Source organism: Bubalus bubalis, chromosome 4 (genome assembly GCF_019923935.1).
Source record: "Bubalus bubalis isolate 160015118507 breed Murrah chromosome 4, NDDB_SH_1, whole genome shotgun sequence".
NCBI lineage: Eukaryota > Metazoa > Chordata > Mammalia > Artiodactyla > Bovidae > Bubalus > Bubalus bubalis.
The window spans coordinates 92,776,961-92,846,729 of record NC_059160.1 but is presented as its reverse complement, the minus strand read 5'-3'; the positions used below and the strand labels follow the sequence as shown (position 1 = coordinate 92,846,729).

Below are 69,769 nucleotides of genomic sequence, written 5' to 3'. Positions count from 1 at the left end.
TCCAGTAGCGTATTGGGCACCTACTGACATGGGGAGTTCCTCTTTCAGTATCCTATCATTTTGCCTTTTCATACTGTTCATGGGGTTCTCAAGGCAAGAATACTGAAGTGGTTTACCATTCCCTTCTCCAGTGGACCACATTCTGTCAGATCTCTCCACCATGACCTGCCCGTCTTGGGTTGCCCCACGGGCATGGCTTAGTTTCATTGAGTTAGACAAGGCTGTGGTCCTAGTGTGATTAGATTGACTAGTTTTCTGTGAGTATGGTTTCAGTGTGTCTGCCGTCTGATGCCCTCTTGCAACACCTACCGTCTTACTTGGGTTTCTCTTACCTTGGGCGTGGGGTATCTCTTCACGGCTGCTCCAGCAAAGCGCAGCCACTGCTCCTTACCTTGGACGAGGAGTATCTCCTCACTGCCGCCCTTCCTGACCTTCAACGTGGGATAGCTCCTCTAGGCCCTCCTGCGCCCACGCAGCCACCACTCCTTGGATGTGGGGTTGGTCCTAGTTTTTCACAGAACTAGAATAAAAAATTTCACAATTCATTTGGAAATACAAAAGACCCCAAATAGCCAAAGCAGTCTTGAGAAAGAATACTGGAGCTGGAGAAATAAACCTTCCTGACTTCAGATTATGCTACAAAGCTACAGTCATCAAGACAGTATGCTACTGGCACAAAACAAAAACAAAAACAAAAACAAAAAAAAACACAGAAATATAGGCCAATGGAACAGATAGAAAGCCCAGAAATAAACCCTTGCACCTCTGGGTACCTTATTTTTGACAAAGGAGGCAAGAATATACAATGGGGCAAAGATAGCCTCTTCAATAAATGGTGCTGGGAAAACTGGACAACTACGTGTAAAAGAATGAAATTAGAACACTTCCTAACACCATACACAGATAAACTCAAAATGTATTAAAGATCTAAATGTAAGACCAGAAAGTATAAAACTCTTAGAGGATAACATAGGCAGAACACTCAATGACATAAATCAAAACAAGATCCTCTATGACCCACCTCTTAGAGTAAGGGAAATAAAAACAAAAGTATACAAGTGGGACCTGATTAAACTTAAAAGCTTTTGCACAGCAAAGGAAACTATAAGCAAGGTGAAAAGACAACCCTCAGAATGGGAGAAAATAATAGCAAATGAAACAACTGACAAAGGATTAATTTCCAAAATATACAAGCATCTCATACAACTCAATACCAGAAAAGCAAACAACCCAGTCAAAAAGTGGGGAAAAGATGTAAACAGGCATTTCTCCAAAGAAGACATACAGATGGCTAACAAACACCTGAAAAGATGCTCAACATCACTCAGTATTAGAGAAATGCAAATCAAAACCACAATGAGATATCACCTCACACCGGTCAGAATGGCCATCACCAAAAAGTCTACAAACAATACATGCTAGAGAGGGTGTGGAGAAAAGGGTATGCTCTTGCACTGTTTGTGGGAATGTAAATTGATACAGCCACTATGGAAGACGGTATGCAGATTCCTTAAAAAACTAGTAATAAAACCACCATATGGCATAGCAATCCCACTCCTAGGCATATACCACAAGGAAACCAAAATTGAAAAAGTCACATGTCCCATCATTCATTGCATTTACAATAGCTAGAACATGGAAGCAACCTAGATGTCCATCAACAGATGAATGGATAAAGAAGTTGTGGTACACATACACAATGGAATATTACTCAGCCATAAAAAGGAAGGCATTTGAGTCAATTCTGATGAAGTGGATGAATCTAGAATCTGTTATGCAGAGTGAAGTGAGTCAGAAAGAGAAAGATAAATATCATTCTAATGCACATATACATAAATTAGAAAAATGGCACTGAAGAGTTTATTTACAGGGAAGCAGTAGAGAAACAGACATAGAGAATAGGTGTATGGACATGGGGAGAAGGGAGGAGAGGGTGAGATGTATGGAAAGAGTAACATGGAAACTTACATTGCCATGTGTAAATTAGATAGCCAATGGGAATTTGGTGTATGGCTCAGGAAACTCAAACAGGGGCTCTGTATCAACCTAGAGGAATGGGATGGGGAGGGAGATGGGAGGGAGGTTCAAAAGGGAGGGGATATATGTATACCTATGGCTAATTCATGTTGAGGTTTGACGAAGAACAACAAAATTCTGTAAAGCAATTATCCTTCAATAAAAAAATTAATTAAAAAAAAAAGAATCTGCCTGCAATGCAGGAGACCCAGGTTCATACGGAATGATATCAGAGAAGGCAATAACAAAAGCCAAAGAGTGGAAAACTCTATAGGATAGGATGTTGTTGTTGCTTGGTCACTAAGTTATATCTGATTCTTTGCAACCCCATGGATTAAAGCATTCAAGGCTATCCTGTCCTTCACTCTCTCCTAGAGTTTTCTCAATCATGTCTATTGACTGGGTGATGCTATCTGACCACTTCATCATCTGTTGTGCTCTTCTCCTTCTGCCTTCAATCTTTCCCAGCATCAGGGTCTTTTCTAATGAGTCAGCTCGTCACATCAGGTGGCCAAAGTATTGGAGTTTCAGCTTCAGCATCAGTCCTTCCAATGAATATTCAGGGTTGATTTCCTTTAGGATTGACTGGTTTGATCGCCTTGTTGTCCAAGGGACTCTCAAGAGTCTTCTCCAGCACCACAATTCGAAGGCATCAGTTCTTTGGTGCTCAGCTTTCTTTATGGTCCAACTCTCACATCCATATGTGACTATTGGAAAAACCATAGATTTGACTATGGACCTTTGTAAACAGGCAACCTAGTTTATTTAACAAATAAATGGCCAAAAAATTAAGATCTAAATGATACAAAGGATGTATTATTTAAAAGATATATCACCCAAATAAACATGCATGGACATTATTTAGACCCTGAATTGAACAAATTATAAAAATAAATAAGAATAAAGGGAAATTTGAATGTTCACTAAACTACTTGATGTTAAAGAATTATTGTTAAATTTTTAAGGTATAAAAACAGCATTTTGGTCATTTTCTAAAGATATCATTTAGACATAAACACTGAATTGAATATGAAACTCTGTGACCTTCCTTCTGGAATTTCCTTTCAAATAATTTAAGATGGATGAAGAAAGTGGGTGGAGTTATGGATGAAATAATGTTGACCTTAAGATAATAATCACAAAATCTGGGTAATGGGCACCCACCCATAATAGATCAATAAGGACCTATTATGTTTTTCTTATACTTTTCTATCTGTTAATTTTTACATAATGGGAAGAGTAAGTCAAATTTAACGTTTTTATAAACACTGGGAAAATGGTAATCTTTCTGTGAGAGCATAAACAATAGACTGCTCTTAGATTTCCAAATTCTCAGCTATTACAAAAGATCAAATTGGAATTACGGATGAAGCAAAGCTAGCCTTGACATAATAATTGCAAAATCAAGGTAATGGGCATGTACATTCTGATACACAAGCATATTGAATGCATAAATTCATAAAATTCATAAAACCCATAGTTCAATGCATATTGAACCTTTGTTTGAGACAAAGTCTGACTCTTAGCCTCAGTTAACTGAGAATAGTCTCGTACTGATATCAAAGATCAAAGGCAGGAGAATTTTTTCCTTTGTTAAAGGAAGCCAAAAAGCAGCCTTATTTCTTTTTTCGTTTGTTTGTTTTATTTTTTATTTTTTTAATTTAAATTTATTGATTTTAATTAGAGGCTAATTACTTTACAATATTGTATTGGTTTTGCCATACATCAACATGAATTCGCCATGGGTGTACACGTGTTCCCAATCCTGAACCCCCCTCCCACCTCCCTCCCCATACCGTCCCTCTGGGTTATCCCAGTGCACCAGCCCCAAGCTTCCTGTATCCTGCAATGAATCACCAGTTCAGCCTTCTTATTTCTTATCCTTTCTAATAACCAAAGTATCATCTCATTGTTTATAAAGCCCAGCCCTTCCCAATCTCAGGTTCATCTTCCAGGGCTGAGCCCAGCCCATCCTTCCTTTTACACTAGCTACTGGAAGCCCATCTCATACTTTTCCTCTCATGCCCTTCTTAACCTCTTCTTCTTCAGGAACCATGTCTTACAAATCCACCGTGAAGACCCAAAGCATCAGCTGCAGGGGCTTCAGTGCCAGCTCAGCCAGAGTCCCTGGGGTGTGCCGCTCTGGCTTCAGCAGCTTGTCCCTGTCCCGCTCCAGGGGGAGTGGTGGTCTCACTGGAGTGTGTGGAGGAGCTGGCTTTGGCAGCCGCAGCCTCTATGGCCTGGGGGGCTCCAAGAGGATCTCCATCGCAGGGGGCAGCTGTGTCATCGGTGGTGGCTATGGCGGCAGAATTGGAGCTGGCTATGGTTTCGGGGGTGGAGCCGGGAGTGGATTTGGTTTCGGTGCTGGGGCTGGTAGTGGCTTTGGGCTCCATGGGGACGCTGACTTTGGAGGTGGCTATGGAGTTGGCTTAAAGCTCAACATTCAGAAAACGAAGATCATGGCATCTAGTCCCATCACTTCATGGGAAATAGATGGGGAAACAGTGTCAGACTTTATTTTTCTGGGCTCCAAAATCACTACAGATGGTGACTGCAGCCATGAAATTAAAAGACGCTTACTCCTTGGGAGGAAAGTTATGACCAACCTAGATAGCATATTCAAAAGCAGAGAAATTACTTTGCCAACAAAGGTTCGTCTAGTCAAGGCTATGGTTTTTCCTGTGGTCATGTATGGGTGTGAGAGTTGGGCTGTGAAGAAGGCTGAGTGCCGAAGAATTGATGCTTTTGAACTGTGGTGTTGGAGAAGACTCTTGAGAGTCCCTTGGACTGCAAGGAGATCCAACCAGTCCATTCTGAAGGAGATCAGCCCTGGGATTTCTTTGGAAGGAATGATGCTAAAGCTGAAACTCCAGTACTTTGGCCACCTCATGCAAAGTTGACTCATTGGAAAAGACTCTGATGCTGGGATGGATTGGGGGCAGGAGGAGAAGGGGACGACAGAGGATGAGATGGCTGGATGGCATCACTGACTTGATAGACGTGAGTCTGAGTGAACTCTGGGAGTTGGTGATGGACAGGGAGGCCTGGTGTGCTGCAATTCATGGGGCCGCAAAGAGTCGGACACAACTGAGCGACTGATCTGATCTGATCTGATCTGATGGAGGCTCTGGCTTCCCTGTGTTTCCCCCTGGAGGCATCCAAGAGGTCACCGTCAACCAGAGTCTTCTGACTCCCCTCAACCTGCAAATCGACCCCACCATCCAGCGGGTGAGGACTGAGGAGCGGGAGCAGATCAAGACCCTCAACAACAAGTTTGCCTCCTTCATTGACAAGGTGAGCTGGGAGCATCTGCCCCAGTGGGGATTGCAGAGTGCCCAAGAGAGACCCAACCAATGTCCTATTGGGGGAGACTTGGGGGAAAGAGAGGAGGGGACTCAGAGGAGCTCTCTACTGGCATGCAGGACAGGTTCCATGTGTATCACAGGCAGGAGATGATGGAAATCATTTAGATCCTGCAAATTTCTCTCATTCCTGCTTAGCAAACATTGTCAACTCTTGATAACCCTGAAACAGAGAAAAAAAAAGGAAAGAATGAAATATATTAACACTTACCACTAATAGGTCTACAATGGGATGCAAAGAAAAGGCCAGTCACTACCTACTCTGAGGTTCTGGCCCATTTTTCTAGTAGGAAGGGAAAAAAAGAAGAAAAGTAAAAGAAAAGGGAACCCTCTTACACTGTTGGTGGGAATGCAAACTAGTACAGCCACTACGGAGAACAGTGTGGAGATTCCTTAAAAAACTGGAAATAGAACTGCCATACGACCCGGCAATCCCACTGCTGGGCATACACACCAAGGAAACCAGAATTGAAAGAGACACGTGTACCCCAATGTTCATTGCAGCACTGCTTATAATAGCCAGGACATTGAAGCAACCTAGATGTCCATCAGCAGATGAATGGATAAGAAAGCTGTGGTACATACATATACACAATGGAGTATTACTCAGCCACTAAAAAGAATACATTTGAATCAGTTCTAATGAGGTGGATGAAACTGAAGCCTATAATACAGAGTGAAGTAAGCCAGAAAGAAAAACACCAATACAGTATACTAACGCATATATATGGAATTTAGAAAGATGGTAACGACAACCCTGTATGCGAGACAGCAAAAGAGACACAGATGTATAGAACAGTCTTTTGGACTCTGTGAGAGAGGGATGGGGGATGATTTGGGAGAATGACATTAAAACATGCATAATATCATATAAGAAACGAATCACAGTCCAGGTTCGATGCAGGATACAGGATGCTTGGGGCTGGTGCACTGGGATGACCCGGAGGGATGGTATGGGGAGGGAGGTGGAAGCGGGGTTCAGGATGGGAACACGTGTACACCCGTGGTGGGTGCATGTTGATGTATGGCAAAACCAATACAATATTGTAAAGTAAAAAAAAAAAATTCCATACAGATGAGAAAAAGAAATGTTTGAGATGTGTAAAGATTTATAATTTGCTTTTAAAAAGAAGTTATTCTAGAAACAGAGCATGGCCACCTATAACAATGCTTTAGAAGAGATACAAGCACTAAATGTGAGTTTAGATTAGTATTTAATCATTCAGTTCAGTTCAGTTCAATTGCTCAGTTGTGTCCGACTCTTTGCGACCCCATGAATCGCAGCACGCCAGGCCTCTCTGTCCATCACCAACTCCCAGAGTTCGCTCAGACTCACATGCATCAAGTCAGTGATGCCATCCAGCCATCTCATCCTCTGTCGTCCCCTTCTCCTCCTGCCCCCAATCCCTCCCAGCATTACTGAAATCCACTAGAAAATAAAATCTTTGTATATTATATTGGTTAAGAACCATTTTAAACTGAAATTTTGATTCTGCTTGCCAAAATAAAGAGAGGAAGTGATGAAAATTCACTGATATAGGCACACTTACTTATAGGGCAGGAACAGCTCAAAAATCCTTGGGGGAATTTCATCAATGAGATCTGTCAGTTTAGAAGGAAGAAGATTAGGGGAGCATACCTCCCACTCTGAGTCTCTATGTATTCTCTTAGTAGCCCAGCACCATGGACACCGCTCCAGCCTTCTTGGAAACCTAGTAATAAGGACGCTTGTTGCTCTCTATCTCCAAGAAATGACTCTCTTGCCTTCCTCCAGATGTAGTTCCTGGAGAAACAAGCGCCTGGACACCAAGAGGACCCTGCCTCAGGAGCAGGGACCCAAGCCCATGAGGCTGACCCTAGTGACTATGTTTGAGTAGTACATCAACAACCTCAGGGAGTGGAAGGATTATCTTCTCTTTTTTTAGTGACTGCCCAGATTCAGAGCTCATGCAGGATCTGGTGGAGAACTTCAAGAACAAGTAGATTACAGGAGAGAAATAGTTAAGCTTCCTGAAACCCACACTTGAGTCTACTGAGTGACTAGGTTCAGTTGTGGACATGATTGCTTAAGAAAAATATCCAGTGGAGATGAAAATTGTAAATTGTTGTCTAAACAGGAACAGACTAACAGACTTAGAGAAGGAAATTATGGTTCCCAGGGTTGGGGGGGAAGATGGGGGAAGGGACAGCAAGAAAGTTTGGGAAGGTCATATTGTAATACTGCTATATTTAAAATGGATAACTGACAAGGACCTACTGCATAGCACATGTAACTCTGCTCAATGTTATGTGGCAACCTGGATGGGAGGGGAGTTTGGGGGGAAAATGGATATATGTATGTGTATGGCTAAGTCCCTTCACTGCTCACCTGAAATTATCACAGCATTGCCAATCAGCTATACTCCAATACAAAATAAAAAGTTTTTAAAAAAACAGATAACTAATGAGAGCCTACAGTGCAGCACAGGGAACTCTACTCAGTGCTCTGTGGTGACCTAAATGGGAAAGAAATCCAGAAAAGAGGGGATATATGTATACATATAACTGATTCACTTGGCAGTAGTAGAAACTAACACAACATTGTAAAGCAACTTTATTCCAATAAAAATTAATTAAAAATAAATACATTGCCTAAGAAAAATACGAATGAACAAAATGGGCAATAGACTTCATTATCAAGTACATATCCCCAATACTAGGGAAAAAGATGAGAGAATAGTCACTTCTTAGGCTCCTTGGACTGATAGTTCCATTCAATAATTATCCATTTAATGAAAAATGTTGGGTCAGGACAGGTTCTTTCAAAATCCTTTATGAATTGGCTCAAGCATGTCTCCTCATCCTCTCTTTCTGGAAATGAAGAAATAAATAAGCACTGAATCCATTTGTAACACTGAAGAAAGTGAGCTTAGCAAGGTTAGGTGTCCCCATCCTTTTGTTGAAGGCTAGAAGAGCCCACATCTGGGAAGAGAAGATGTTGGGTGGGCTGGGAGTGGGGGTCAGCTGCGTCTGAGTTGTTCCTCCTCTCCCAGGAGGTACATGCTGCATGAATGAGGCTGAAGTGCACACTAAGATAAGTACGTTTAGCGATCAAGTTGTTCTCTTACATTCCTACTTTGAGATGGTGAGCTCCTCACCCTGTTTGTTTTTCTGCATAAGGGTCTGAGTGCATGGAATGCGGGGGGGAGGGGGGGGTGGATCTCACAGATGTATCACTGGAAGCAGAGGTACTGACAATCCATATCTCGTAGGAGTGCCCTCAGATGCAATCTCAGAGCTTAGACATTTTCATACTCCTCTTCATGGACAACCACCATAATCTGGACCCGGATAGCATCATCTCTGAGGGCGAAGGCCTATAGGGAAGATTGCTCAAATGAGGCCAAGTCCTTGTACCAAAAAGAGTGAGCAGTTTCCAGCAATGGGAGAGGAATTCTGTGCCCCTCCCCCCATCCCTGCTCACAGTTGGTTACACTCAGCTGCACCAGCTTAACTGCAGTTTTTTGTGTGGAGTCTGAAATACAAAGACACTGGGTGATCTCATAGGATGTCTGTCATTGCTCCATTCATGTAGACAATTAAAGAATTTGCAATCAGGCCTATTGAACAAAAAGAAAAAAGTTTAATGACATTGCCCTACTGAGTTTTGCCTTCAACCTCTTTCTGATTATGAAATCCCTTAGGTATCACAAAGAACATCACAGGTAACTGAAAAACTAGATGCTCGGTGATCAAACAGAACTATTCAATTGTGAAGCAGCAAATAATCTTGTGCCACCTATTTTTTTCTAGAGAAGAAGTCACATCATTTGGTATGAGTTTATTAGAGGGCTGGGAATCCAAAGCTACTGTTGGCACATGAAAGGCCAGAAACGCTGCATCTCCCCCCATGCACACGGCTCCTCTGTCCTTCTGGACTACAGTATAAGTAGCTGCAGGTCAAGATAGACACACAAAGGGATGAACTGCACAAAATCAAGCGGGAGACTGCTGAGCTCAACACACATGATCTGGAGACCGATCTGAGACAGACAATGGCCACGGGCTCTTCACCGTCTCCAGTGGCGATGGCCGTGTCAGTGGTGTCCGCAGCGGCTGAGGCCTGCGCAGTGGCAGTGGCGAACCTCACAGCAGCACTCACAGCCTTGGAGGTGGCTTCAGTTCTGGCAGTGGCAGAGCCATAGGGGGCTGGTTTCAGCTCCTCTGGGGGCAGCAGTTCCACCATCAAATATACCACCACCTCCGTCTCCTCCAGCAGGAAGATCTAAAAGCACCGAAGTCATCCTATTGGTATTTGGTCCCACATTGTCTCAGGTCCCCTGTGCAGCTGCATTGCCCATTCCTTAGGATGCTGCCTCTCTCCTGCCTCCGACTTCTCTTGGCCTATGAGTTAGAGCTGAAATTGCAAAGTTCTCATTTCCTCTGTCTATACCAACTTCAACTGAGCTTCCCTTATTCACCATCAGATGGTCAACACTCAGTGTTGTGGAGATATGTAGACATCCTATTGATGTTCCCATCTTATCATCATTTTCATCAGTCTACCATGATTCTGGGAAGAAAATGACTTATGCCCGCCTTGAAAACTGAAACTCAATCCACATCATGCTATCAGAGCAGTGATTCTTCCCTTAAATTTTAATCATCCTATCCATTCTAACAAGACTCAAGAGTTCCTCACAGAACAAATAAGTTATTTTCTTCTGCAGTGTCCCTACATGGTATTGATGCCACCCTCTCAGATATCCCTGCGATGCTTTGCTCTCTTTGCTTTCTTTTGTTGTGTTGAAGAAAGCAGATTTCTAATAAAAAGATTCTGTGTTAGATTGTATTATTGATCATGTACTGGTCCTGAAATTTTCTTATCCCACACAGAGATCCTCATCTTTGTAGAACCACCTCAGCCCCACTGATGACTTAACCTGTCTCATACCCAGCTCTGTTGGTTAACATCATGTGATACTCAGTCCTGTGGGTGGATGACTATCAACTGCCATTTGGCTCTCTGCCACTCGGCTTTTTCTCAAAACAGAGTCTTTGAAGCAGTCTCTTCAGCAAATGGTGTTGGGAAAGTTGGACACCTATGTGTAAATCAATGAATTTAGAACATACCCTCTCACCGTACACAAAAATAAACTCAAAATAGCTTGAAGACTGAAACCTAAGACATGACACCATAAAGCCCCTAAAAGAGAACACAGACAAAACATCCTCTGACATAAATAGTACTAATATTTTCTTGGGTCAGTCTCCCAAGGCAATAGAAAGAAAAACAAAAGGAACCTAATCAGACTTACAAGCTTTTGTACAGCAAAGGAAACCATAAACAAAATATAAAGAAAATCAACCAAATGGGAGAAAATATTTGCAAATGCTGTGTCTGACAAGGGCTTAGTTTTCAAAATATACAAACAGCTCATACAAAAAAACAACAAAAACAGTCCAATCGGAAAATGAGAGAAGACCCAAAGAAACATTTCTCCAAAGAAGAAATAGAGATGGCCAATAGGCAAATGAAAAGATCAGCATCACTAATAGTTCAGTCAGTTCAGTTCAGTTCAGTCGCTCAGTCGTGTCTGACTCTTTGCGACCCCATGAATCGCAGCACGCCAGGCCTCCCTGTCCAACACCAACTCCCGGAGTTCACTCAGACTCAAGTCCATCAAGTCAGTGATGCCATCCAGCCATCTCATCCTCTGGCGTCCCCTTCTCCTCCTGCCCCCAATCCCTCCCAGCATCAGAGTCTTTTCCAATGAGTCAACTCTTCACATGAGGTGGCCAAAGTACTGGAGTTTCAGCTTTAGCATCATTCCCTCCAAAGAAATCCCAGGGCTGATCTCCTTCAGAATGGACTGGTTGGATCTCCTTGCAGTCCAAGGGACTCTCAAGAGTCTTCTCCAACACCACAGTTCAAAAGCATCAATTCTTCGGCGCTCAGCCTTCTTCACAGTCCAACTCTCACATCCATACATGACCACAGGAAAAACCATAGCCTTGACTAGACGGGCCTTTGTTGGCAAAGTACTGTCTCTGCTTTTGAATATGCTATCTAGGTTGGTCATAACTTTCCTTCCAAGGAGTAAGTGTCTTTTAATTTCATGGCTGCAGTCACCATCTGCAGTGATTTTGGAGCCCCAAAAAATAAAGTCTGACACTGTGTCCACTGTTTCCCCATCTATTTCCCATGAAGTGATGGGACCGGATGCCATTATCTTCGTCTTCTGAATGTTGAGCTTTAAGCCAACTTTTTCACTCTCCACTTTCACTTTCATCAAGAGGCTTTTTAGTTCCTCTTCACTTTCTGCCATAAGGGTCGTGTCATCTGCATATCTGAGGTTATTGATATTTCTCCCTGCAATCTCCATTCCAGCTTGTGCTTCTTCTAGTCCAGCGTTTCTCATGATGTACTCTGCATATAAGTTAAATAAGCAGGGTGACAATATACAGCCTTGACGTACTCCTTTTCCTATTTGGAACCAGTCTGTTGTTTCATGTTCAGTTCTAACTGTTGCTTCCTGACCTGCATTCAGATTTCTCAAGAGGCAGGTCAGGTGGTCTGGTATTCCCATCTCTTTCAGAATTTTCCACAGTTTATTGTGATCCACACAGTCAAAGGCTTTGGCATAGTCAATAAAGCAGAAATAGATGTTTTTCTGGAACTCTCTTGCTTTTTTGATGATCCAGCAGATGTTGGCAATTTGATCTCTGGTTCCTCTGCCTTTTCTAAAATGAGCTTGAACATCAGGAAGTTCACGGTTCACGTATTGCTGAAGCCTGGCTTGGAGAATTTTGAGCATTACTTTACTAGCGTGTGAGATGAGTGTAATTATATGGTAGTTTGAGCATTCTTTGGGATTGCCTTTCTTTGGGATTGGAATGAAAACTGACCTTTTCCAGTCCTATCTATATGCAAAAGAATAAAAAGTAAAGGAAAATTCCCTAAGAACAACAAGAGCCAATTCTGTTATAATAATTTGCTATTTTGAAGCCATGGCAGAAACCCTCTGCCCTGGGTCATGGATCAGGTGGCAATCTAGCCTTGTTCTGTGGTTGTCTACAGTTGGCAAGGGTCTTTCAGCTGAGCAGGTCACTAGGCAGAAACTTTGGAGTTAGGGGAGACTTCTTGTCAACTGCAAATTGGCACTTGCCATGGGCACTTGACATCTACCTCTACAAGGATTAAGTCGTGTGCTGCTGACCTTCAACACTCCCTGAAAGGAGTTTAGGGTGGAGAGCAGAAACAAAGCACCCTGTGCTTGGGGAGAAATTGGCAGGGCAGGTCTTCAGAGCGTTAGATATTTTCAGGAGCTGATTTTATGCGCCCAATTATTGTATCTCCTCATATCTAGAAAAGCACTAAAATCCTTCACAGTGATGACTGTTTCTCATGATGAGCAGAAAGCTTCATGAGACTAGCAGAAACCTTCTGGAAAAATATGTGTTTGATTGCACGTATTATTCCCCCTTGACCAAAATCACATATATACTGACCTTCCACCCTGCTTCTTTGGAACAGTTTCTCAGCTGAGGTGCTGTCTCCTGGGCTGTAGTCCTCATTTTGCCCCCAAATAAAACTTAACTCACAGCTCACATTGTGCAATTTAATTTTTTATTTATTTTTGTGTGTGTGTGGAATTTTTTTAAATTGACACTTCTGAGGATTAGTGACCTCTTTACCCTGCCATAATGCAGCTGTAGGGTTTGAGTCAAGGGATGGAAGTAGAGGTTAGGAACTGCCAAGCAGCATAAAATCCCAAAAGCTGGTGGGGAAACTTACTAATGAGCCAGGCACAGACTCTGCTTCCCCTCCCCACGTGAAGCTCTCTGTGACAGCAGTTAACTTACAGGCCTTCCTCATCACCCTGGAATGAGGGTCAGGTATGTCCCCAGTTCTGGGGAAGCCAACTACATACCAGCAGCTTGCCACTGGGGGTAGGCATCACTATCCCCATCAGCTGTGAATAGGGCCACCAGACAAAACAGAGGCTGCCTGGTGAAACCTGAATTTCATACAAACAACAAAAACATTTTAGCAAAAGTTTGTCCCCAGTGGGGCTTCCCAGATGGCTCTAGTGGTAAAGAACCTGCCTGCCAATGCAGGAGATGTAAGAGACAGGTTCAATCCCTAAGTCAGGGAGATCCCCTGGAGGAGAGTATGACAATCCACTCCAGTATTCTTGCCTGGAGAATCCCATAGACAGAGGCGACTGGCGGGCTATGGTCCATGGGGTCGCAGAGTCATACATGACTGAAGCAGCTTAGCACACATGCACACATGTCCCCAATATTGTACAGAACTTACCTATACTAAAAAAATGATTTGCTGTTTCTCTGAACTTAAAATTGAACTGCATATCTTATATTTTTATTTATTAAATAGGGCAATCCTACCTGTGAACTACAGACATATTGAGCCACAGATAAGGGCACAGGTGGTTGAGCTGCTGCTCCAAATTCCCACTGGGAAGAGACAGACAATAGGTAAAGACCAAACTCCCACACAGATCAGTTCAAACAGCCTTGGGCTTTCCTGGGTTTCTCACAGTTATGTGTCACCATTGGCGATCCCTAGTATCAGGACTTCCATTTGTTTCTGTAATTGCTCAGACTTGGTCCTGGAGGAGGGAAACAGCAGTACAGCTGTTTGGCCATTTTAGCCAGAACTGTAGCCATAGATTTTTCTAAAGGATGTTGTGCTTATTTACTATGTATGTGATTTAGTAAATGATGTTAATGAGGATAAAGGGTGAAAGCAAACGTAAGTCAAAATATTAATAGTGATAGATTCCAATGAGTGGAAATTTGAGTAAATGTTCTTTTCCTTTTTGTACTTCCTTGCTATATTATCATATATATATGTGTATATATATATTCTCTTTTACCACATTGAAATACTACTTTTATTACATGTTGAATTCATACTTTTTCTGTAGTGTCCCATTTACCTCTTTGTGCAATCACACCATTGTCGTTACTAAGGCTTTCTATTCCACGATGGCTTTTGATACACTGATTTCTACTCATTGCTTGCTTTCACTGTTCTTTTTGTAATTATTGTGTGTTTTGTTTCGTGGTTGCTGTTGCTAATAAGTTTCCCTAGGGATTTTACAGTTTCTAACAACACACTTATGTGCGTGCATGCTTGAGTCCAAGCACATATTGGATTCAACTGAATTATGTGCCTTCTCTTGGAAAAAAAAACCTTTTCGCCTGGCAGACCCAGAACTACACCCATAAACACACACACACACACACTCACACAACATAGGAATTAAAAGGAAAAGGTTGTGCATACAAAGTATGAATGTACATGAACAATGGCAGGTCCAGCTTCAGAGAGGCTGCGCGAGCGCCAGTTCCTTTCACAGTTGTGAATTAGAACCTCTTCTTTTCCATCGTGTTTTCTAATCACTGGAAGGTAGTGAATGAGAGTTACTAATTCCTGTACCTAACCACCTTGCTAAACTTTTCCCCAGTTCTAATGATGACGTGCAAGAAAAAAACGGAGCCAGGATCCAAGAACTGACCTGCCCCTTGGCATAATCTGTGCTCTTCCCCAGTGCTAGGGTGGTGCAGTCTTGCCCACGGACTCTGGCTCCATCAGTGCCCCCTCTGGCTGTGGGGAGAGGTGCAGGTGTGGACCAGGAGGGACCAACCGGTCCTTCCCACGGCTCCAGCCCCTCCTGACTTTGCTTGCTGTCTGGTAGAGATGCCATTGCTTAGTTGGGGTGCTAAGAGCAGACCTGGGAGTGGGCTCCTCACCTCAGTGGGATGTCTGCTGGCTCATGACATCAGCTGGTGACATACCCCACCCTGACAGCAAAAACCAAGCTGGATTGCCCTTGAGCCTGAGACTGCCAGCCCACACTGGCAAGATGAGGAATGACTGCTTTTGCCCAAGCTGGCACAATGCCCTGCTCGCTCCTCCCCTGGATCTGAACTCCATCCAAGCTTTATTTCGTCTTTCCTCCTCCTGAGAGCCTTAGTAGTTTCTGCAGCCTATTTTCTCCACTTTGACTTCTCACTTATTCCCCAGTGATGAGGCAGTGATGACTGCAGTGTGACTATCTTTAGCCTGTATTACCCTTATCTCAAAACATGTTTTTGAAACCTCATTATTTGCTCATAAATGCTCTGTGTCACTCAGCAACCCAGCAAAGTCACTCAGCAGTACAGTGTAAGGTTACCTGTGGTTGAGCTAGCTTCTGGACGCTATAGATAATTTAAAGGCAGGGAAGCGCATTGTTAGACTTCCCTAGTAGCTCAGTGGTAAAGAATTCACCTGCAATGCAAGAGCCCCAGGAGACGTGGGCGTGATCCCTGGGTTGGGAAGATCCCCTAAAGGAGGGCATGGCAAGCCCCTCCTGTATTCTTGCCTGGAGAATCCCATGGACAGAGAAGCCTGGTGAGCTACAGTTCATGGGGTCGTGAAGAGTTGGACACAACTGAAGTGACTTAGCACACACATGCAAGTTCATTATTAAGCATATGTTGGATTCAACTGAATTATGTGCCTACTCTTGAAAAAAACCCTCTCATCTGGCAGAGCCAGAACTATACCCGTAAACACACACATACACTATACAACATGAGAACTAAAAGGCAAAAGTGGTGAATGCAAAATATGAATGTACATGAACAATGGCGGGTCCAGCTTCTGAGAGGCTGCATGAGTGTCAATTCCTTCGAGTGAAGGGCAAGTTTTTAAAAATACAGATAGGCTACATTTCAGAATCCATAAAATGCCACAATATCTAAACAACCTTATCAAGGTGAAGCATATAGGTACTAATGTCAAAGAGACTAATGTCCAGAAAAACAAAACAAGCAAACAAAAAGAACTCCATTTATTATAGAAGCACACCCTCTCAATCATTCCTGAAACAATCTCTGGAAATCTCACGATTTCTCTGGAGAGAGGATGTCTGTGTTTACCATTAGATCATAGAAGCCCTCTGATTCTGAGTTGAATTCATCCTGTTGAGTTGAAGTGTATTCCCTGGTGGCTCTAACAGAGTCCCAGAAGCAGACGGCCTCCTCACATCCTGCCTTTTCCCTCTCCTCACAACTCCTATTTCCCAACACTTTCGTCATGTGCGTTGGTCTCTAGGCTCACTCCAGGTTAGCCAACTCTTGCTTAACAAACCAGTGCTTGGGGCAAATGGAAAGCACTTTGAAGCCTTCCTTTAAAAGGAATGAGTGTCTCTCATTGGCCTGATGGGAGCATATTCAGAATATCCCCTGGGGAGAATCACAGAGGGTGCTGGGGCATCTGCCAGTGGGGTCACAGACCATTTTAGCCCTTTTCCAGGGAGGGAGGTGAGAGCAATGTTCTGGCCACTCAGTGAAACTTGTATCACGAATATGGTGCTGGTATGTTCTGTGGAAACTATTTCATCCCATCATATTCCAGAAAAACATGGGGTTTTGCAGTGGGCTTTTTCCTAGAAGCCCTCCTGTGTGGTTGCGTATCAACCAATCACACTTTGGGTGTACACGGGGACAGCCGACCAGCCGGAAGTGTCTTCTGCTGAGTCCTTCGAAAAGAAAACTTGTTTTGCAGTAACAAATCACAGGTCCTATATTTCATCCCTTTGTGTCTGGGTTTTCGGAAATTTACTTTAGGCAGAGCACGGAGAGCTACCTGTTCCCCTGTTACCTGGAAGCAGTCGCTCCTAGCTTAATGGCTCTTGGTTTCCCAATGCCATCTTCATCATCAGGGTGTACTCACTCAGTGCCAGCAAGTCAGTTGGGTATCAGAGAGTTCAGAATGAGGCAGAGACTCCAAGGCTCAGTCTGGATGTCCACGTACCCAGCCCTCCAGGGGATGGTGGAATACACAGCCCCACATCCAGAAGCTCCTGCCCGTGGCAATATCCAGGTAAATAATGTGACACCGAGATGTCTCAGACAGGAACACAGCTTTACAGACCAGGTGGGTATGCGTTCAGCAGGTCGTTGCAATCCCATCTCGAGGATCCATGGATGGATTCACTCTACAATTTCTTAGTGAGAAATGTTAAGTCAAGGCAGCTCCCCCAGCCTCCCCTTGCATGCTCAGGAGGCTCCTCTGCATCCCTCAGCATCCATCCTGCCTTCAGCCATGCTGCTCAGAATTGCATCTTTTTAAATTCTATGTGCCACTTTGTATGACTTTTATTGTTTCATATACATACACCAATTTTATCTTCCTTACAGCCCAGTAATCACCTGGGGGTAGGAATCACGCGGAACTTCTTATCCAGCTTGGATTAGGGTGGCAGGGGCACAAACCCTATGCTAAGGGACAGGGGACAAGAGTGCCAGCTCCAGATTTACTCTCAGTTTCCAATGGGATGTTGGCCCCACTCTCCTCATCCATAAAATAGGGACCTCTGTAACCATACCTTGTGAAGTTTTCTGGGTCCCAGGCAAACATCAGGGGCCTGGGGTCTATATCCCAGGGACCTGACTTGGCCTCCTAGACAGCTGGCAGATCTGTCAGAGCTCCCCAGACATGTCCTGTGCCTTCTCCTGCCCATATGGTGACACTATCATAGTGGTCTGTCCCCTGGATGCAGTGTGAGTGATGGGACCCTCTTCACTCTCATATCCCAGTGCTGAGTACATTGTAAGTTCCACAAATATTTGTGAATGAATAAATAAATGAACAACTACACCTTGTCTGATGGCTCACTTCAGAATAACTGGGGCTGAGAGGATGAGGCTAGAAAGCAGGAAGGAGGAGAGAGTTTCTATGATGTTCAAGTTCACAAGACACTGAGGTGGTAGCAAACTCAGTGCGGGGGTAAGGCTGACACTTTTGGCTATCACTTCCCAGCTGGTGACACACACACCCACCCTCAACAGCAAGCCCCAAGCCCCGTAATGAGGCAAAGGGATGGTGTAAAGAGTCTCCCTTGGTGCTCAAGTATCACCCAGCCCACCCAGCTTGTGCCCACAGGCCATGGCAACGAGCCATGATTCCCTCGCCAAAGTGCGTTCCTACGTAGTATGTTCCTCTCTTCACAGACAGCCCAGGAAAAGCCACAGGGGCTCTCCTCCCCGACTTTCCTCTCATAACAGGGTCCTTGTTTGGCAGCTCCTCCTCAGCACCAACCAGAGAGACTTGGTGAAGGCCCCCTCCTGGGGACAAGGGCGGCCATTAGTGTGGTTGGGGCAGATGGCCAAGACACATGGGAATGCTTCCAGAGGCTTCCTATAGGCTTGCACTGCAAGAGCCCTTGAGACACTGGTGTCATACCACCCCCTTCCTCCAGGAAGAACCCCCGCTCTGTGGCCCAGGAAACAGGGAGCTTTTCTCACAGGCACTGTGATATGAAGGAGGCTCAGGCCAAATGTGGCACCAGAAGGGAGCAGGAGCTCTGGCTGGTCTACCAGATGGCTGCGTGGCCTTTGATGGTTCCTGCCCTTGGTTTCCTCCTTTCTAAGTCTTCTGCAGCTCTAAACATTGCCTCTGTTCCTTTGCTTCACCTCTTGATCCTGACATACTCAATATACACTACATCACATGTAGATCATTGTTTTGTGGATGTTCTTAGGACGTGAGTATCTTTGTGTCCATCTGTGCCTTGTACAGGCACATCTGTTGGGTGTGTCTGAAGCGCTTGATCATAGAGGGAAGGGACTGCTCCATCTTGCCTCTGTTAAGCACAAGTTTGCATGGGAAAACACCTTAATTTGCTGCTAAAATTGGTGAAGGGACCTTGAGGGCCACCTGCTTACTTACACTAGACTCTACCTGCCCATCAAATCTGGGCCCAAGTGAAAGCCTGGTTATGTGGGCAGTGGAGGGGAACAGATCAGGTGAGGTCTGGCTGTGCACAAGTACATGTTTCAAGCCCTGAATCTTGGCAGTTTCTTGAAGTCAACTGGCAAGTTTAATCCTTGCGTTGTTTCCACAGAATGTGAGAGCAAAGGTGCCATGCACTGGAGGGTTTGACACCTGTAAAGGGAAGCTGGGTGGTGCCTGTTGGAGATGGCAAAGGCGGAGGAAGTCAGCTGCACAGGCAAGAACAGTCAAGGTTGAAGAGTGTTTCCGTTGGGATATCTCAGGTATCATCCAACAGAATTATCTTCCCTACTCTCAGTCCCAGGAGACACTGTGCCCAAGGACCCTGGGCTCTAAGCACCAGGCAGCCTGCTCTAGAGAATGGCCCAGTCCCCTCTGCCCCCTCCAGCCTGCCCTCCTCTGGCTCTGGCCTGGCTGGAAGCCCAAGCTCCTTGCTGTGTTCTCTACTCCCATAGCATTGGGAGGCATGCCTCCATGCCTTCCTCCCCTGCTCCACCAGCCTCAAGCCCTGTTGCCACTACAGGTCAGTCTCCTTGAAATCTACCACAGCCAAGAGTGACGGCATCCCTCTGAGGATAGGAGAGACCACCCTGAGCAGAGGTGCAGGAACCAGGGAGTAGAGGAGTTTGTCGCTCCCAGCCTCAGGCACCAGAGCCCATACCATATCTTTTGAATCCACCCCTCCCCAAACCTCAAGAGAACTCCTCCCAGACAAACCCAACAACACAGGGTTGGAGAGATTCAGGAGTTTCAGGGAACAGAAAGGAATGTGTTCCTTAAAGCTCTTTTTTAAAACTAGATAACCTACATCCAGTGAACTGCAGTCACAATTCCCTGTAGGGGGCTAGGAGACAGGGCAGGGGAAGGGGACACACCCCACCCCTCCAGAGACCACCAGGAAGCCAAAGCAAGCGAAAAACATGCCAACGTGCAAGCCAAGCACAAGCACAGGCCTGCTCTGGGAACAGGTGTGAAGGGGCAGTCCTTGGGCGCAGTTTACTAGGAAGTCTTCTCGGGGGAAGGTTCAAAGCAGAATTATAAAGGAGGTTAAAAACCAAAACAAAAAAAACTCGTTGGCAGGAAGGAAAGCAGAGGTGTTAGTAGTCTCTAAGTTCTGAAGTTTGCACAGGCTCTTGTGGGGCCGGGGTGTCCTAGGCATTCATATAGACATTGTCCATCAGAGTAAAGGTCACAGTGAAGGTCAATGGTTACAGGAGAGGGAATGAGGAGGAAGAGGGGTAAGACTCATCTATTTCCATTTACTTCACCAAAGTCAGCACTTAAGACAAACTAGCTTTGGAAACAATGGTCCAGGTGGGAGAATTAGAGAGAGAAAGGAGGGAAGGAAGGAAGTGGGCAACCTCAGACAAGAGGTGATGGCCGAGGGAAACAAGATCGGAAATGGGATGAATAGCAACACCTGGAATAGGCTCCCAGGAGAGGGTTTGGCCAGTAAAGGCATGACCCAGGAGGCAGGCAGCCTGGAGCAGCTTCCAGATGGAAAGCTCAATGGGCAAGGGCTGTGGTGACCGCATTCTCATGGATGGGCCAGTGAAAGCCCTTCCAGCCTTGACCCTTTACCAGCTTTTACTCCATGGAAAGCTCTGAAGGACTTACTCAGCATGGCTCAGAAAACAAGTATCCTTTCTTTTGGGAGAAAGATTATCATGCCATGAGTACAGAAAACAAAGACATTTTTTTCTTTCTTCCACAGACACATGCACCACCCCAGCTGGGACCTGGACACTTTGGCAACCAAGCGAGAAAACTCCTGCACTCCTCCTGGCCTGTATCAACAAAAGCTATGATTCACAGGTTCCCCGTGGAAACTGAGACTCTCAAACACTCTCTCGATAGAGGAGAGGCCCACTCCCTGGCCTCAGCCCCAATAAGGAAATAGTACATAGAACAGAGAACCACTGCTCCGAGTGCCAAGTTGCCGTTTCAGGCTGGGGAGAATCTGCCAAGCCACAGGCTGCACCTCTGAAAGGACCCCTGCGTGGAGAAACCACAGAATGTGGCTCTGCTTCTCTCTAGCTAGACAATGCTGATCTCTTTCATTTACCACATGGGGACTTGGCTTCTCATGCACAAAACACAAACAGAATACATTTCAGCTCCTCTCTCCCTCTCCCATCCTTTAAAGCCACTGCAAGAGGCAAGAAGTCAGCCAGACAAAAGAAGATCTAACAATTTCTGTCTGACTTCACCTCCACCCTCCATGGGGAGATGAGATGCAGAAGAAAGGGAACCAGGAGCTTTCTTATCAATTGAAATTTATGGAGGTTGGAGACACAGTCAACAAGACCAGCGGGGATGCTATAAACTGCCCCCTTATAACTGCTTTTGCAGTTACAAAACTGAATCACTTTGCTATACATCTGAAACACTGTAAATCAACTCTACTGCAATTTTTAAAGCATGTAAAAAAACTACTTTTACTGCATCCCAAAGGGTTTGAATCAGCTTATTTTCATTTTCATTCAACTCTAGGAATTTTTTGATTTCCTCTTTAATTTTTCCCATGATCCATTGATTGCTTTTTGTTTAGTAACATATTGTTTAGCCTCCACATGTTTATGCTCATAGCACTATTTCCAAATGCCAAGATATGAAAGCAATCTAAGTGTACATCAACAGATTAATGAATAAAGAAGATGTGGAAGATAAAGAATATATATACAATGGAATACTACTCAGCCATAAATAAGAACAAAATTCTGCCATTTGCAGCAGTATTTATGGACTTGGAGGACACTATGCTAAAGTGAAATAAGTCAGACAGAGAAAGACAAATACCATACAATACCACTTATATGTGGAATATAAAAAACTCAACAAACTAGTGGCTATAAAAAAAAAGAAAGAAAGACTCACATATACAGAAAACAAACCAGTGATCACCAGTGGGAAGGGGCAATATAGCTGTTGGGAAGTGGGAGGTACAAACTATTGAGTGTAAGATAGGCTGCAAGGATGTGTTGTACAATGTGAGGAATATAGCCAATATTTTGTCATAAGTGCAAATGCAAAGCAACCTTTTAAAACTGTATAAAAGTTTTCAATTTAAAAAAATGTTAAGACTAATGGGGGAAAATAAACAAGCCCTCTATTCAGTGTAGCCATGGGACTTTCTGATGAAGGATTAAAGGATCAGGATCCTTGGCTATCAACAGGAGGAGTGGCTGGTCAAGGAGACTTCTGGGATGCTGCTGCTGCTGCTGCTAAGTCACTTCAGCTGTGTCCGACTCTGTGCGACCCCATAGACGGCAGCCCACCAGGCTCCCCTGTCCCTGGGATTCTCCAGGCAAGAATACTGGAGTGGGTGGCCATTTCCTTCTCCAACGCATGAAAGTGAAAAGTGAAAGTGAAGTCGCTCAGTCGTGTCCAACTCTTCGCTACCCCCTGGACTGCAGCCTCCCAGGCTCCTCCGTCCATGGGATTTTCCAGGCAAAAGTACTGGAGTGGGGTGCCATTGCCTTCTCCACTTCAGGGATGAGGCGGCTTCAAACAGAGACAAGAGTCAGTGTTTTATGGAGCATCACCGTTTCATAAGTTCCTCAATGTGTCTCAATTTAGTCTTCCCAACAGGACCATAAGCCTGTTAATAAAGAAAAAAGAATGTGTATTGTGCTGCTTTCAAATACTGAGTACTTGTCTCAGGATGGGCACCTTGCTGGCATTTCCTTCGCAAACATGTGATTATATCAGGAGAGAAGACTGTTGAGTTGGCTTAGCATCTGCATGTCCTTGGCATTGCAAAATCCATTTTCCCATGATTAGTCATCACAAACCCCACTTTACAGACACTCAAATTGAGGCCCGGAGATGTTTCATGACTGGGCCCATGTCTCACCTTTAGGAAGTGGCAGGGCTGGGATTCAAACCCATCTTACTATTCTTGCAGCTTCTCTCCACATAGGCAGAGGACCTGACCTTAAGGGTCACGTTACACTGGAGTGGACAGGACATACGTGCTCACACGAACACACACTCACGCCCCAGAATGTCAGTGTGACCCGCACAATACAGATGGCAGCTCCAGAGTAAAGCAAAGGGGCCCTCAAAATGGGGTGGATTCCTGAGAAAGATGGGTGGAGAGCAGGATTTTCAAGATCTGGAGGGACAGCTTGGGCCAGGGTTGGGGTTGGGAGTCAGGGTTCTGAGAGTTAATAGCCGAGAAAGAGTTCAGGAGTAAGACGCACACCTAAGGGGTAAGAAGGAACAGGGAACAGTGAACCACCGTCACTGGGGCTGACACAAGATGTTTGCACAGGAGGGAGTTGGTCCCAGGCCCAAGAGAGCGGTTTGGAAATGAGGCAGTGTTTTCTGAGTCCATTTTAAAACGCATGATTAGGACATGACTGAAGGCAATTAATGTGCTTCTCATTCGTCTGCTGATCAAGTTGCAACTGGAAAGGAGTTTCCATGTGGGGGAGGGATGCCAGGGAACAAGCGCGTGGCTTTTACGCCTTTTTCGGAGGGGAGCCGAGTGTGGGCTCAGGGTTGGTGGATGCCGAGAAAATGCCATCAGAGGCCTGCAGGAGCGTGCCCCGCCCCCCTCCCAGAGCCCATAAAAGCCCAGGGGGCCGGGGCACCCCAGACGCCCTGTCTTCTCCATCCCCCTCCACACGTACCCACAGCAGGAGCGCTCCTCATCAGCCTCTCCCAGACACCATGTCCAGACAGTCCACTATCACCTTCCAGACCAGCAGCCGCAGGGGTTTCAGCACAGCCTCAGCCACCACCCCAGCCACCGGCCGCTCTCGCTTCAGCTCCGTGTCCGTGACCCACTCCCCCGTGGGCAGTGGAGGACTGGGAAGGATCAGCGGCTTCGGCAGCCGTAGCCTCTACAACCTGGGGGGAACCAAGCGGGTCTCCATCAGTGGGTGTGGCAGCAACTTCCGAAGTGGCTTTGGTGGCAGGGCGAGCAGCGGGTTTGGGGTAAGCAGTGGATTCGGCTATGGGGGTGGAATTGGAGGGGGCCACGGGGGCTGCGGCTTCTCCAACTGTCCCCCTGGAGGCATCCAAGAGGTCACCGTCAACCAGAGTCTCCTGACTCCCCTCAACCTGCAAATCGACCCCAACATCCAACGGGTGCGGAAAGAGGAGCGAGAGCAGATCAAGACCCTCAACAACAAGTTCGCCTCCTTCATTGACAAGGTGAGTTGGTAGCTGCATCTCGTCCATGGGGTTGGGTGCCAGGAGCTCTTGGGGAGGCCCCAGTCCAGAGAGCAGCCATGGCCCAACAGCTTCCCTGTGGGAAAGCACATTCACTCAGCAAGCATCCCTCAGGGGCAGAAGTATTTGCAGGTGGGGCCAGCTTGCCCCACAGGACTTGTGGGTATTTCCCTTCATTCTCCTTGGGAGCCATGCTGGCTGGTTCAGTCAACACAGAGGGAAATGTGAAGTTCTTAAGTTCCCTGAGAAAACCAACCTAACCCAGAGCAGGGCTGGTAGAGACACTCTAAGAATGGCGGCTCCCCATCAAGGAGCCACTACACTAGTTCTCTGGAGCCCCAGAGAATGTCAGGGTAACTTGATAGGCTTTTCCATTTCGACAGGGGTTGTCAGTTACATCATTGGCAGATGGGTATCAGGTGGAAAGTACTTTTCCTCTCTTCTATATTCATTGGGGTGGTGTCTGGCTCTGCCTCCCCAGTTTCTCCAGAATTTCTTCTCTTCTTCTCCCATCCAGGTGCGGTTCTTGGAGCAGCAGAACAAGGTCCTGGAGACCAAATGGAGCCTCCTGCAGGAGCAGGGTACCAGGACTGTGAGGCAGAGCCTGGAGCCCTTCTTCGAAGCCTACATCACCGACCTCCGGCGGCAGTTGGACAGCATCACCACCGAGCGAGGCAGGCTGGATGCTGAACTGAGAACCATGCAGGATGTCGTGGAGGATTTCAAAGTCAGGTGAGAGTGAGAGACCCTTCTGATCACATGCAGTCATCCCAAAACTCCTCTTGATGGGGGCCAGAGGAGAGCAAAGGAGCAGATGCCCATGTCAGAGAGGTTTGGACCTGTGGTCATCATCTCATGAGAAGAAGAGAGCAAGGTATGGAGTAACAAAGGGACTCTCATCTCATGCATCACTACCAACAAGAAGTCGACTCTTATATGTGTCCATGGCTGCAAAGGGACATCTGTGTCATCTAACAAAACATTATGGCTCTGAAAGCAATATACTATTTTACAGTCAGTTTATTATTTAACTACACTGGACATGGGCTCTATTATTGAGATGCCTGCATTGCCAAGGTGTACCCTAGAGTATGAACCAGGCAATCTGATCCTCCTGAGGGAGTCAATTTTGACTTGCCATCACCCGGGCTGCAATAGGTGAGGTATCCAACAGAAAAGATGGTCCTCGCCAACCCCTTAGGTGGCTCACCCTTGGCTTCTATTTTAAAGCAACACCTACTTACTAAAAAAAACACACTATTTAAATGGCTGCCCTGAGGTTCAGTGGAAATACATCGAAATCGACCGAAGCAGTGTCCTGAACAAAGTTTATCCCAGAGTTCCAGCAGGCACTTAAGACAGCAAAAAGTTTTTCAAGATTGAAATTGTGCATCTCTACGAGGATGGAGTTGCATAAATATGTTTTACTATCCCTGTCAGCTCCATGCCCACTTTCCAGTCTTACAAAAGCAAAAAAAGGAAAAAGAAACTGGCAGAAGAAATTATTCTCCTTTTATAGGGGGAGAAATAGAGGTTAAGTGAATCACCTGAAGTCACACAGAGGTCTCTTGCTACACAAGTAGTCCACCCCAGCCTGAGAAGAGTTCAATCAAACCCTCACTCACCACTCGCCCCCTCTCCTCTGTACTTACAGGTATGAGGATGAAATTAACAAGCGCACAGCTGCTGAGAATGAGTTTGTGGCCCTAAAGAAGGTGAGTGGAAATGTCTCTCAAAGGAGAAGATTCAAAACCGAATCTGGGAGTGTAGGGTGACAGACCCTTGGGCCACCCAAGAAAAGTGACTTCAGCCCTTGGAATATCTAGAGAGCTCAAACCTGCCAAAATTCTCCCTCCATGTTTATGGCTCCAATGACCTTGCTGGTTTTCTGTTAGCCCAGGAGACTCAAGCCACAGTTCCCAGCAATTATCCATCCCCAGCCCCAAACCCCAGATACAGAGTTTGCTAAAATCCAAACTAGAAGGGTCAGGGAGTCTACCCAGCTTCTTCTGGGCTTGTTGCCTGTGGCCAGGGCCTCAGAGGAGCATCTTGTACTGTCTTTTCAGGATGTGGATGCTGCCTACTTGAATAAGGTGGACCTGGAGGCCAAGGCCAACTCTCTGACCGATGAGATCAACTTCCTCCAGATGCTCTTTGAGGCAGTAAGATCATGCATGTGTGTTTGTCCCCCCCCCCCCCCCCATGTCTAAAGCCTGACAGAGAAGGATGTTGCAGAGTGTTATCCATATAGTGTCTCTCCCTGGGATGGAGGGTTGGAGAGGTCATGGAGATTGGGAAGAATTGCTTGAAACCCTGCCACACTTAACCCCACCCCAGCTCTGAGTCTTCTCCCGGCAATCCCATGGCTGAGCAAGGAGCAAGTGTTGATTCCTAAACTCGCATGTCACTGGGTAACATTCCCAAGGAATCAAGACCCATCTCTCTCTTCCCCGTCTCAGAGAAGTTCAGAAAGCAAGCTGCCCCTCAGCCCATTGGTCAGGGTGCTTCCTGGCCCCTGAAGATGCCTCTTTCTGGGCATCTCCACTCTGATGGCAGACACCTGGGCCTGTGGAAGGGGACAGAGAGGTAGAGAGCAATGAAGTCACACTGTGTGGCAGGGAGGGGTCCTAAAAATCACCCCATCCTGAAGAAACCTTTAATGCTGGCATATGAATCACATATGTCATATTCAACGTGATCTAATTTGGATTCAGAGAACACTTGTTCATCCTTCATATTCAGAGAAAAAGCACAGAGGGGAGCTTTGAGAATGGATACTGGGGATGCACTCCCATTCCACTGATCTATGACCCAGAAACTCCTCAGGGGTCGGCTGGCATAGCAAGAGCTGGGCACTCCCTGCTGGGGATGCCAAAGAAGGATTCCCGACTTAGATGGGTGGTCAATTGCATAATTTCGAGACTCCTTCTTTTTTTGCGGCGGTGACGCTGAGTTAACTGGCTCTGCAGGAATTGTGTCAGATGCAGACGCAGGTCAGTGACACGTCCGTGGTCCTGTCCATGGACAACAACCGCAGCCTGGACCTGGATAGCATCATTGCTGAGGTCAAAGCTCAGTACGAGGAGATCGCCAACCGCAGCCGGGCAGAGGCTGAGTCCTGGTACCAGACCAAGGTGAGCATGGGCACCTCCGTGATAGGCTGCGGGTCTAGCGTTCTCTGAAGCCTTAGATCATTGTTTAACTACTAGCCACAAGCCTCAGGAGTCATGTGAGCATTCCCATTTCTTTCAACTTGGCAGAAGTGTCTTGGAGGCTATGAAAACTTAGCTTGAAATGGATGTGGAAATCCCAATACACACATATGCTGATAAGCGGTCAGGCAATGCTGGATGCTCAGAAGGACAGCCACAGTACCCCCACCACTTACCAACTGACAGGGAGCTGGATGAGACTCAAACAACCAAGAAATGCTCATAAAACTGTTTCCAAAGGGCTTGTTTATTTACAGAACTCCTACTGTATGCCAAGCAGGATTACAAAGTTGTAAATGAACAAAATACAAAAGGAATCCAAGGTCTGGGGAGGGCATGAGATGAGTGAACAGTCATAGAAGGGGAAAAGCATTAATAAAAGACTTCCAAGAAGAGGTGGGCTTTAGTCTGTTTTGGAAGTGGTGGGGAACAAAAGATTGCCAAGGAGCAGGGAGGGCCTGAAAGGCTGAGCAAGCAGTCCTGGGGGGCTGGGGGGCAGAAATGAGCACTTTGCCGAACAAGAGAGCTTGCCCTGGGAAGAGGGAAGTTGGCATGACTGCAGAGAACTATTGTCCAAAGGTGCAGATGGACAGAAGGTTTGGGTTTGGAGGGGTGTAGCAGCCTGAATGGTCCAACCCATGAGATCAGTTATCGGCCAAATGCAGATGCTTTTCCAGGGCAGCTGCTCACCTACAAGCTGGCTCTCATCCCTTGCCTTGGTCTTTGCGCTGCCTTAGTCGCTGCCACTGCAAGTGGTAGAAAAGAAGCAGGTGTCAGGCGCCAGGGGTACAAGAGTGGAGGTAGCTCCTTGGTAGTGAGTGGAGGTGGGATGCACTTAACTCCAAGTCGGGTGGTTGCAATGTGTAGAGTTGGCGAAGACTGTTGTTGCCTTTAACCATGTGTGTCTAGAAATGAAGAAGCCGAACTATTCAGCACTTTCTAAATTGGACAGATCTTCACTCAGGCAGGGGCTCTTCTTCCATTGGGCAAGGTGTGAGTTTCCTCCAGTCTGCTGGAGGACACAGGGTACGTTTATTTCTCCTAAATGATGGTGTCCTAGACCCGCACCATTAGACAGAGAGCCACCTGAGATGGAGGATTCTGTTACAAAGTCTTCAGAACGGGGTCCTCTATAGCCTGAGCTCCTTCCAATGGTGTTTCTCTGCAGTGCCTTCATTTCCCCAGCACTGGCATCAGGAGGGCCACCAAACTTCATGGTCACAGTTGGTCTTTGACGTATGCCCCATAACCAAGAACTCCCCAAGGACAGTGCCAAATCATCTCTTACTCCTTATGCTCTGCATGCTCTGGGGACTTCATGTACAGGTTGTTTCCCTTGTCTGGAATATTCTCCCCTGAGCCGGTCAATCCTTCCCAGCCTTCAGTGCCCGGTGTCAATAACTCCATCTCTAGAGGGACATCCCTGTCCATTCCCTACCCCATCCCTCACTTCCATATCTAAGTCAGATTCCTTTATCACAGCCCCATAGGACTCAGTTTACTTCCTAAGGGACTCATCTCAATGTGAAGCTATAAATTCAATAATATGCAGGCTGGTAAGGAAAGGAGTAAACCATGAGCCTTACTGATAACTGCTGGTATCAAATGCCAGCCTGGTTCAATTATTTTCCATTTCAAAACAAAAAACAAAAAAACTGTAGACAGGAGTCTGATTGTTCTCTTCATGATATTCCCAGAGCCCAGGACATGCCTGGTGAGTAGATGTGGTCAAGTAACAAGCAAGGGGATGGGTGAATGATGAGTGCACGGATGGGCTTGCTCAGAGCACCGAGGGCCAGGCTGGGCATGCAGGTAGTGCCCAGGCCAGGGTTTGATGGGGTGACTGACTCTGCTCTGGTTCTGTCAGTATGAGGAGCTGCAGGTCACAGCCGGCCGGCACGGTGATGATCTCCGCAACACCAAACAAGAGATCTCCGAGACGAATCGTATGATCCAGAGGCTGAGAGCCGAGATAGACAATGTCAAGAAGCAGGTACATTCTGGCAGGACCCAGAGCTCCCCACACACTATGTCTTCCGGGTCATTCTGCCTCACTTACAGGACTCCTACCCAAGAAGCACCAGATTTCCAGGGGTTATCAGTAAGGTTCATGGCTTCCTCCTTTCCTTACAGTGTGCCAGCCTGCAAACAGCCATCGCCGATGCAGAACAGCACGGGGAGTTGGCCCTCAAGGATGCACGGGCCAAGCTGGTGGACCTGGAGGAGGCCCTGCAAAAGTCCAAGCAGGACATGGCTTGGCTGCTGCGCAAGTACCAAGAGCTCATGAACATCAAACTGGCCCTGGATGTGGAGATTGCCACCTACAGGAAGCTGCTAGAGGGCGAGGAGTGCAGGTGAGGGCAGATCACCCATCCCAGCAGCCTGGGCATTCCTAGGGGCTCAGGTTGGACATGACTGAAGGGACTTAGCATGCATGCATGCACGCAGGTTGATACAGGCCCTTCCTTGCCTGGAAAAGGGAGCAAAATGTTGGTAGAACTGGACTCTGACAAAGAATACAGGTGCAGTTTCTTTCCAGGGAAATCATAATCAGCAATCCCAAATTTGAGGTGCAACTGCTTTTAGCACCCTATAGAAATCTAGAAGCTGATTGGATCTAGGTAAAATCAAATCAAAGGAGAAATTTGGTCACACAATGGATCTGGATATGTAGTATGAATGACTCTGAATTGAGAATAAATTGTCCTAGGATTTGGGCCAACAGGTCTACCACTAACTAGCTACATGCTGCTGCTGCTGCTAAGTTGCTTCAGTCGTGTCCAACTCTGTGTGACCCCATAGACAGCAGCCCACCAGGCTCTGCAGTCCCTGGGATTCTCCAGGCAAGAGTACTGGAGTGGCTTGCCATTGCCTTCTCCGAACTAGCTACATAAGCTTAGGTAATTCAGCATCTTCCTCCCACCAATGCTCCCCACCCCTGCTTTCTATGTCTTTAGTGATGGAATAAAGAGGCCAGGTCACATGATCCCCAAAGCCCAGTGGGGGCTTTGTACTCCAGTACCACTTGTGTGACCAGCTGTGTGATTTCTCCAGTCCTCATCTGTAAAATGGGACAACCAGAGTTTCTATCTTCTATGTTATTAAGAGGGCTAAAGTGAGAGACTACCAGTGAAGTTCTCAGAACAATGGATGGGACACGGCAAATGATTAGCTCCCCCTGATTTTAATGGCCAAAGATGTGGGCTTTGGAGTCAAATTAATTTGACCTCAAATCCAGCTTTGTGATCATGAGCAAGTTAGTTAACCTCTCTGATCTTCAATTTCCCCATCTGTAAAACCAAGATTGTAATACCTACTTAGGGGTTGTTGAGAGAATTAAGTGGCATAATGTGGGTAATAGGTAGGTAGCCCTTTTCAAGGGCTAGGTCTGCATTTATAATGAATGCCACTTCTGTCCTCAAAATGCTAAAGCAAAACTACTCTAGTTGTTACAACAAGGCTAGGCCGATGATTGCTATTGTTACATTTATGACTCAGACTCCTCTCCACACCTGTAATAACCTCGGTACCTGACAATAGGCCATTGTTGAAAGAGCGATCTTCTTGTTCTATGACAGCCCTGCCTTTCCAGCTGACTCTAACATATGATTCGCTTTAATTTTAACTTTCTTAAGGTGTTTATCTCATTTACACCAAAAATTCTGAGATTACAGATTTGACTACTATGAACCCCAACTCTGCATTATTTCATTCATTAGATTATTATTATTATTTTTAATACTACTGGTATTTAAATAATTTCAACCTCCATTACTTCTGCAATAAAAATAATTGAAGGCTTTCTCAGTGAATTTAAAACAATTGCACAAATGTCATTTCAAATGACCACAAGCCGCTGGACACCACAGTAACCTTCCTTCTCCCCCTTCCTCCCCTCAGGCTGAGTGGAGAGGGCGTTTCTCCAGTTAATATCTGTGAGTATGACATCCTTTCGTGTCATCTGGAATGTATGTAGCTGGGGACTGGGGAGATGGTGGGCATGCCAGAGGGTGCCAGGGATGTATGGGGCATTGGAGGGGATCCCACCTATGGGAGGCTCATTTTGAGAAGGTTTGAGATTCTGAGTTTCTATTAGGAGAGACCTTACAGTCACCGACTTTACCTCTTTGCAAGTGAGAGGGCACCACGAGGGGAGTAACGGGAAGTTTGCGCTCATCCTTCTACATGGGTTGCAGGATCCTCAGGCCACACCTTCCCCTGCCCAGACTGGATCACACTAGAGAGATACTGTCTGCTCTCAAGCATTAGAGAGAGCCTTCGTGCTGGGCACTAGGGCATTGCCAGTTAGGCAGCCTCTTCCAGAACAGTCTGGGAGAAGCCCCACTGCTCGGCTTAACACTATGGAGTGTAACACAGAAAGCTACCAAGGGGTTTCAAGGCAGTGAGAGTTCTAAGAGGCCTGGCAGTTGGGTGCCACTTCCCAGAAGCAGGAGAGGCATTCATTAGCAAGCTTGCACAGCCCGCACTGGTAAGCACAGAAGTCACCGTTTACAGAGCTCAGTGCTGGCATCGAGTGGCCAAGAGACGATTCTTACAACTTACACTCTGCAAGTGAGTTCAGTTTTCTTGACGTGAGAGTCACCTTAGCGATTGATGATATTAACCAATGACTCAATAAGGCAGATCCCTCTGAACCACCCAGAGGTCCTCCTTCCCTAAGGTCCTTGTCCAGCGGCTCCAGAGACCCTCAAAGCTAATTTGGGGACTGGCTGGCATGACCTCTAAAGTTTCCTTTCTTGAAAGCACCTAAAGTCTGTGCTTATTTCCTAAGGTTGCCATAACATAGTACCACAGACTGGGTGGTGAGAAACAATAGAAATATGCTGTCTCGTGGTTCTGGAGGCTAGAGATTATAAACAGAGGTGTCAGCAGGGCCATGTGTCCCTAAATCTATAGGGAGGACCCTCCTTGCCTCTTCCTGGCTTCTGATGGTAGCTGTCCAGCCTTGGTGTTCCTTGCCTCACTCCAGCCTCTGTCTCTATGATCATGTGGCCATTTCCCTGTGTGTCTGTCTTCACTTGGACATCTTGCCTCGTCTTAAAAGAACACTAATCATAATGGACCAGGGCCCACCTTAATGATTTTATCTTAACCTGATTACAACTACAAGGTCCTATTTCCAAGTAAAGACACTTTACAGGTATTCAACACATTTTGGGGAGCATACAGTTCATCCAATAACAGAGTCTATATTTTATTTCAGCTTTCCTTCAGAAGGGCCCGAAGTAAGGTACTAGATGTTTAAGATGATGGGTGGTTTGAAAGTTAGGGTGAGAGCAGTTCGGGAGGAGAAAAGGGACAGAGTTAGCCAGCCAGGGGGTCATCTGTCACTTGGTCTATTGAGAATATTCCAGCCCTGCCTTGGGATTCAGAGAGCGTGGACTGGAGGACTCAAAGGGAAATGTACCCACAACCAGCTGTGAGCTTCCAGAAGGAAGGGAGACACCAAGGCCAGGGGGAGGTGGCAACAGAACAGCAGGGGAATCAAAGGGAAGGCAGGCGGGTACAAGAGCTTCCCAGAGGACGGGCATCCCGATAAGTTCTGGAAGGAGAAGAGAGGCACCAAGTAGCAGGGGAGAGGCAGGAAGCCATTCAGACTGGGAGGACACCTGGTGCTGTGGTGCAGATGAAACTAGACTGGGACACGGGACAGTGAGCTCACGAAGCGGGCAGGAAACTGGAAAGAGGCAAACCACCCGTCCCCACCCCGTGGATTTCGGGGAGCTGTCCATGATGCCCCAGGTGTCTTCTCTCCTGCCCTTGGTTCTGACCACATCTCCTCTCTTCCGGCAGCTGTGGTCACCTCCACCGTCTCCAGTGGCTACGGAGGTGGCAGCAGTATTGGCAGTGGAAGCCTGGGCCTCAGTGGGGGCAGCGGCTGCTCCTTCACGACCAGCGGTGGGCACAGCCTGGGCGGCTCCAGCTTCAGCAACTGCAGCCCCCGGGGCCTCGGGGGCAGTGGCTCCAGCATCAAGTTTGTCTCCACCACGTCCTCCAGCCGGAAGAGCTATAAGCACTAAACGCAGTCACCCTGCTCCCTCACCCCTACCCTGAAGCCAGCTCCGCCTGCTCACCTGGCCTGTCTGCACTTGTCCCTGCTCACCTAGGTGCTTTTCCTTGTCTCCCCTCCTCGAGGTCCACCTGTGCTGCCAGGAAGCCTGGCATCCTGTCTAAATCCCATTCCCCAGCCTAAGCCAGCCTCTGCCCTCCCTCAGTCCCCAGACTGTTCCTAGAACCCACTCTGTGCCAAACCCGCTCTCTTTCAAAATTCACTGTCAGATTGTCTTTCAGAGACTCCCCATCAGCTCTGCCTCCCTCCTCCCTTCCTCCAGATGCAGTCTGTATCTCTCAGGCCATCTCAGTGTCAGCCCACCTGTCTCACGACGCTTATGAGCTGCCTGCTGGATGAGAGTGAAGCCTCTCTCTCTTTCCTCCCAGGATCGTGTCTATTAAATGCATGTATAATGTGTCTGGTGTCCAGCCCTCTATTTGGAATGGTGATAGAGCACAGAGTGATCCTTCTCCCCATCCAAACCTCCTCTCAGCATGGGGTCCTGGCACAGGGAGGGCTCAGCGCATCTGACCTCCTTCCCTTTCCCGCAGAGCTAAGAAGACTGGGCTGAGAAGATGGGAGGGGCAGAAGGGCCAAGCACTGGCCAGATTCCCTCCCTCCCTCCTTCTGCCCACCTACCCCCTCCTCCCGTCAGGATGCCTTCTTTGAGAAGCTCAAGCCCCTGGGCGGAAGCTCTGCTCAGACTCCCCACTCTGTATGTCATGCAGGGCAATGCCCTCCCCTCCCCAAACCAGACTGAGTTCCGAGGACACTGACGTAGGGTGGGCAGCCCAGCCCTCTGCCAGCAAAGGGCTGATTGTTTCCTGACAGCTTCCAACTTGCAGATGTGAGCAGGAAAATAACAGGCCAGGAGAGGAGTTAGAAGTCAGCCCTGGGGGCAATGCTTTCTCCCAACAGAAGGGCCATTTAGGCCCATAATTGCAGGCAGCTCCCACATTCCTGAGTGTACAGCCTCTGGACACCTCCCATCAGACCTCAGCCCCTGGCATCACTCAGAGTTGAGGCAGCCTGAGTGGGCTTGGAGGGATGGGGTCAGTGCTCAGGACCACATTGGGTGGGCTCTGGGAACCAGGGATCTCAAACACAGCTGTCCAGGGTGAAAGAGCAAGAAGTTAAATGGAAGGGAAGGAAGGGGCCATGAACTAGGATGAGAAAAGATGAATGTAAAACCAGGGGCTAAAATTTGGAAGGTTTGGAGGGAGAGGATGGAAGGAAGGAGAGAAATGACACTGAGAATATGTCCCTGGTCCTCGGGGTGACCACGGGATGAGATGCTGGGATGAGGGGTAGAGGGCACAGGAATTCGGAGTGAAATCCTGAATTTGCTCCTTCCCTCAAACAAGCCACCTCGCCATCGGTATGAGGAATAGTGATGCAGAGCTGGTGACCTGCAGTCAGACTGCTGGGTCCTAAGTCTCTGAACTACTCTACACCTCAATTGCTTCATGTGCAAAACAAGAATAATATGAGTTACCCCTTCCTTCTGTGTGAAGTTCAAATGAGAAACAGGTGTAAAGCACTACTTATAATTGCTGCTCCATAAATATTGGCAATTATTATTCTTGTTGTCCAACCTCACAATGAGAATCAAATAACAATGCTTATAACTGACCTGCATATGGTCTGGCACAGATGAAATCCTCAATAAAAAAATTTTTCCCTCATAAGTGACCATGATGGGAAGACCGTAATCAAGTATGGTTTCAGAGTCCAAGACTCAAGAAAAGGGGAGGAGAAGAAAAGCCATGGGAATATCTGCAGCATATGGCTGAGAACATGGGATGATTGGGGGTGGGGGGGCTTGGGACCAGGCCTGCCCCAGGTCCCAATTCCCAGGCCTGGTCCTGCCCTGGGTGGGGTGTTCCCTGTGATGATGAGCAGTGCAGGAAGATGGGTCGTGGCCAGACATACCATTGAGATGAACTCAACAGAGTGGTCTTTGATCTTCTCTGGCCAAGCCCAGTTCTCGAAAGGGATAAAAGTCAAGGAGAGTTGTGGAGAGCTAGACTTGGAAGGCTGCTCATCCCTGTGACAGTTTTACTCCTCTGACCTGCTGACACCGGCTCCCACCATGACCCAACGATCCTCTATCACCATCAAGTCAGGGGGCTCTCGGAACTTCAGTGCTTCCTCAGCCAACCTCCTCCCAGGCTGCAGGCCCAGCTTCAGTTCCATCTCCATGATCCAGAGTGGGAAGAGCTTCGGGGGTGGCTTTGGAGGTGGCTTTGGAACCAGGAGCCTCCACAGCTTTGGGGGTAACAAGAGAATCTCCATCAGCAGTGGCTACCGCTCCAACCGGACCGGCTTCGGGGGTGCTGGCTATGGGTTGGGTCTTGGGGGCATAGGATACAGAGTGGGAGGAGTTGGCGGTGGCTGTGGATTTGGAGGTGGGATGATGGCTGGCGCTGGAGGTATCCAAGAGGTCACCGTCAACCAGAGCCTCCTGACCCCCCTTCACCTGGAGATCGATCCGTCCCTCCAACGGGTACGGAAGGAGGAAAAGGAGCAGATCAAGACCCTTAACAACAAGTTCGCCTCCTTCATCGACAAGGTGAGAGGGCGATGGGGTTCCCGCCAGGAAAGCATGTGGCACTCAGGAGTATCTCAGCTTTCTGTTCTTCTCTGAGGTCCTGGGGGCCAGGGGTGTGGAGGAAGTGGTTTCCCACCTTGTTGAGATGAGAAAAATGTCCATCTTTGGGCACCAGAGCTGTCTGACCCACTGCGAGAATATCGCTCTCTCTCTTTTTTTTTTTTTTACACTCATACCCCCCACTCCCTCTCCCACAGAGTCCAAAAGACTGTTCTATACATCTGTGTCTCTTTTGCTGTTTCACATACAGGGTTATCGTTACCATCTTTCTAAATTCCATATATATGCATTAGTATACTGTATTGGTGTTTTTCTTTCTGGCTTACTTCACTCTGTATTATAGGCTCCAGTTTCATCCACCTCATTAGAATTGATTCAAATGTATTCTTTTTAATGGCTGAGTAATACTCCATTGTGTGTACGTACCACAGCTTTCTTATCCATTCATCTGCTGATGGACATCTAGGTTGCTTCCATGTCCTGGCTATTATAAACAGTGCTGCGATGAACATTGGGGTACACGTGTCTCTTTCAATTCTGGTTTCCTTGGTGTGTATGCCCAGCAGTGGGATTGCTGGGTCATATGGCAGTTCTATTTCCAGTTTTTTAAGGACTCTCCACACTGTTCTCCATAGTGTCTGTACTAGTTTGCATTCCCACCAACAGTGTATTGTATTGCTCTCTTGATGGATAGCCATGAACATGGCTTAAAATTAGACAGCAAAAGGGATTGGTTCAGAGAGCAGAGGATCAAGAAATGGAAGGTTACAAGTTCAGCTCACAGGCTGAGGTCACTTTTCCCTGCCAGTCAACAGCAGCAAGTCCTGTGGCAGCTTCACTATTGATTTGATTGGCAAGGGAGGCACTCAGGGTTTCAGACTTTCCTTTTGGTGAGAGGAAAGCTGTGACTTCAGCCCTGAGTCTCCCCTGCTGTTGGCCTGAACCCTAGGGATTCCCCCAGTTCCAGTGTGCACAACTTCCAGTTCACACTGGAGCTAATTGCTTTCATCCGGGAAGAACCAGCTCAAGAATCCAAATCATTCAGGCTCCAATCCTGGAGTCTGAAAGAAAGTGTGCTAAACTGAGGGGCTGCTGCTGCTGCTGCTGCTGCTGCTAAGTCACTTCAGCCGTGTCCGACTCTGTGCGACCCCATAGACGGCAGCCCACCAGGCTCCCCCGTCCCTGGGATTCTCCAGGCAAGAACACTGGGGTGGGTTGCCATTTCCTTCTCCAATGCATGAAAGGGAAAAGTGAAAGTGAAGTCGCTCAGTCGTGTCCGACTCTTAGTGACCCCATGGACTGTAGCCCACCAGGCTCCTCCATCCATGGGATTTTCCAGGCAAGAGTACTGGAGTAGGGTGCCATTGCCTTCTCCAAACTGAGGGGCAACCAGCTCCTATCATCAGCTCTCCTGCTGGGAGAATCCCCAACTTCTTAGGTCTCAGTTGGGTTGAACAGATGGACTCCAAGGTCCTCTTGCAGGTCTAACAGGCTATGAAATGCCTCATCATATGGTCTCAGACCTTTGAATGTATAAACCTAACCACAGGGACTGCTGAAGCCTTTATCACCCATGTCCTCCACTTGATGTGATGTTTGTTCCAACAGACGTGAGATTTCCAGGAGCCCGGTTCTGAGGGGAAGGATGTGGGCCCTGCTTTTCCACAGTTCATCTGCAGGGGTCTTGGGGAATGAGGGCATGTGGCTGGGGAGGACTTTGAGCCAGGACGAGGGAAGAGAAAGTGGGAGTGGGACACATTTGTTAAAGACCCTCTGTAGGCACACTGCCAATTCCAAAGCCTCGGAGGCTCTGTTCCTTCATTCTCTGAGGCCGTGTGTCACTCCAGCTGCTCCCAACAGAAGGACTGGTTTACAGAAAAAGGTTTTACGTGTTCCCGAGGCTGTCTCCCAGCCTGAGGAGCAGTTGAGTGCAATTCAGGAAAACCAGATTAGTAGCACAAGACCACAGGAACCTGAGGTCTGAGAGAATAGAGACAAGAAGAGGCTTATGCAAGCCACACAGCTCATGAGGGACATGGCTGAAATTGTATCCAGGTCCCCCTAAGGTGACTCCAGAGTGATCTACTCCAGCATTCCTGGATTGTGGTGGCAACTGAGTCCAGATTCTAGATCTAGAGAAATCATGTTGAAAGCAAATGGGTGAATTTTCTGCCAAGAACCTCTTGCCCATTTATTGGGAACCAAAGATCTCACTCAGTAACATGGTAGAGTGTTCTTTTCTTCAGCTACCACACATCAGCATGGTGTGATGTATTCAGATGGTTTCCTGGCCCTCTGGCCCTCCTGCCTACTCTCACCTGCAAACCCAGCCACTAGCCAGTCTCCCAGCCCCATCGCACCAACATGGGCTTGGCTATTTACATCCCAGGCTCCTGCCAGCCTGAGAACAAGGAGGAGGAGCCTGCCACCTGGACCCTGAGATCTTGCAGGGCTCCCCCCGCACTGTCGGTTTCCTGTATCCCAGAGCCCTCTGCGAGGCAATGGCTGTAAAGACATGCTCATGGGTTCTCACCTCTGGTGGCGGCAGGTGCGGTTCCTGGAGCAGCAGAACAAGGTCCTGGAGACCAAATGGAGCCTCCTGCAGGAGCATAAAGCGACCAGAGCCAACCTCGAGCCCATGTTTGAAGGCTACATCAACAACCTGAGGCGGCAGCTGGACAGCCTAGGGGGAGAGCGCTCCAGGCTGGAGGTGGAGCTGAAGAGCATGCAGGACGTGGTGGAGGACTTCAAGAACAAGTGAGTGGTAGCTCAGCCCTGAGGCTCCAGGGGAGGCCCTGGGCTCTCCTGAAGTGCCCAAGACAATGGGGAATAGGGCACACACTCAGGACACAGAGGTGGACCCAGGAAAAGAACTGGGACTCTTAGGGACTTCCCTAGGGGTCCAGTGGTTAAGACTGCTGCTGCTGCTAAGTCGCTTCAGTCATGTCCCACTCTGTGTACATACTCCCAATGCAGGGGGCAGGGGTTCGATCCCTGACTGGGAAACTAAGATCTTGCATGCCACACATGTGCTGTGCAGCCAAAAAAAAAAAAAAAAAAAAAGAATGTTGAGGTTTGGGGGAGGGGCTGGGCTTAGAAATGATAACTCATATGGGCACACAAAGCATGATACATACAATCCTGCAAACTCTGAAGATGAGGAAAGTGAGGCTCTGAGATAGCAACTGACCCATCCAAGGTTACAGAAGTAGCAACGCATTAGTGAGGAGCTGAACCCATAGAACCTCATGCTCACATTTGTTCACCTCAATCTGATTGCTGACAACGTTCACGTATCCACCCCGGCCCTGGCCAAGGCTGGGGTATGAGGAACAAGGAGGTGTAAATACTGCCTTTTCCCTGGAACCACACACACTCTGCTAAACATAATGGTATGCTCACATCTAAAGATACAAATAATTTCTTATTTCTACGGTTTTAATTTAGTTTTAATGTTTGTTCTTGGGCCAAACAAATCAGTTTTTGTTACCATTTGTATAAGCTCATGAGAGCCCAGATTTTTGAGTTGCACTAACATGTTAACCACAAGCCACATGAGACAATTTAAATTAAAATTAAATTCAATTTAAAATTCAGGCCCTCGAGGACACTAGCCACATTTCAAATGCTCAGTCACCGCATATGACTAATAGGTCCCATAATAATACAGGCAGGTATAGAGCATTTCTATCGAGGCAAAAGTTCTGCTAAACAGTGCTAGAGAACTAGTCAGGTTGACAATCAGTTTTCTTTAAGATTTTTTAAAATATTTATTTATTTGTTTGACTACATCAGGTCTTAGTTGAGGCATGTGGGATCTAGTTCCCCAGCCAGGGATTGAACCCAGATCCCTCCACACTGGGAGTGTAGAATCTTAGCCACTAGACCACTAGCGAAAGCCTCAGATTTACAATCTTGGCTTAATCATTTACTGACTCAATATCTAAAGAAAGCGAAACTCTCTAAGTCCTAGTTCTTTTGTCTGTTAAAGGGGATATTAATAGTACCCACCTCATAGAGAGACTGAGACTATTAAAGCAACACTTGCTTGTAAAGAACTCAATAGGGTATCTAGTGCCTGGTACATAGCAAGCTGTTAACACGTGTTAGCAATTTTTATTATATTGACAATTAAGTACAATGTATGTAGTGATGCAAACATAGACAAGAGAAGCAAGTGCTGACAGATTATTTATAATATCATGCAAATATGGGATAACAGTATTTCAATCCAAGAAGGCGTCCAGGAGGAAGAGACAAAAAACTCAAGGGTGAGAAGAGAAGATGCACACTGGAGGGATATGGGGGATCTGTTGGAGAGTGTGCTGCTGGTTAGAGGACAGCAGTGTCCCTGTGGTAGGTGTCTAAGAGGCCTGTGCAGGGCCACCTGAGGCTTACCCTCTGGCCAGAGGGACTGTGAGCTGGGAAACAGAGAAAGACAATTGCGTGGAGTTGGGTGAAGCAAAGATGACCGTGTTTAATGAAAAGACAGTTTTGGGAAACAATAAGGAAAATCAGATTCGTTTTCCCAGAGAACTTGGAAGAAGGCACAGGACTGAAGATTCTGTAGACAAAAGGTGCAAAAGAAAAGTGGGGGAGAGTCTGGTGGTATCCATCCTGTGGGTTCGTATAGAGCTAGCAGGATGACTCGTGGATGGGAAAGAGCCTCTGAGATGTTAAGGGACCTGCCCTGGCTTATTCAGCCAGTAGGGAGAAGGGATGAAGCCCCCTCCACAGCCCAGCCATCCCAAGCCTCCAAGAAGGTGGGATTGGCTGATGCTTAAGAGGTGGGGTGGGGAACGTGACCTAGAGCAGACTGAGACTTCCTTCCCAGAGATCAGTGGGGGGCGGGGAGGCTAGGGAGAGTGGGGTTGCTACTCAGGGGCAAATGAAATATGAGAAAACTTGGTGGAGGGGACAAAAGGGAGGTCTCTTATTAGCCTAAAGACTCTGCTTCCCAGGCAGTGGGTCAGCAGCTGAGAATGGAACAGTGAGGCAACATGAAAGTGCCATGGGGTGCAGGCGCCGGCCTGGCCCAGACTGCCCCCCTCTACTGATCTCTGTCCCTCCTTTTGGCTTAGGCGAGACCGTGGGGTAAAAGGAAGCATCACGCCCCTTCATGGGACCTCTGAGAATACAGCTGTGAGAAAGACCTCAGAAAGAATGAGGGGCAGTTCTGTTTTGTGTTGTTTCAAGTGTGGGTTTTGTTTGGACAGGGCTGGTTGTGCGATGGATTAGGGGTTGGGTAACATGTGTAATAGGAGAGCAACACTTCAGCAGCGTGCTTTCCAAGTCTGCTCTGATTTCCCACCTACATCCCCATGCTGGACCTCACTCCTAGAAGCCCCGCTCTGAACATCCACCCACTTCCCTCTCCCCACAGGTACGAAGAGGAAATCAACAGGCGCACAGCAGCTGAGAACGAGTTTGTGGTGCTCAAGAAGGTGAGGAGACAGGGGTGCTCTGATCTGACTCCGGGCCCAGGGAGCCCCTCCCAGGAGTGACGGCTGCCACATAAGTCTGCGGCCCAGTATACGAGGCTTTATTTAATTTGCATAGCCAATCCTGGAAGCACATTTTACTTTAGAAGTGAGAAAAGTCAGGTGCGTGGAGGTTAAATAAGTTGCCCCAGGTTACCCAGATAACCAGAAGCAAGTCAGGATCCAGGACACCCAAGTCCGAGCTATAAATCTTAACACCAGTCCCCTCTCCAACATGGATCTTCTGCAGGGAAAGGAGAAGCAAAACAGGCCCTGTGCTGAGCTGAGTCTGTGAGACCTCAAGTCAGGCTCAGGAATGGGCATAGGATGGGGACCAGCTCCAGAAACTGTGAACCTTTCTGCTCAGTGTGGATGGGCAGAAGGAGGGGTAGATCCAGCCCTGAAGCTAATCCGGAGAGGGAGGAAGAGTGGGAGCAGCAATGTGGGAAGGGGAGGCAGGAACAGAGTTCGAAGAGGGGGGAAGCCTCAGGGAGAAGGTGAGGCTACAGGCAGCGGAGGCCCAAGGGCCCAGGATGATTCAGGCTGTCCTCACTGCATGGAGGTGACATGAGAGGTTTCTCCACATAGCACCAGCTGATGAGCAGATGGGCGATCCCCAGGAACCTGGTCCACACGCAGTTTGGATCCCCCTGTAAGTTCCACTCTATCCATAGCCTGGGAGAGAGAAATGCTCTTTTCCCCGGGAGCTGAAGGCCTCCAACCTAACTCACAGACAGAGGGGCCGGCTAACCCAAGAAGGGTGGGACTCGGAGTGACTGCATGTTCTGTGCCCAGGACGTGGATGCTGCCTACATGAACAAAGTGGAACTGGAGGCCAAGGTGGAAGCCCTAATGGACGAGATTAACTTCCTGAGGTCTTTCTATGAAGCGGTAAGCATGGCCAGGGGCTCCCCTCTGAAGGGCTGGAGGCTGGGGATGGCGGCTGAGCACAGAGGCTGCTGGCCCCTTCCCTGGTCACCGCTCTGCTCCTCACCCAATGCCTGAGTTGGAATTGATGGAGTAGATGTTGCTTCCCCTACCAAGGGAGAATGTGAGTTTTCCCAGGGCAGCTGGTGGATCAGATAAGGTGAGAAATTCGAGAATGTTCTGTTGGTCAGACAAAAGAGCTGCCTGTCAGCAAATAACTTGCAGTTTCCATAGAATGATCTGAGCAACCCAGCTCACCCAGCCCAGTTCAGATTTACCTGTTACTTTTCCTATGGCAACTGCAGGATGATGTAATTATGCAGATCAAGCGGCAACTAGTGAACCCTCAGGTGCTTCTGGAAGCACACAAAATATTGAACTGGCTCCCCTGAAGAGGCGTTTTGCTGTGTGCCTCTATAAGCCCAACGCAGAGCTCAAGGCTGCAAGATACAACGCTGGGCAAATGCAATTAAGGCCCTACGTTCTTGGAGCTTCCAGGAGATGGGTAGCATGGAGAGAAGCAAATAACTACCCCATTTCAGGGGTGATGGAGAAATAGACAACAGGGAGCAGGGGCAGGCAGATGGTGGGTGATAACCTGAAGGAACTGAGGATCCAGAAATGCCAGAAGGAGGCCCATGTGAGTGGTGTAGAATGAATGAGTGGGGAGCAGCTGAAATGAGGTTAGTAATGTGGAGGTAGGGATGCGGGATGCAGTGTGCATCGCAGGTAGGCCTGGTAACAACAGGTAATCTGCTCATGGGGTTGCATGTGTGTGATGCCCAACACAATCTGGTCATGTTCCAGGAGCAGGAACATGGGCTCTGGGTCTTCAGGTGACTTCAATGACCACCCACTTGGGGGCAAAAAAAGACCCCATCATTTTCTTTGCTTTTTCACTTCAATGCTGAAAACCAGGGTGATGTTGGCCCCCAATGCTGAACAGCAATCCTGTGGGCTGAGACTCTCCTAGCTAGGTCAGCTATCAGGAAAAACAATTTTGGAAACGCAAATTACAACCTAACAGCAACAAAAGAATAACTTCTTGAATCAGGAAATGCGTGAACCAATTGTTAATAAAGGAAGGAATTAACAATTAATTAACAATTGATATTGTTGCTTAAAGATTTGGGCTTTGGATCAGTGATGCTTAAATTTTACAGCTCATTAGAATCTCCTAAAGATCTTGTGAGAACACCAGTTCTGATTCAGTAGGTGATACTGCGAGTCTGAGGGTCACATTTTGGGACCCGCTGTTTTAGATGATTCTGTAAAGTCATCATTAACAAATTACTTGTGGATTTTCTGCTTCAAAACCCATCTTATACAAGTGTTAGTTGTTCTGTCGTGTCTGACTCTTTGCGACTCCATAGCCATAGCCCACCAGGCTCCTCTGTCCATGGAATTCTCCAGGCAAGAATACTGGAGTGGGTAGCCATTCCCTTCTTCAGAGGATGTTCCCGACCCAGGGATCGAACCCAGGTCTCCTGCCTTTCAGGAGGATTCTTTACCATCTGAGTCACCAGGGAAGCCCCACACAAATAAACGTGAATGTATTTAACGCTCACAGAAATCATGGGAGGCTAGTAGGACTAGTCTCTCTGAGGCTCAGAGGTGCCATCTAATCTGCTTGGCAGATCCTAGGCTTGAATTTTTCAGGTCTTTCTGCTGTTTCCAGGTGGTTTCCGTTTCCCTTCCCCGGGGAGCAGGGAGGAGCAAGGTTAGGAAATGGGGCTGGGACAGCATAGCTTTCCAGCTCTTTCTGACTCAGGTTTCTTTCCCAAGATAATTACTTTATTTGGAATGAAAGGTTGCATTTTCTCAGAACATGAGACATCGCAGAACTGACAAGTCATAACAAGGTGTGTGCCCTTGACCGTGGGACTGACTTCTGGAGAATCTTGGCTACAGCTACCTGAGCTGCTGCTCCTTCTGTGCAGACAGAGAACAGGTGTTATCCCAGTGACCGGCCTACTGTCCCCCCAGCCCTTTCAGGCTTCAATAGACTGTTCTGTCCTGTGGTGCAAGGGAGGCCCTCAGTGCCAGGGTCTGTTCTGGGGTGCTGGGCACAGTTTCACAACACACACACACAAGTGCACACATACACACACAACACACATGCAGGTACACACACACAAGCAGGCAAACACACCCAACTTCAGCTTTCCCATGTGGGCCTCCTTGCAGGAGCTGGCTCAGCTTCATGCCCAGATCTCTGAGACTTCCGTGGTCTTGTCCATGGACAACAACCGCAAGCTAGACCTGGACAGCATCATCTCTGAGGTCAAGGCCCAATACGAGGACATCGCCAACCGCAGCCGGGCCGAGGCTGAGTCCTGGTACCAGATCAAGGTGAGGTGTCAAGGTCAATTTCATGAAACAGTCTCAGAGAACTGAGATTTCAAAGGCAGATTTGATAAAAGCCTTGTCCTACCAGTCTGATGGGCTTGGAGAGATCTGAATTCACCTTGGGGCTCACTCTGTCAGAGCACTCCTCAGGATGCATCGTCAGGACCTGCGGGAACAGCCAGACAAAGGCAAAAGGTGGTCAGTCCTGCCCCGAGGAGGATGAACACCCCTCTGATGTCTTGCAGAGGAGAGGCAAGGGACAGCTGGATAGTACCCGCCACTAGTCCCAGTAGGCACAAGAGAGGGAGGGTGGAGCAAGAGGTAGGTTTAGCTTCCTGCATCCAGAGATGAGAGGTAGAAATAGCTGGGGCTGAGAGGCTGAGCAAAGGCTGGTTAGGGGTTACCCAATGACATTTTCCAGATTAGAGCTGAGGAGTCCCTGGGAATACAAGACCTGGTGCCAGGAAAAACAAATATGAATGAGCTTTAAAATTAGAAAGTGACAAGCACCCCCGAATGATGCTGAGTTTGGGGGGGTGAGACACCTGAATATGAAGATGAAGGGCCAAAGCTGGGATATAGGAAGGTCCACCTGTGGAGTGGAGACTTTGGATATGGAGAGTGAGGGGCAGGGCCAAGAGACAGTCCGATGGATTTGATGGAGACAGCTCATGCAAAGGGAGGTGCCTCTAAGCGTTGCCTCAGAAGCCCTGTTGGGCCCTGGGAAGCCACCACCTTCTGGCCTCACCACCCCTTCTCCTCCTTCTCCTGACCCCCAGTACGAGGAGCTGCAGCGGTCTGCCGGCCAGCACGGGGAAGACCTCCGCTCCACCAGGATGGAGATCTCTGAGTTGAACCGAGTGATACAGAGGCTGCGCTCTGAGATTGAAAACGTGAAGAAGCAGGTAGGGCTGAGCAACCATTGGCCATATCATCCATTCCCCTGCCTCAGCCCATGCAGAGAGTTCTCCCCAGATGAATGATCGTCCAGTAATATAAACTTGTAGTCTTCTGCCCCTACCAGGGAGGCCAGGACCTTCTTTCTGAGATCTGTCCAACATCAGTTCCTCTTGGAAAGATGCTGTCTTCTGGAGGCATACATGGCAAACCTGATTTACTTTTTACTTACCCACAATTCAGAGAAGTTCATATTGAACAGGACCCTGAAAACCATTTCTCCATCCTAAGTCACAAAGTATCCAAGGAGAACATAGATTCATCTTATTTTTAAAGATGATACTCCAACCTCCTTTGCATGAAATCCATTTCAGGAAATTCTTCCACATTTTTAACCTAAAGCCCATATCTTCCATCCTTCCTTGTGGACAATTTCATAAATTCCTGTGTCCTCCTGGCAGTGTGCCACGCTCCAGGCTGCCATCGCCGATGCTGAGCAGCGTGGGGAGCTGGCCCTCAAGGATGCCAAGCACAAGCTGGCCGAGCTGGAGGACGCCCTGCAGAAGGCCAAGCAGGACATGGCGCGGCAGTTGCGTGAATACCAGGAGCTGATGAACGTCAAGCTGGCCCTGGACATCGAGATTGCCACCTACAGGAAGCTGCTGGAGGGCGAGGAGTGCAGGTGGGCAAGCTCCTCCTCCGCCGTGGTTCAGATAGATGCCACCAGAGCACTGTAGCAATGCTACAGTGGCCAAGATCCCCACAGTGTCAGGCCCCAAATAGAAATGCTCAGAACAGAAACAGACTTAAAATCAGAAGATCTCCTGAGGCATCCTGAAGTCATTCCCAGAGCTCCGATGGGACCCAGAGCAGGGGCCAGGATAGAAGGTGTCAGGAGGAGGTGGTCCATGACTACCTGGAAGGCCATCGGCAGGGTCTTTTCTCCCCAGGCCCTGTGATCAAGGAGGCCACACGCAGGACAAGGCGAGGCTCAGGGGCTCTGTTTGCCCAGAGAGGCCTACCATCTGACTGTCCCTCCCAACATAGTGAGCATGAGTCTGTCTCCCCATTTCACCATATATTTGGATTTGATCTCTCTTCTAATGTCCCCTCCTAGAGTCGCATCAGCTTCCTACAGCTAATAGGATGATTCAAAGGCTTGTTCAGCACAATGCCAAGAGCACAGCCAGCCCTCTGTGCTGATAGCTTTAAATACATAGAACTCAGGGTTCTCTAACTTCTCAGCAAATGAAATATGTCTTTCTCTCCCCTCCTGCAACAGACTCACTGGAGAAGGTGTCGGGCCTGTGAATATCTGTGAGTAAATGTCTTGGGACGACAGAAAAGTGGGAGACAAAACAGAAGCTAACAGCATCATTTTTGGTGAACAGATAGTGAATGAGCAGGGGCAGAGATATCATTAAGATTCTCTGAGAGGCTCTTTGGAGACCCCTTTCTTCTTTGGCCCTTCCTCCCAGTGAGGTCAAGAGAGGTTCATGGTGGAGTCATAAATCCACTCCACCCAAATCCCTGAGGACCTCAGTTATGGGACAGGACTACTCACAAAGCAACAGGTCCCTCATCCAAACACCTGATTTCTCAGCTAGTTCTGGCAGAAATTCAAACAAGAGGCTATTAAAAAGCTAAAGACCTGTGTTGAAAATTGAAGCAAATTAACTGAACAAGAAAGCAGAGAGGTTTGCCCTCAGGTTCCAGGAAGGAAGCCAGGGGGATTCATTCTGCAGAAGGACTCAGCAGGCTCCAGCGGCATGCATGGAGTGTGGAGTCCTGGGCATGGGATGTAGAGTTCCCTGGGGCCCCCGTGGGTGCGTCCCTGGGAGGGAGGCTGGAAAACCAGGATGAGAGAGAGCTGGGAACTAGTGAGTTAAAGGAACAGAGATGCCTCTCCTGGAGAATCAGACACTGAGAAGGGAGGTTGAAGAGGCATCTTCAGACATTCAACAGGCTGTGGGGAGCTGCACTCCAAGACAGTGAGCTTCCCATTGCAGAAGGGATTTGAGCAGAAACAAAAGAATCGCCTCTCAGGGAGGCAGCAGAGGGGATTCCAGTCTGGAGGAGGTTCACCTGGATAGCCTTCGGGCCCGCCCATCTGGGAACCTTGATGCCTGCACAATATCTGGGGCCTCTTGTCTCACCCAGTGGGAAAGCCCCGGGTAGAGAGGAAGGACCAACACAGCTCAGGGGCCCAAGCCTTGCTTTCCGGCAGGTGTGACCTTGGGCCTGCCACTTGGTGTCTTTGCACCTGTTTCTTCCCCTGAAAAATAGGGGTATCATAGTAAGGGCATCCTCCCAGGCTGTTGAAGAGACATCTGTGGTCACAGCTGGCCAAGCTATAAAAATTGCCATGTCCTGTGTTCGTTGAGGCAGCGGGTGATGGGGACTGTGAGGCCCCCTGGGGAGCCTGTGGGAGGGAGGTGCCTGGGCACAAGACCCAGGGACAAGGCTGCCAGTGTGCCCTGTGCCTTCTCTCCACAGCCGTGGTCTCCTCCTCTGGGGGCTCAGGCTACAGTGGGGGCGGCGGCCTCTGCATGACTGGGGGCGGCTATGGCTTTGGCAGCAGCGGCTTCAGCAGCAGCGGCGGTAGCTTCAGCTCCACCAGCGGCCGCGGCATGAGCGGCACCAGCTCCAGCATGCGCATCATCTCCAAGACCTCGTCCAGCAAGAGTTACAGGAGCTAAAGGGCCCCCCACTCCTCTGCCTCCTCTCTAAGGCCCCCGGCCCCCAGGCCTAAGACCCACCGCTTTGCTGACCCCCATGCACTGAATCACAAGAGGCACCGGGAGCAGGGAAGTAGCCTGTGAGTCCCCAGCTCGCCTGTTCATCCCTCTGCCTCCAAACAGGTTCCCGCAAAGGTACCCCACTTGCTTCTCATCCCAGAGCCCTCCAGGGCCCACAGGCATCCATTCCAGCTGCCATATGCCAAGATCTGGGCTGGGGCATTCCTTCAGGAGCTTCCTCCTGTCTGACCCAGATCCCCGGCAGCCACAGTCCTTTTTGGGGTTGCTTAGAGCTGATCTTGGTGCCCCCAGAGACGCTGAGTGCAGTCCAGGCCTGCGTTTCCCACCATAGACAGAACACTTCTCCTGCTTCCGGTGCCTGCCTATCCCCTCAAATTGCTTCAATAAAAATGTCACTGAGCTCTCTAGGTCTTGACTGAGTCTGTGTCCTATCCCACACTCAGAGGACGACCTCGGAAATGGAGTTCTCTGGGAGCAGGTTCTATCCACCTGCAGGGCTTACTCCAGGGCAGAATGAGAATCCCCTTCCCCGGACATCCTTCAACAGGACCTCCACCCACCTCTGCCTCTTGCCATTTCCCAGAGTCTCTCATTACACCCCTTACCTCCCCAAGCCCCAGTCTTCCCTCGCCAGCGCTCCAGGACCCAAGCCAAGACAATGCAAAAGGCGCCAGTGTGAAGTGTCAGAGTTAGACCAAGAATTGCCAAGCACAAGAATGTTTGAGTTCAGTCTCCTAATCCAGAGGTGAGGAAGCCAAGAAACAAAGAGGATAGAATGCATATTAACAGTAGATCCCTGAGTCCTAACCCAGGCTCCTCCCCACCAGAGCAGTAGAGCGCAGTGACATCAGAAATGCTGGGACTGGATCCCCGCCCATCCCAGCCTGTCTGTGTGTCTCGGGAGTTTTACTCCACCACCCTGCTCCTCACTTTCCTTGTCCATAAAATAGAAACTATATCATGGTTATCATAAGAATTCAATGGGATAATGGATGTAGAGCTCAGTTTGGTTCCAACACATAGTAGACACCCAGTAAATGTTACTATTATTGTTGTTGACTTGATTTTAACCTAGAAAAAGGTCGCAGTGTGGAAGGGAAAGACAAGGTGGCTACAGGGGCTTCACTGATGGGACTGATGGAAAGCAGGCATTTCAGGCATCAGCAAAGAGCTGTGTCCTAGGTGCTGGGGAGAAAGCCTGTAACCTGCTTCCACCTGAACAATTCCTGAGGGCAACGACCCTTCCCAGAAATGTCCTCAGGTCAGAGCATCCATCCTTGGGAGGCTCAGGATGGGGAGGGCAGAGACAGGGAAAGGAGCTCTGACCTAATGACTGACATCAGTACATACTTGGGGGGCCTGTTGGGGGATGGAGGGAACAAAACATGCCCACCTAACTGAGAAGGTATCTTGAAGCCAAAAAAACAAGGCAAGCAGCTCCACATCATCAATGGATCAGTTTATTACAGGGTAACTTACTCACACGGTAAGATCTGGCCAACAACGATACGGAAGCTTTCACAACTGCACTCTACACCCCCAAGTGGCCACAGGGATACTGTTAGATTTAACGTGGGGTTCAGGGGTAGGTGCTTGAAACAGGACATGCAATACTAAGGTTTATGAATGGGTAACTAGTCTTGTGGGCCCCAGAATATTTCAGGGAAGGTTGTCATCACTGCTTGAGGATCAACAGAGCATAGGGCCACCTGGCCTTAATGATTATTAAGCAATATCTATTAACCACAAAGCCCCTGATGGCAAAGAAGTGATTTATCATACAGTACTGTCCTAGGTCAGGTCAGGGAAAGGACAGGAGGAACTGTAAGGGTCAAGATGCTGTCAGTTACGCTAACAGCCTTCTGGGGCTCAAAGAGTCCTAGGGAGGCCATTCCTCTCCCCTCCTCAAGCACAAGCACCCCCTCTTGAGTCCTCTGAAGCCTCCTATGGACTAACCAGGCCCCTGGAGACAAGAGTCTGTGTCTGGAGCCTTCTATCTCAGGAGCCCTAGAGGGATGAGGGGTGGGTAGCTGATTCAGAGTCAGGACCCCACCCAGCCTGAGAAGGCCAGGGCCCAGCCTGCTTAGGGAGGCTTCTCTCATGCCCAAAGCCTCCCTCCCTCTTCTAGGGAGCTTCTAGGGCCACTTGGGAGCCCATGGGGGTACTTGGGTCTGAAGCATCTGCAGAAAAACATGGAAACCACTTTGGGGAAATAGAGGATCCTCAAGTACATCTAATTTGGCCTCTAATCCCAGAGCAGTGAAAGTGAAAGTGGCTCAGTCACGTCGGACTCTTTGTGACCCAGGCCAGAATACTGAAGCGGGTAGCCTTTCCCTTCTTCAGGATATCTTCCCAACCTAGGGATTGAACCCAGGTCTCCCACATTGAAAGCAGCTGAGCCACCAGGGATGCCCAAGAATACTGGAGTGGGTAGCCTATCCCTTCTCCAGCAGATTTTCCCAACCCAGGAATCAAATCGAAGTCTCCTGCATTGCAGGCAGATTCTTTACCAACTGAGCTATCAGGAAAGCCCATCCCAGAGCTGCTGCTGCTGCTGCTAAGTCGCTTCAGTCATGTCCCACTCTGTGCGACCCCATAGATGGCAGCCCACCAGGCTCCCCCATCCCTGGGATTCTCCAGGCAAGAACACTGAAGTGAGTTGCCATTTCCTTCTCCAATGCATGAAAGTGAAACGTGAAAATGAAGTTGCTCAGTCATGTCTGACTCTTCGCGACCCCATGGACTGCAGCCTACCAGGCTCCTCCATCCATGGGATTTTCCAGGCAAGAGTACTGGAGTGGGGTGCCATTGCCTTCTCCCCATCCCAGAGTAGCCAGGTAGATAATTCATACCCTTTGCCCCACCCCCACAAAAGGGCCTAAAGTCCCAACTCTAACTCTCCTTGAGGCCAAGCAACTGAATAAACCAACATATAGGGCTGGCCAAAAAGTTCCTTTGGTTTTTAAGTAAAAATATTAATAAAGAACACATTTTCTGTTTTCACCAAGAACTTTACTGAACAGCATATTTACCGTTTTGTTCCATTACCTTCTCCAATTTTTCAGGCAACATCATAATTCCATCTTCCCAAAATTTTTTATCTTTTTAAGCAAAGAACTGTTCCAGATGTCTTTTTCATTCTTCCAGGGAATTGACATTTTTTTCCATTAAGAGAATTCTGTAAAGATTGACATAAATGGAAATCTGAAGGTGTAATGGCTGGTGAATACAACAGGTGAATCAGAACTTCCTGTCCAAGCTGTAACAGTCTTTGCCTGGTCATCAAGAAACATATGGTCTTGCACTACCCCGATGAAAGATTTTGTGTTTTCTCTGGACTGACCCTAGACGCTCTTCACTGAGTGCTGCCTTCAGCTGGTCTAACTGGGAGCAGTATGTGTCAGAATTAATCACTTGGTTTTCCAGAGGGAGCTCATAACAGAGGACTCCCATCCAATCCCACCATATATACATCATTGTCTTCTTTGATGAAGACTAGCCTTCGGCGTGGTTGGTGGTGGGTCGTTTCTCTTGGCCCACAATCTCTTCCATTTTACATTACCGTGCAGTGTCCACTTTTCATCACCCATCACAATTTGTTTTAAAAAGGAACATTTTCATTACATTTCAGTAGAGAATCACATGCAGAAATATGGTCAAAAAAGTTTTTTCACTTAACTTATATGGAACCCAAAAATCAAAGCAACGAACATAACCAAGCCAGTACAAATGATTTTCAACACTTGATCTGTTATTTTGAGTATGTGAACTATCTCCTGCATGATGTAATGTTGATTTTTCTCAATTAATGTCTCAATTTGATCACTATCAACTTCAACTGGTCTACCTGGCCATGGAGCACCATTCAGTGAGAGGTCTCCAGAACGAAACTTCACAAACCACTTTTGACCACTTTTGACATGTTCAGTCAGTCACAGCCCCTTCTCCATAAACTACACAAGTCTTTTCGTGCATTTCAGTTGCGAATTTACCTTTCTTGAAATAATAAAGGGTAATTTGCCGAAAATGCTGCTTTTTCCTTCCATCTTCAATATTAAAACAGCTACACAAAAATTCACTTGTTTTGGTAAGTTTTTTAATGCATGCTGATATGTCAGCTGTCACAATACAATTGAACAAAATGGTTTCAAATGAAGTTAAAGACAACTAAGTGCTACCAGAGCCATCTTATAGGAAAAAACCAAGCAAACTTTTTAGCCGAGCCAACATGTCTGGCTGGCCCCTTTCATCACCAAGGAAGAGGACAAGTAGGATTTTTATGGGTCCAACCTGCATGGACAATTGGCTCCTACCCTTTGCTCTCTGCTACCCTAATTATCCACCTCGGTACTTAGCAGCTGCCAATATGCCAAGCTCATAAACCTGATTTCATGGTGATTTGGGGTTCGGCCCAGCTCGGCCCTCCATCCTTGATCAGATAAAAGGGTGGAGGCTGAGCTCACCCGATAACTCTCACCTCTGTCCTCCCGCCAGGGCGCAGTCTCTCCGCCTCTCACACCCACTATGTCGTGCAGCTCCTTCCAGAAGGGCTTCAGATGTGGCGACCGGAGCTTCAGCTCCTGCTCAGCTGTCCTCCCCCGGGTGGTCACTCACTATGCAGTGAGCCAGGGGCCATGCCGGACTGGGGGCAGTGGGAGCTTCCGTGCCCTGGGCTGCCTCGGCTCCCGGAGCCTGTGCAACGTGGGCTTCGGGCGGCCCCGGGTGGCCTCCAGGTGTGGCCTGCCTGGCTTTGGGTATCGAGCAGGGACCACTTGTGGGTCTTCAGCCTGTATCGCCCCTGTAACCATCAATGAGAGCCTGCTGGTCCCACTCGAGCTGGAGGTCGATCCGACTGTCCAGAGGGTGAAGAGGGACGAGAAGGAGCAGATCAAGTGCCTCAATAACCGCTTTGCATCCTTCATCAACAAGGTAGGACGTGGGTGCCGGGGTGCAGGGCCATGGGAGACAGACAGCACCTTGTGGCTGTCCCAGGAGCCACAACCTGGAGCTGCTGGTGTGGCTACTCCATGACCCCTGGTCACTGAAAGCTGGTTAGATCAGGCTCAGCAGTGGACATTTCTACTTCTCTGTCTTTTTTTATATGTTATCTTTCTCTCTGGGTATTATCTGATAAAGTCACCAAGAGGGCCTGAGGTCAGACTATAAGAGGAACTCCCAAAGCCATGATAGATACTGAACAGGGCAATCAGGCAGAGACCTGCCCTTTCTGATGAGGCTTTAATGAAAGACCTTCCTTCCAATGACATGAACTGGGGTGAGACCCTTGGCACTGTGACCCTGGAATTTGCCATCAACTTAGGTCTGTGATGAAGAGAAGGTGGAGCAGTCAAAGCTAGGGACACAAAGTGGCCATGACCAAGTCTCACATCTTTCAACCCCCAAGTCACGGCTCTGAAAGCCTTGAGAGAAAGGTGACGTGCTGCCTTTGGAAGATGCTGAACTGGCCTGTCACCTCGGCTGCTTCTGGGCCTGTCCCTATATCCCAGGGAAGCTCTTGGGATCAGGATACACACTGAGGACTAAGCTGGTGTTCCTGGTGATCCCAAGTTTAGGTCAGAGTCCTGGGCTGGCAGTCATGAGACCTGGACCCTGACTCCCAGCCCCAGGAAATCGGGCAGAGATGGAGGGAGAAGTAAAGAAGGTAATACTCACAAAAGTGCTCCCAAAAGGAACTTGTTTTAGTAAATGGAAAATGTTAAACTTACAGTTTTATTTTGAAAGCTCATTAAGCACTGCTTGTAAACTCATTCCAACACTGTGAGCCCTGATATCAGCTGCATCACATTTCCATCTGGGAGGCTGGGGGCCTTCTGCTGACCAAGCCTTTGACCAGAAGGAAGATGATGTGACTTCCTCTATCGTTTTCTTGAGAGACGGTGCACAAGGCGCAAAATCCCAGGGTGAGGACTGGAGACAGTGTGTGCCGGCCAGTGACTAGCTTAGCTGGGTGACCATGACCAACTCACTCAGTGTCTCTTAACCTCCATCTCCAAGCCATGGAAATAAAGGGTGGGCCAGCAGCTCTCCACATTACTGTGGCAGGGACATGGTTTGGACTTGGCCATGTAGGATGGAGATGAGGCAGAGTAGCAATGAGTGCCAGGACCGAACTTTGAGCTTTATTCCCTGAGCACCCCTGGGCTGTAATTAAAGAAACCCCAATTTCCAGTAGCCTCATCAGCTTCCATTAGCATGAAGATGTACAAAGCTCTCCCTATGCAATCCTAAGTATGAGTTTGAGGCAGCAAAACAAGCTTGAGGGGCTGAGTGGCTTGGCCCAGGTTACAAGGCTGGTGGCAGGCAGGCAGGGCTGGAAGGAGGAACCATGCCAGGCCTCTTGGGGCAGCCCTGTTTCCACTATAACACAACCCCTGGTGAAAGCTGGGGGTCCCCTAAGCCGCCTCTGGCAGGAGAGACAGAGACACAGCAGCAATGTGATGCGGGTCAAAGCACAGACGGATTCCACTGCCTGCACCAGCACTTACTCTCGCAAGCTGTGGTCCCCGGGGTCCCTGCCGCCCCATGACAGCCTATTCTTGGCTGCAGGTCCGGTTCCTGGAACAGAAAAACAAGCTGCTGGAGACCAAGTGGAACTTCATGCAGCAGCAGAGGTGCTGCTCGAGCAACATCGAGCCCCTTTTCGAGGGCTACATCTCCACCCTTCGGAGGCAGCTGGACTTCTTGACCGGGGACCGAGACCGGCTGGAGTCAGAGTTCCACTGCCTCCATGACACGCTGGAGGGCTACAAGAAAAAGTGAGTCTGCCCCACTGCTACCCAGCCGGGCACCTGGGGCAAGTGACATAAACAATCTGGGCACTGGGTTTCCCCATCTATAAAATGGGAAGTTGAAAATGTAGACCTTTGGGGGGGGGGGTCCCACAGTCACGTGGGTAATGTAGGCAGAGCATCCTTACTACCCATTAGGCACATCATACAAGCTCTGAGATTTTAGATGTGTGTTAATCCCCCTTCCCACCACGCTCGACCTCTCTTCACGTAAAACAAGTTTTCTCCTGCTGTTCCCAGTGCTCCAGGGCTCTGCCCTCATACCTGTTGTGCGTCATCTTCCATAAGTCCCTTGACAGATCTGGAACGCTTTTTAGCCTCCAAACAGATTCCCAAGGCCTCCTTCCTCCCAGCTTGGACTCCTGCTGTTCCTTCTTCCTGATAAGTCCCACCTCGGCATTTCTTTGTAACATCTGGGCTAATATATTCTACCCCGCATCTTCCTGATCCAACTCAAAATCATCACCTGCAAGAATTCACAGATTCAGTGATTCTTTCAAGAAGCTGAGGCCCAGATAAACTGCCTCGTGGTCCTGGGTGAGCCTCTTATGTTGGTGGAAGAGGGCTGAGAGAAACACGTCTCCAAGGACAGTGTGAATACACTAAGAACGAGGGTTCATTATACTGGAGCCATGTTGGGGACACACGCTGCAGGTCTCACGCATGTGTCTAGTCCAAGTCAGATGCTGTGCTGGGCAGTTTGGGTTTGATAAAGTTGGGAAAATCTGGCTCTTTCCCTCTAGATGTCCTGGTAGAGTCAGCAAGATACCCCGGTATGCACACCAACAGCTACAGCATGGTACAAGGCAGGAGGGAAGAGGAAGCCCAAGAGAGTGAGAGAGCAGAAGTAGCCCAGGAAGGCTTCCCAGGGGAGGTGTCAGTTTGCTCAAGGCCTTGAAGGATATGTTTCATTCCAGTTGCTTCTTCTAAAAGAAAAGTTCAGAGTTAGACCACAGAAAAGGAGATGAGACAGGAGCAGGTGACAAGGAAGGACCAGAGTGTGCAAGTGAGAGGGGACGACTCGAGCAGACTGGTAGGCGAGATGTGGCAAGGTTGTGGGTGTGGCGAGATCAGCCCTCTCAGCAGGAGCGATGCCTTTCTTCATGGATACAAGGTGGTCAGGAGACATATTTCACAGCTCAATTAGGACTTTGAATTTTAAAAGTGGGGCTGTTGGAGAAGGATGAGGCCAAGTGGTATTTTAACACCAATAGCAAACACACAGCACCCTGTTCCAGGTACTGACCTGGTGTCCTGTAGACGTTAACTTGTGTGATGTTTGTAATTGTGAGACAGGACCAGTGATATTCCCATTCTACAGATGATGAAACTGAGGCCAAGAAAGGCCAAGCCACCCACCCAAAGTCACATGACAAGTGCAGGAGAGTGGGATTGAAACCCAGGCAGCAGGCTCAGCATCCAGCGCCTGTGCAGCGGCTGAGTTCTGCAGGAAAACGGAAGCTCGGGCGTCAGGAAGCACAGAGAAGCTTTTAATGGATTGATGTCACTCATCAAACTGAGTCATTCTGGCCAGACTAAACCCTTGATCCTGATTCCGTTGCCTTGGGGTGCAGTGAGTGGGCGAAGAGCTCCCTGGAGCCTAGAGGAAATAGGCCGGCTCTCTCTGAGGATCTGGTAAAGTGGGTAATTGCTACCTCTGCAAGTGAGCTGCAGGTAGGGGCCAGGCTCAGCGCTCTCCTGGCAAGGAGGGGCACGGGGTCAGCTGGGCTTGCAGTGACCGCAGCCAACTCTCAGAACAACTCAGAAAAGACAGCTGTGGGACTTCCCTGGTGGCCCAGTGGCTAGGACTCCATGCTCCCAGTGCAGGGGACCTAGATTCAATCCCTGGTCGGGAAACTAGATTCCGCATGCTGTGACTGAAAGATACCGCATGCTGCCACTAAGACCTGGCGCAGCCAAACAAATAAACAAATATTTTTTCAAAAAGAAAAGACAGGTGTGCCAGCAACAGGCAGCCAACTCTTCACCATTTTGCCAGAGGAAATGACTGGATGAAGTAAGCTTCCTCAGCAGCAAGATAGAATAAAGGTAGCTTTAAGAAGGACTTCCCAGGGACTTCCCTGGTGATCCAGTGGCTAAGACTCCATGTCCCAATGCAGGGGGCTTGGGTTCGACCCCTTGTCAGGGAACTAAATCCCCATATGATGTAACTAAGGACCCACATATTGCAATTAAGACCCAGCACAGCCAGTAAATAATTTTTTTAATTAAAAAAAAAGAAGGACTTCCCAGAGAATGATTCATTACAGGAAAAGGCTACCAGGCATTGGGGTGGAACATAAACTTACAAAGTGGCTGAGGCTATGATAAAAAAAAAATCTGTGTTGAGTGGCTGATGGGACCAGAGGTGACCAGAGACATGGCCAGACCTGGTGCCTCCATAGGGCATTCAATCTGTGACTTGTCCCCAGAGGCTCCTACTCTCAGACCCCATGCCCACACCCTTCCAGATCTCACCAGCGTGACTAAAACATTTTCCCCCTGCCCCTTCCACCAGATATGAAGAGGAGCTCTCCCTGCGGCCCAATGCTGAGAATGAGTTTGTTGCCTTGAAGAAGGTGAGGGAGGGTGGCCCATGGAGGGAGAAGGCACTCTGAGCTGGGCTAGTGGGCCTGGGGACACAACCTGGACCGGGACCACAGCCAGCCCACCTTGCTGACCCCGGTACCAGCCCCACTGACCCCAAGGGAGAGAAAGGCCAGCCTCCCGCCCCAGAAGGGCAGTGACTGAGCCTCCACTGCCCAACTCGTGTTAAGTGTTGTATTTACATCTGTCCAAGAAGCTGGAGATGTGGCAAATGCCAAATCAAAAGACAAAAGCTCTGACTCAAATCCCCAGAGAAAAACCATCCTGACAACCCCTCACATAGACAGCTACGTGTTTTGTTGCTGAGGGTCCATAGCGGCTCTGAGGAATGGACTCCCATCTCCTTTAATCCCATTCCCTTCAGATCCTTCCCCAGTGGGATGCCAAGCCCAGGCATGAGGTCCTTGGCTTTGTCACCCCCTTCACTTCCACGTGGGTCCCACACCTGTCACCTGCTACCAGCTTGCCTGGGAGGTGGCCCAGCTGGCAGAGGGGTGGCCCCAGGTTATGACTGTCACTTTCCTGGCTGCAGGATGTGGACACAGCCTTCCTGATAAATTCTGACCTGGAGATCAATGCAGAAGCTCTGATCCACGAGATCAACTTCCTGAAAACCCTGTATACTGAGGTACCTGCAGCCATGCTCCCCAGAGGTGGTCAGCCAGGGGCCAGTTCTGGAGGGATGGTGGGCAGGGAAAGCTCCTGCCCTGTGGGTACATTTGTGGCTTAAAAGTGGGCAAGTGAAGAAGTCATTGTGGAACAGCTGGGTCTCAGGAAGAGAGACTCCCAGAAGTCAGAGGGCCCACGCCTTGGCTCAGGTCTCGGTGCAACTGGAGGGTGGGGACTGGAGCAGGCTGGTGACTGAAGACTGGGACGGCCAGGCAAATCTGCCATAGGAATGTCAGGGCTGGGTCTCCTCATTTCTTCCCCTCTCCCTCACCAACTTTATCCTCAAAGAGCTCACCCATTCTCACCCGGGGCCCCCACCCCCAGGAGACGAACCTGCTCCAGTCTCAGATCTCAGAGACCTCGGTCACTGTGAAGATGGACAATAGCCGGGAGCTGGACACTGATGGCATCATTGCCCAGATCAAGGCCCAGTACGACGAAATTGCCAACCGCAGCAAAGCCGAAGCAGAGGCCTGGCACCAGAGCCGAGTAAGCCTTGGGCAGGGCCTGGGAGACCCCAGAACCACTCTCCTCCAGGAATCAGGAGAGAAAATGTGATCCATGCCACTCCAGCCTCTATTGTTTTGACCAAGCCTCAGGCCAGGTCCCCATGAGCGTGGGAGAGACCCCACAGACAGCCCAGACCTGTTCATCAGAGCTCCCCAGCTTTATACACTCATAGACTCACAGGAAGTGCTTCCCTAAGTAGCATTCAAGGAACACTAATTGGCAGTGATGGCAAAGAGGGCTCAGAGTTTCCGGGTGTGGGAGGAGGCTAATGGCATGGAATGGCTACTAATGGTGGAGCAGAAGCTGTGATTAAGGTGGCCCCAGACTTAGGTAATTAGGGGCTTGCTGGGAGGGCAGTTGTCCCCCAAGGGCAATCTGACTTAACAGATACTATCATCTCAGTCTCACCTACCCCATCTATGAAAGGTACCATTCATTCATTCATTCACTCACTCATTTATTCATTCATTTATTGCACATTCATCTTGTGCCAAGCAGCTTTCTACATGCTGGAGATCCAACAGGAATCAGAACAATAATAGCTGACTCTATGTCACTTTCTTTTTCCAGAGGCAGGGGCAGGACAGCCAAACAGGACATACAAGTACAGCGGATGTACGTTAGATGGACATGTGCTATGGAAAAAAATAAATCAGGGTGAAGCACAGGGAGTCCGGCAGGAATTCGGTTTTTAAATGGTTGGCCAGGGAAGGAGGGCCTTACTGGGTTGTATGGAACCATGAGGATACTAAGAGTTAGACCATCCCCATCCTCGAGGAAGTCACAGTCCATGGGAGAGAGAGGTATAAACAGCCAGAAGGATACGAGGTAGCATGACGTGGCCACCAAGGTCAAACCATAGGCCCAGGGTACAGCATGATGATGCCGGAAGTGACAAATTGTGTATGCAAAGACAGGAGCACTGGCATTTGATCTGAATCTTGGAAGCCAAGTATGATTTCCATAAGCAGAGCATGGGGTAAGGGTGTCTGGCTGAGAGCCAGCAGGAACAGTCCAAGAAGCATGAAGGGGAGGTGTCCCCAGTGTGAAGCACCATGAAGGATATGGGGCTGGAGACACAGCTAGATCACAGCAATCGGCAGAGCTTCCCTGAAGGCTCTAGACATTTTTCTGAAGGCCGTGGATACCAATTTTCAGGAAGTGTCCCAAGAAATGTTCTGTCTTTTTTCTGCAGATCCATGGTGATCAAGGTATCAAACCCTAGCCTGGGGTCAGCTCCCTGTAAGTCAGTCTGTGGCCCATCCATGGCCAGGTCTCGTTCCGGTGGGCTCCTCCTCTGATTGCTCTCCTGGGCCACCCATCAGGCCTTAAGGAAAACAATCTTAATTACCCATCCTTCTAAGTTAGAACCAGAATCATAACTCTATTATTTATCAATTGTACTTGGCTGTGAAGATCAGAAATTTTAAATAATAATGGTTAAAACAAATTTTATTTTTTATTTTTTTCTCAAATAACTTGAAGTACAGAAATAGACTGCCATAGATGACCCCAAGTTACCATCAGAAACACAGGCTCCTTCGAGCTTGCTATTCTGCCATTCTATTAAGAACGTTAATCCTCATGGTACCCTCATGCCCTAAGACAGCTGCAATACCACCAGTCTCCCATGTCCACTCCAAGCAGAAGGAAGAGAGGGCAAAAGGAACATGCCAGGTGAATCATCCCTGACTTGAAACAGCTTTCCTAGAAGTCCTATCCTGCAACAGTCTACACCTCACTGTAGAGAAAGCTGAGAAATATTCTTTTATCTGGGGTTCTGTCTGAGAAAAAGAAGTATGGATAGCGATTAGGCAACTACCGGTTTATCTCACAATAACCAAAGAGAGTGACTTATGCTTATCTTGTTTTACATAGAAAATGCATTATATGCAGAAAACATGCAGTTGGCTAATTTTTATATGCAGAAAACATATAGTTGGCTAATTTTAAAAAATCTATTGATGTAATCTATAATTCACTATTAAGAAATTAGATTTTATGTGCAGAGGTTAAAAAAAAGTGTTAAGCCAAGATAGTAAGTAACATTGAATTTTGTTTTCAATTGTTTTGAGGGAGAACATGCAAATATATCTACCCTGAGGGGGCAGATGTTCTGCGTTCTCAGTTCTTGGTCTGTTAGGTACCCTAGCGTGAGGGCAGAAATCCCCTCCAAGTTCCAGAGCACAGATAGAGCAAAAGGGAGGGGAATTCCAGGGCAGAGAGAAAAGGATGAGACACAGAACCCATGAAAGAGAGGAAGGGAGCTTGGAGCTTAGGGGAGAATTTAATAAGCTTGAAGGTTCGGGGCTGGGAGGTGAAAAGGGAATGAGAAGCAGCCCAGAAAAGGACCAGAAGTGGAAAAGGGCTAGGGAAACATAACAAGTATAAGAATCCAGAGTACCCAGTGCAGGAAGTCAGGAGAGCAGAGCCTTGGGGACAGTGGGAATGAGGGCTGAGAGGCACCACGGTGTGGGTGCCCAGGTTCTGACCTCCCTGTCTGGCAGTATGAGGAGCTTCAGTTGACGGCCGGGAATCACTGTGACAACCTCCGCGACCGCAAGAATGAGATCCTGGAAATAAACAAGTTGATCCAGCGGCTGCAGCAAGACATTGAGAATGTCAAAGCCCAGGTGAGCCCATCACAGGCTGACCCACCATCTGGTCCTGGTTGTACAGGGGAGGTTCATCCTCCCTGGGGGACCTGAGGAGGAGGGAATAAACTTGCACTGTTTCCCACAAGAGGGAGCGAGCCCTTTGTTCAGAAAAGCTGATCCACAGCAGGATAAGCAAGGTCAGGCAATAGTGAGGCCCCCAACAGAGACTAGGCAGCCTATATTCATCAAGATGAAATAGCAAGAACACTTCACGAGATGGGGGTATAGAAAAGATGTCCTCCATGCCCCCTTCCAACCAAAGACTCTAATTCTATGATCCTGAAATTCAAGGTGACACTGTAGAGTCCATAAAATCAGACCCACCCTTTCCTCCTAGGCTAGTGAAGACCAGGCAGATGCTTAAAATGTATTAACCACAAAGTAATTGCTTGGCATAAGAAGAAACTCTCAGATCTCCTTGAAGTGTCACAGACAGGAGCACTGGCCTCCATCCCCTGGGGGAACCAGACGTCACAATTCTAGGCTGAAACCCACAGCAGACATGAACCTGGCACATAACCATGACTGTAGGAAGAACTCACTCTTCCTTCTGTGTCCCTCCTTCACTCTCACACAGTCACACTCACAACACTTCTGACACCAGATAGTGGGGAAGAGTGTTCCCACACCAACCAGCTCTGCAACACCAGCTGGGTGTTCCACAACTGAACTCACTTCTGACACTACCTACCTGGAGATAGCATCAGATCCCATAGGTTAGGGGCTGCCCCCCAAGTCCCACAAGACTGCCCCCAGTTCAGATGCCAATCACACGTCCAGGCTGTGCTCCTGACAAGGTGGTTGTACGTTGGAGGGCTCCATGACCATCCTCCTTGGATTCAATTAATTTGCTGGAGTGGCTCACAAAACTCAGGAAAATAGTTTACTTTTTTGGTTTATTATGGGCTTCCCAGCTGGCACAGTAGTAAAGAATCTATCTGCCAAAGCAGGAGATGCAGGAGATGTGGGTTCAATCCCTGAGTCTTGAAGATACCTTGAAGGAGGAAACAGCAACCCACTCCAGTATTCTTGCCTAGAAAATCCCCATGGATAGAGGAGCCTGGCAGGATACAGTCCATGGGGTCACAAAGAGTCAGATATGACTGAGCACCCATGCACACACTGGTTTATTATAAAAGAATATGATAAGGAATATAAATGAATACCCAGGTGGAAGGGTTGCATAAAGTAGAGTGTGTGGGAGGGGCACGAAGCTCTCATGCCCACTCCAGGTATGCCATTCTCCCCATACCTCCACATGTTCAACAACCTGAAGGCTCTCTGAAGCCTCTACTATTGAGATTTTATGGAGGCTTCCTCACATCGGCATCATCATTTATCACCTCCATTCCCAGCTGCTCTCCCCTCTTAGGAGAATGGTAGGGTGGGCTGAAAATACCCAGCTTCTAATCAAGGCTTAGTTTTTCTGGTGACCAGCCCCCACCCAGGAGCCCACCTAGAGTCACCTTATTTAAACAAAAGACATTGTCAATACTCAGGAAATTCTAAGAGGTTTTGGGACTCTGTATCAGACACAGGGTCAAAGACCAAAGGTTAGGACAAAGGATGCTCTGTTGTGCTCATCACTTAAACTACAAGGTTTCGAGGAGTTCTGTGCCAGGAACTGGGGGAAGAGACCAATATATGTTATTTTCAATTATCCCACAATGACCATGCTCTCTGTTCTTCTGAGAGTCAGCCCAGGGTCCCGGGGCCCCTGTAATACTTTTCTGTGCTTCTCCCCCAGCGCTGCAAGCTGGAGGCTGCAGTGACCCAGGCGGAGCAGCAGGGCGAGGCAGCCCTCAATGATGCCAAGTGCAAGCTGGCCGGGCTGGAGGAGGCCCTGCAGAAGGCCAAGCAGGACATGGCCTGCCTGCTCAAGGAGTACCAGGAGGTGATGAACTCAAAGCTGGGCCTGGACATCGAGATCGCCACCTACAGGCGCCTGCTGGAGGGCGAGGAGCAGAGGTGGGTCAGGGATGTCTGTTCTCCTGCCCTCTGATTGCTGCTACAGCCACTGCCGCCTCTCAGCCCATCCACGGGAAATCTGAGACAGCATGCAGTCTGCAGCCCCTCCTCACTGGCAGGTCCACGGTGCGGGCAGGGGCAGGGGGTGCTGTGTTCTTCTCGTTCTCTGATGCAGGTCTCTTGTGTCTCCTTTCCCTCTCACCTCCAGGCTATGTGAAGGTGTTGGACCGGTGAATATCTGTGAGTATTGAGGACTCTGCAGAGGCTCTGGGATCTTGGGAACGGATCCACCCAAACATAGACCACACTGCCCTGCCCAAACCTTAGCCTGCCTCCCTCACCCTAAAGGAAAGAGCTCCTGGTGGATGGAGAGTTTCTCCCTCAGGGCTGCCCAGGTCTATGGGAGTCAGAAGCAGGAGCAGACACCCAGCATGGTCTGCCAGGCACCATCTAGACAAGAGGATGTTTTCCTGGAGAAACAAGACTTGAAGCAGACAAATAGGGAGCTTCCCAGGTGGTGATAGGGATAAAGAACCCGCCTGCCAGGGCAGGAGACACCTGAGACAAAGTTTCAATCCCTGGGTCAGGAAGATCCCCTGGGGGAGGGCATGGCAACCTACTCCAGTATTCTTGCCTGGAGAATTCCACCGGCAGAGGAGCCTGGCGGGCTACAGTCCACCGGGGCACAAAGAGTCAGACACGACTGAAGCAGCTTAGCACGCATGCACACATGCGGACAAATAGAAAGAGAGGGTAAAGCAGAAGACAGGGCTCTGGGGCAAGAAGAAGGACACGTGGGGACTGCTACGCATTTCATGTGACTGGAATGGGAGACTTGGGCCTCCCCGGTGGCTCAGTGCTAAAGTATCTGCCTGCCAATGCAGGAGACACAAGGGACTCCTCACACAAGGCTCGATCACTGGGTCAGGAAGATCCCCTGGAGAAGGAAATGGCAACCCACTCCAGTACTCTTGTCTGGAAAACCCCATGGACAGGGGAGCCTAGCGGGCTATAGTCATGGGGTCACAGAAGAGTTGGACACGACTGAGCAACTAAACAACAATAGGAGACTTGGAAGTTGGTAACTGGGATGGGGGTGTCCTTAGACATGACGACAGCAGGTGCGGGGCCAGTGGGGGCGTGGGGCTTGGCCTGGCAGGGCCCTCAACATCCCTTCCTGTTCCCACAGCTGTGAGCAGCTCCAAAGGTGCCATCCTCTACGAGCCATGTGTGGTCAGCACGCCTGTGTACTGTCCAGGGAGCACCAGTGTCCTCAAGAGCAGTGGGGGCTGCGGCATCGTGGGCACTCGTGAAATCTACATCCCCTGTGAGCCCCAGGGGCTGCTCGTCTGTGGGAGCAGGCGGAGCTCTGGTGTGAAGCCTGGGGCTGGGGGCAGCGCCTCCTGCCACAAGTGTTAGTACAGCCCCAGAGGCTAGTAGCCCAGGGGACAGGGCACAAGCTCCAGGCTGGGATGTTGTCCCCCACAACCAGGCTTCAAGACAAGGCTGTTCCACGATCCCACCTTTCTCTACTGATCGAAGATTCCCCTTGGGTTTTCACTGGGAGCTGCCCCTCAGGTATCTTCAAGAGTCTCTTTTCACTTAGCTGTGTGCAGACCCTGAGCGAGGCCCTTGGGTGAGGGTAAGGTACAAAGGAAGAAAACACATCTCCCATCTCCCTGGACTGCTGACAGTCAGGATCTAGTGTGACCAGGAAAATGGCAATGGCCCCCTAACACTTCTCTTCCCCAGGAGGTCAAAGGGGCACATCACAGTTCTGCTTTGTGGATCATCCCATGGAACTTGCCGCATGAGAAAAGTTAACTCCTTCTAGCTCCCACCTAATACATGCACTATTACAAATATCAAAAGGAGACACCCCAAAATCCCATCCCAAATTCCCAAGCCAAATGCCAGGATTTCAGGATCACTCGGAATCTGTCAACGCTGCTCTCAGCACACAGAATCAGGAGATGGTCTTTGGGCAATAGATTTACCTGCTCAGCTGTGTTGAACTGGCACTATAAAAATACATCTCTTTCCTGAGCTGATATTGGCAGCTGATGGCAAAGAAATGCCTAAAACAGAGGGACAATCAAGAGCTGACATTATTCGTTCCAGGGAATCAGTCATGCCCACACCTTTTGTACATAGCCACCCCCTGCCAGCTCCCTCTCCCTTGAGTTCCTCTTGCTTTGGGTCTGATGTGAGCATGTTTTCCTGGCTACAGTGCTAAGGCGCTGCCTCAGCAGGCTTGGAGGCTCTGCCTCATGGGCTGTGAGGGAGGAGAAGGTGCTGAACTGGCCTCACCTCCCCAGAGCACACCCCCTCCCAATAGTGCTGCCTCCTGCCCACCCAGGGATCCACGTTTCTTCCATGAGCCTCTGGGCTTGTCTATTCCCAATAAACTGTTCCCAGGCTACAGGAATCAGGACTGTTCGCCCTGCTCCGAGGACAATGAGGTTGAAGTGAAACCAATGAACAGCTTTGGGGGCCTGGGGGCCAGTTGGGAGCATTGGGAGTGGAAACAGAGGTTATTATACAAATGGGAAAACTACATGTGAATGATTGGCAAGTGGCCTGTGGAGTAAGTGTGGAGCCATACAAATTACACTTAAAGCCTGTGCATCATACCACAAGAGTTTAGAAGTCACTTTCCATGTTAAAAAGCATGGTCTGATTCCCCACAGGCCTCCTCACCACATGGTCCCCTGCATACGTCCTAGAGAAAGCCCATGGGGCCCCTTATATCATGTCTGTACTCAGCAGCCTCCAGGGCTGGACTCTGCCTCCGCAGCCTGGACTACGTGTACCACATCCACCTTTGATGCAGGACAGAGTCAGGCCTGGGGCTGACAGGGAAGCTGGGTAGCAGCCTGGCCAGGGAGGGGCATCCTCGAGGCGCCTCTCCCTCTCCACAGCCCCAAGGCCTGGAGCTGAGCTTGGTGGCAGCAGGTCCTCCCTCAGAGGGGCCCTGATACCCTCCATGTTGTTTCACGGACCCCTGTAACAATCCCCCCACCATAGATGTCCCCCTGTGCTCCCTTGTCCTGAGCACTCCCTTACCGCACAGCCCTGCCTCACAGGGCAGCTCTTCTGTGCCGAGCCCTGCATTAGGAGCTGGTGATAGAGAGGTGACTATACACCCTTGGAACCCTGGAGGGACTCGGCCCCAGAGAGGAGTCATAAGTAGTGACAGCCAGAGAGGATGGAAGTGACAAGAAAAAGCAACTGATGATTATGCTGGGCAGGGAGGTCAGAGAGAGGTTCACAGAGAAGACTGCAAGGACAGGGTTTGAAGAGACAAGGGTTACTGATTTATGGGCATCTTATTCCAAAGGACCCATCCACTCAGTTTTCATTCACTCAATGTATTTATCAAGCACCTGCTGTGGGTCAGGCCACCCAGCAACTGGTGTCACGGTGGTGAACCAGGCAGCCCCATTAGGGACAGAAGACGTGGCACCTACCTGTAGGGACAGAAGACGTGGCACCTAGAGCCCACAGTAGGGACTCTAAACTATGGAAAACAGTCTGGCGATTCCTCAAAATGTTAAACATTAGAGTAACCACGTGACCCAGCAATTCCATGCCTAGGTAGATACCCAAGAGAAATGAAAACACATACAGGACAAACGTATGGACACCAAGGGAGGGGAGGGGAGGCAGGACGAACTGGGAGACTGGGACTGACATCACACACTACTGATACTATGTATAAAACAGATAACTAAGGAGAACCTGCTGTATACAAGGAACTCTAGTCAATGCTCTGTGGTCACCTAAATGAGAACAAAATTTTAAAAAGAGGAGATATACGTACACATTAGCTGATTTCTTTGTTGTACAGTAGGAACTAACACGACACTGCAAAGCAACTATACGCCAATAAAAATTTAAAAACAAAAAAAATGTCCACATAAAAACTCATCCATGAATGTTCCACAGCAGCCCTATTCACAATCCCCAAGAGGTGAAACAACCTGAATGCCCAGCAATGGACTAAAGGGTGATCAAAATTTGATCTATCCATACAACGGAATATTATTTGGCCATAAAAAGGAGTGAAGTACTAATGTGTGCTACAACATGGATGAACCTTGGAAACATAAGGTAGATAAAGAAATCAGACACAGAAACCAGATAGTCTGATTCCGTTCATACGAAATTCCAGATTAGGAAAACCTATAGAGACAGAAGGCAGATTAGTGGTTGCCTAGGCCTGGAGGAAGGAGAGGATGGGGTAAGGGTGATGAAAATATTCTAAAGGTTTCTTTGGAGGTGATGAAAATATTCTAAAATGGACTATAGTGTTGGTTGCACTTATCTGGGAATATATTAAAACCATTGACGTGTACATTTTAAATGAGTGAATTATATGATCCATGAATTATATCTTTAAAAAACTGTCTTTCAAAAATGGGGCCCTGGCTCCAATCCAGGCCTCTGGGGCTTACAGCCTACCTGAGGATACAGACTTAGACATGAAATTATAGATGTCAGGCTTGTTGTGAAAGAGGACAGAACTGAGGCTCCCACCCTAGTCACAGGCCTCGGGTAGGTCGCCTGAGGAGGGGCAGCTAAGCTGGACCCCAAAAGCCAGCAAGACTGAGAGGAGGCAAGGAAGCCCGTGGCAGCAGGGTCGGGGGGTGAGGTTCAAGGCTGAAGGATCAGCAACCCTGAGTCAGGGCACACGCAGAGTCAGACAGGCGAGAGCCGGGGACTTCAGGGATGCACATCCACACCCAGGGAAAGAGAAGATGGGACAACAAGGGCCTTACGGCTTCCATTCCCGCTTGAAGCCCTGTCACTCTGGACCTGCCCTAGAGCCAGTAAGCTTTGCTGATTAAAAACCCAAATCTCTGAAAAATACAGAGACACTCCAGCCTGGAGTCAGCAAAAACAGAGATAACAACAGGCCACCTCTGTCCCGTAGATGACTATCCAGGGCCCAGGAAACACCCCAGTGGGGTAAAGGAGGAGAAAGGAAGATTCCCTCCACCTTCACAGAGAGGTGGGCTCCGGCCCGGTGACCATCCCTGCGGGAATTCCCATCCCAGGGTGGCCCTGTCCTGGACGTAAGCTAGAGGCGCCAGCATGCCCCTTCAGAGCATCCCCCAGGAAAGCCCCCTCAGCGCTGCGCAGTCGCGCCCTCACTCTACGCTCCTCCCCAGAGAGGAGGTGACGCCAGGCAGGCGGGTTGAAAGTGCCTCCTGCTGGTGCTCCAGAATTTCACTCCATCAGCTGGGCAAACACCTCCCGAGCTTCTCCCAGGACCCGCCCTGCGCCAGGTGCAGGGATACAGGGAGGATTAGGCCCCCGCCCTGCCCCCCGGAGGAAGGGAGAGACGTCTGCTGAAGCCAGAGCCTCCCTGCATTCCACTCCGTCTCCGGAGTTCAAATCGCAGCCCTTCCCAGAGCGCCCCCGCAAGGACAGGTGGCGAACAGCCCAAAGAGGCCTGGGTGGAGGTTCTGGAATGAGGTTCCTTGTTTTTGTTTCTGTCTCCCCAGAATGTCTCCCATTTTCTTGTTCCTCTTACCCCCGGGAGACCCTTCCTTGCCCCACTGCCCTCTCCCTCAGTTGTGCTCTGCCCCACACTCTGGGTCCCCTGGGACCCCTTCCTCATCCTGGTCCCATCAGGGGTTCCAGGGAGACTCACTACTGCCACTCTCCTCCTGGGGCTTGAATTGGGGGAAATGGCCACAGAAATGGAGCTGTAAGTGGAAGAGGAGACTTGGATCACTGTGTCTGGTAGAAGGAAGAGGGTTGCACCCGGCTGGCTGGCATCCCCACACCTAGCTCGATGCCAGGCTCACATCAGCACCCAGTGATGTTTTTTTTGACATGAACTGACTTGCATGCCTGTGAAGAGCATCATTTCGCCCTGAAA

General features: G+C 48.7%; 4 protein-coding genes across 4 annotated transcripts; all 4 read left to right on the top strand.

Annotated features, from left to right (window-relative positions):
• The first annotated feature begins 4,070 nt into the window (after window positions 1–4,070).
• Window positions 4,071–7,255, top strand: LOC123465716 (keratin, type II cytoskeletal 6C-like). The gene is made up of 3 exons (XM_045165520.1): window positions 4,071–4,443; window positions 5,141–5,333; window positions 7,153–7,255. Exons 1-3 carry the CDS (start codon window positions 4,071–4,073, stop codon window positions 7,253–7,255), a joined length of 669 nt encoding a protein of 222 aa, XP_045021455.1.
• A 16,325-nt stretch (window positions 7,256–23,580) lies between these two features.
• On the top strand, window positions 23,581–34,053 carry LOC102416114 (keratin, type II cytoskeletal 75). Its single transcript, XM_025284230.3, has 9 exons — window positions 23,581–24,333; window positions 24,869–25,083; window positions 26,006–26,066; window positions 26,418–26,513; window positions 27,321–27,485; window positions 29,431–29,556; window positions 29,697–29,917; window positions 31,464–31,498; window positions 33,378–34,053. The coding sequence occupies exons 1-9, from the start codon at window positions 23,599–23,601 to the stop codon at window positions 33,602–33,604; spliced, it is 1,881 nt and encodes a 626-aa protein (XP_025140015.3). The 5' UTR covers window positions 23,581–23,598; the 3' UTR covers window positions 33,605–34,053.
• A 1,547-nt stretch (window positions 34,054–35,600) lies between these two features.
• On the top strand, window positions 35,601–49,022 carry LOC102415797 (keratin, type II cytoskeletal 5-like). Its single transcript, XM_006058465.4, has 9 exons — window positions 35,601–36,208; window positions 38,796–39,004; window positions 41,631–41,691; window positions 42,523–42,618; window positions 44,842–45,006; window positions 45,783–45,908; window positions 46,362–46,582; window positions 47,183–47,217; window positions 48,397–49,022. Exons 1-9 carry the CDS (start codon window positions 35,729–35,731, stop codon window positions 48,597–48,599), a joined length of 1,596 nt encoding a protein of 531 aa, XP_006058527.1. The 5' UTR covers window positions 35,601–35,728; the 3' UTR covers window positions 48,600–49,022.
• Window positions 49,023–53,121: 4,099 nt separating this feature from the next.
• KRT82 (keratin 82) lies at window positions 53,122–67,843 on the top strand. The gene is made up of 9 exons (XM_006058467.4): window positions 53,122–53,588; window positions 55,227–55,435; window positions 57,987–58,047; window positions 58,608–58,703; window positions 59,069–59,233; window positions 61,762–61,887; window positions 63,659–63,879; window positions 64,088–64,119; window positions 65,069–67,843. Exons 1-9 carry the CDS (start codon window positions 53,184–53,186, stop codon window positions 65,296–65,298), a joined length of 1,545 nt encoding a protein of 514 aa, XP_006058529.2. The 5' UTR covers window positions 53,122–53,183; the 3' UTR covers window positions 65,299–67,843.
• Window positions 67,844–69,769: the final 1,926 nt, after the last annotated feature.

Bases quoted from the DNA above. Each gene is read 5' to 3' on its own strand.
- LOC123465716 (XM_045165520.1), top strand. From the start codon at position 4,071: ATGTCTTACAAATCCACCGTGAAGACCCAAAGCATCAGCTGCAGGGGC. The intron at 4,444-5,140 runs GCTTAAAGCTCA...GATCTGATGGAG, and splicing joins TGGAGGTGGCTATGGAGTTG to GCTCTGGCTTCCCTGTGTTT. The intron at 5,334-7,152 runs GTGGGGATTGCA...GCCTTCCTCCAG, and splicing joins AGCTGGGAGCATCTGCCCCA to ATGTAGTTCCTGGAGAAACA.
- LOC102416114 (XM_025284230.3), top strand. From the start codon at position 23,599: ATGTGGGGGAGGGATGCCAGGGAACAAGCGCGTGGCTTTTACGCCTTT. The intron at 26,067-26,417 runs GTGAGTGGAAAT...CTGTCTTTTCAG, and splicing joins AGTTTGTGGCCCTAAAGAAG to GATGTGGATGCTGCCTACTT. The intron at 26,514-27,320 runs GTAAGATCATGC...CTGGCTCTGCAG, and splicing joins TCCAGATGCTCTTTGAGGCA to GAATTGTGTCAGATGCAGAC.
- LOC102415797 (XM_006058465.4), top strand. From the start codon at position 35,729: ATGACCCAACGATCCTCTATCACCATCAAGTCAGGGGGCTCTCGGAAC. The intron at 39,005-41,630 runs GTGAGTGGTAGC...CTCTCCCCACAG, and splicing joins GTGGAGGACTTCAAGAACAA to GTACGAAGAGGAAATCAACA. The intron at 41,692-42,522 runs GTGAGGAGACAG...TTCTGTGCCCAG, and splicing joins AGTTTGTGGTGCTCAAGAAG to GACGTGGATGCTGCCTACAT.
- KRT82 (XM_006058467.4), top strand. From the start codon at position 53,184: ATGTCGTGCAGCTCCTTCCAGAAGGGCTTCAGATGTGGCGACCGGAGC. The intron at 53,589-55,226 runs GTAGGACGTGGG...TCTTGGCTGCAG, and splicing joins TTGCATCCTTCATCAACAAG to GTCCGGTTCCTGGAACAGAA. The intron at 58,704-59,068 runs GTACCTGCAGCC...CCCCACCCCCAG, and splicing joins TGAAAACCCTGTATACTGAG to GAGACGAACCTGCTCCAGTC.